Source organism: Lithobates pipiens, unplaced genomic scaffold (genome assembly GCF_037356315.1).
Source record: "Lithobates pipiens isolate NorthernLeopardFrog02 unplaced genomic scaffold, aLitPip1_a1.2 Scaffold_10, whole genome shotgun sequence".
NCBI classification, from domain to species: Eukaryota; Metazoa; Chordata; class Amphibia; order Anura; family Ranidae; genus Lithobates; species Lithobates pipiens.
In genome coordinates this window covers 107983687-108041852 of record NW_027507686.1, presented here as the reverse complement: position 1 = coordinate 108041852, position 58166 = coordinate 107983687, and the positions used below count along the sequence as shown (strand labels likewise).

Genomic DNA, 58166 nt, shown 5'->3' with positions numbered 1-58166 from the left:
CTCTCTCAGTCTTTGCACTCTCTTCTTCCCTGTCCTCCCTTTTGACTATGCCTTGTCTCCTTACTAGCCTTCGGGACCCAGAAGAACCCCAGGGTTCTGGACATGACCGGCTCATATTTTACTCTGCTTCACGTAGGTCATGATAAGCTGGCTCGCTGTGGTCCCAGTTGTTCTCCATGATTACATTTGTCCGAACAGAGCTGCACTAGCTATACTGTACTACATGTCGGAGGTGGGGTTTCCCTCTTTTCTGCATGAAACTGTAGGACTCCCCTCTGAGAACCCAGAGTTATTTGGCTGCCTATTTTTTGTTACCATGTAATTGTGACCCTGGGTCATGCTGTATGGTTGACTGTTATATTTATGTTGTTCTACTTAATAAAAGAATAATAAAAATAAAAAAAATAAGTCAATGCCAACAACTTAATACTAAAGCCTATGGCATCGAGAAATCCCAGGCGGTCTCCCATCCAGGTACTAACCAGGTCCCAACCCTGCTTAGCCTCTGAGATCAATGCACGCTCAACCCGCTTGACAAACGCCAAGATGGTCACCTTGGGAAACAAACAAAAAAAACAAGTCAACGCCAACAACATAAAAAGAAGCCTGCGGCGTTTGGAAAACCCAGGCAGTCTCCCATCCAGGTACAAACCAGGCCCAACCCTGCTTAGCCTCTGAGACCAAACGGGATTGGGCGCTTTCAGGGTGTTGTGCCCGTAGGCAATTTCTTTGTGCACTCTCAACCCAAATGCCAAGATGGTCACCTTGGGAAACAAGGGAAAAAAAACAGGTCAAAGCCAACAACATAAAAAGAATCCTACGGCATCCGGTATTCCAAGGCGATCTCCCAATCAAGACACTAACCAGGCCAGATCCTTCTATGTCACCTGGTCTTCCCAGGCAGTCTCCCATCCAGGTACTAACCAGGCCTGACGCTGCTAAGCCTCTGAAATCAGACGAGATCAGGTGCTTTCAGGGTGATGTGGCCGTAAGCATTCTCTTCAAGACACGCCCAACCCTCTTGACAAACGCCAAGATGGTCGCCTTGAGAAACAAGCGAAAAAAACAGTTCAAAGCCAACAACATAAAAAGAAGCCTATGGCACGGGGCGTGGCCTGGACAGCAATGGAGTAGGACGCTTGTGACCTGAGCTCCGCTCCTACCGCGATCTCCTGTAGTGATCCTGGGTGCCCACTAACTGTTTTACCTACGATTTTACCGGTGTAATACCCGCTACCTTCTTGTGTATACATTGGGACGATGTCTCCGACGAAGAAGCAGTCTGCAGCGGCGGTATCTCTTGAAAAGTTCCGGCGGGACCATGAGGGCCAACATGGCGGACAGTCCACTCCGGCTGCAGAACCTGCTACCTCAGACATGGCGAAGGTGCTTGAGGCAATTTCTACCTGCCAGACCACACTGACAACTAAACTTGAGGAGGTTAGGGTGGATGTCTCACTTATCCGACAGGACATGGCTAAACTGCGTGACAGAGTGAAGGAAACTGAAACCCGGATCCGTCAGGCCGAAGATGTCCTGTTCCCTCTGCAGCATGCCCAAGAGGATGTGCAAAGGCAGCTCCAGCAGCTGGCCCAGAAACAGGACGACCTTGAGAATAGGGCTCGCAGATCGAACCTCCGCTTTATCGGCCTGCCGGAGGGCTCCGAGGGGGCTGACCCGGCTACATTTTTGGAATCTCTCCTGATTAAGGCCTACGGTAGGGAAGCGTTCTCTACCTCAAATGTGAGAAATTAGTGTAAGCCGTCTTTCTGCCATATGCTTCAGAAAATTAATGTTTAAATCCATATCAATTCCACATAACCGTGAACCGTCTTACAATTTTAATATTTACTGTTTGTAATTACTGATATTAAATTATGACTATACCAGTGGAAAAGGACCGCGTAATGGAACTGTGAAATTAATCATAATCTCAGCGTTAATTTAGCTGATAAATTTACGATTTACTCAACGATTTACTCAACGATTTAAACTTAGATTTTTTTCATTCTAAGTCTATTTAATCTTAAATAATTTATACTATATTCTACTGTACTCTTAAATTATGTACAGTTGTTTTGTATTTTAGCCGTTCTCATATTTCGTTTTATGTTGCAACCATCGAATCTCATTGCTATTCCGACATTCTGCCTTAATGAGGATATTACTTTGCAACTATCCCTTGATCCCTTTTGTGTATTCACTTTATCTCGACCTATATATACTGCCTCAATATTTCCTAATTTGTTTTGCTATACTTATTATTATTATATTATAGAGATTACTAACTCTAAATCATTGTAAACCTAACCATAGTTATAATGTCTACAGCTAATTTTACGTTAAAGCAAAATTCACACAAAACCATCTTTTTAAAACCTTTGCACATTAAGAGTAATGCAACCATCTCTCGCTACCTGTATGCAATAGGATTCTCTTTCCAGTGGAAACGGAAAACAGTCAGTGTAAGCCGTCTTCGAGCGCAACAAAATTAATGGAACGATTTACACTTTGGAATTTGCAAGCTACGTCAATTTACTCTTAAATAATGTACCTTTGACTTGGCAACTATCCCTAGATCCCTTTTGTGTAGTCACTATATCTCGACCTATACATACTGCCTCAAAATTTTCCTATTTTGTGTTGCTATACTTATTATTATTATTTTATAGAGATTACTATCTCTAAATCATTGTAACAAGTTATAATGTCTACAGCTAATTTTACGTTAAAGCAAAAGTCACACAAAACCATCTTTTTAAAACCTTTTACACACTGCACATTAGCAGTAATGCAACCATCTCTCCCTACCTCTATGCAATAGGATTCTCTTTCTGACTCTATTTTGTGTATTACTTCTTCTCCACATTAACTGTCACACTTATAACCATATGTAACACATAACACTTGCAACACATTTTTTAACAGCAGCAAAATGTGAGAAAAGCAGTGGGACGGTTTACTTGATTGAGAAGTGGTTGCAGTAGCAAAGCTTAGCAATACAGTTTGATTACATTAACAACACATAATGCAACTACATTCACATCATGCATACATCCTAATGTAAGCTGTCTATCACTATTAATGTTCATGGTTACTAATACATTATGCGGATAACCAGTGGAAACGGAAAACAGTCAGTGTAAGCCGTCTTCGTGCGTAACAAAATTAATGGAACGATTACTCTTAAATACCCTTTAGCTGCTTAGCTCACACTTTGCTGTATGTAGCCGCGTTTACATGTAAGTAACCAATGGGGATTGACATTTCATGTCCATCTCACATCTCTAATGCATTTCCGATCTCTTTTAAACTGCAATACTTAATCTGTGCAATATTAAGTAATATTTAGCTGCTTAGCTCACACTTTGCTGTATGTAGCCGCGTTAACTGTATTAATGGTTACATGTAAATAACCAATGGGGAATGACATTTCATGTCTATCTCACATCTCTAATGCAATTTGTCTCTTTGCCATTGTCATACTTTGCCAGTTATTATACTTTCTCATCCGATAGAAACCTAGTCGTTGCTGATATTTCATGATTGCAGCAATCATCTCATCTAATTGATATTCCGACATTCTGCTTTGGTATTACTTTGCAACGCTCTATCGAACAATGTAAATGTAAGCTGGATATTTTGTGTATTTCCACTTAAACTCGACTTTTATATACTGTCTCAATATTATCCGTTCTAATTTTGCTAAATTAGATTGTAGAGTTTGCTATGTCTAAATCCAGGTTACCTACTGACCTTTATTACGTATACTGCTAATTTTAGGGTAATACAAAACCATCTTATTGCTTCTTGGCACGCTGCACATATTAAGAGTAATGCAATGCTACCGTGAACAGTTTAATTGCTCGTCTCATATTTAGCAGGTATCTCTCTGCTATAGGAAACTGAATTTGTACTACAACGATCACTCATCTAATATCAGTCCACTCAGTGCTACCGAGACACGTAATGAACCTGATTGATAAAAACCTACACACGTCGTTGCTGTTATTTCGTGTATTTCCACTTAATCCCGACCTGTATATACTGTCTCAATATTAATTTTAGAGTTATTTTGCTATATTTATTATTAGTATAAACAGATTACTATCTCTAAATCCTGGTAAACCAGCTCACACTAAACCATCTAATTTCTACCTTACACGCAGCACACATTAACATATTAACATTTAGCCGGTATCTCTCTGCAATAGTAAACGAAATGTGTAGATCACTCATCTAATATCGTCTTTTCAGCGCTACCGGAACAACTTTTAAATTTAGAGTAATGCAACGATTTCTCAGTTTTATGAAGCTACTGCAACTAACGCTTTGGATCTCTTTCCTGATAAATTACGCTCTGCAATATTAAGCCATGTAAATTGTCCTATTGGTCTGCTAACAATGCTATGTATAATAATACAAATCTTTCAAAAGCAATATCGTCTCACTGCAATACTTACACTCTGCATAATATATATGAATAATGCGAATAATGATAATAATGCTAATAATAAAGTCGTCTAAAACTCGGCTATAAGTAGAGAATAAAACTATCTTACATCAAAATAAACCATGTACTGCCAAACCAATAACGGCCAATTACTTAACGTCTATCAGTCAATGACTTAACAAAATAAACTTAGCACTCTTTTGCTTTATTTTGTATAGTTGTAGTTCTCCACATTAACTGTCACATTGATATCACCATTGACAACACACCACTTTTTAACAGCACCAAAATATGAAAAAAGCACTTTACATGTTTCAGAAGTAGTTGCATTAGCAAAAAATAAAGTCCTGTCTTCTTTACACGCTAGCTTTTCTGTATACATTAATCTCTCTGTGTACAGTGTAAGCCTATCTGTAAAAAAAAAATAGCCGGTCTTCTGCATACTCTAGCCTCTCTGTGTAACACAGTCTCTCTCTGGATTCCCTAGCCTCCATCTCTGCATACCCAGGACCTTCCTCTGTATAATCTAGCCTATCTGTATACACTAGCCTGTCTTTTGTACAAATTAGCTTCTCTGTAGCCGGTCTTCTGTATACACGAGCCTCACTGTCTACTCTTGGTTGTCTTTTGTATACACTAGCATCTCTTTATACATTAGCTCTCTGTATACCCAAGCATCTCTGTATACACTAGTCCACCGGTATACACTAGCATGTCTGCATACACTAGCCTCTCTTTGTAACCCAATTTCTCTCTCTGTATACCTTAGCCTCCATCTCTGCATACCCAGGACGTTCTTCTCTATAATCTAGCCTTATGTGTATACACTAGCCGGTCTTCTGTAGACATTAGCCTCCCTGTATAAACTAGCTTGTCTACTGTATACACTAGTCCGCCTGTATACACTAGCAAGCCTGCATACACTAGCCTCTCTGTGTAACCCAGCCTCCATCTCTGCATACCCAGGACGTTCTTCTCTATAATCTAGCCTCTCTGTATAAACTAGCCGGTCCTCTGTATACACTAGTCCATCTGTATACACTAGCAAGTATGCGTACTCTAGCCTCCCTCTCTGTATACCTTAGCCTCCATCTCTGCATACCCAGGACGTTCTTCTGTATAATCTAGCCTATCTGTATAATCTAGCCTATCTGTATACACTAGCCTGTCTTTTGTAGACATTTGCATCTCTGTATAAACTAACCGGTCTTCTGTATACACTAGTCCGCCTGTATACACTAGCAAGTATGCATACCCTAGCCTCCATCTCTGCATACCCAGGACGTTCTTCTGTATAATCTAGCCTATCTGTATACACTAGTGACCATCTTGGCATGTGTCAAGAGGGTTGAGAGTGCACAAAGAAATTGCCTACGGGCACAACACCCTGAAAGCGCCCAATCTCGTTTGGTCTCAGAGGCTAAGCAGGGTTGGGCTTGGTTTGTACCTGGATGGGAGACCGCCTGGGTTTTCCAGATGCCGCAGGCTTCTTTTTATGTTGTTGGCGTTTACTTGTTTTGTTTGTTTGTTTCCCAAGGTGACCATCTTGGTGTTTGTCAAGAGGGTTGAGCGTGCATTGATCTCAGAGGCTAAGCAGGGTTGGGACCTGGTTAGTACCTGGATGGGAGACCGCCTGGGATTTCTCGATGCCATAGGCTTTAGTTTTAAGTTGTTGGCATTGACTTATTTTTTTTATTTTTATTATTCTTTTATTAAGTAGAACAACATAAATATAACAGTCAACCATACAGCATGACCCAGGGTCACAATTACATGGTAACAAAAAATAGGCAGCCAAATAACTCTGGGTTCTCAGAGGGGAGTCCTACAGTTTCATGCAGAAAGGAGAGAAACCCCACCTCCGACATGTAGTACAGTATAGCTAGTGCAGCTCTGTTCGGACAAATGTAATCATGGAGAACAACTGGGACCACAGCGAGCCAGCTTATCATGACCTACGTGAACCAGAGTAAAATATGAGCCGGTCATGTCCAGAACCCTGGGGTTCTTCTGGGTCCCGAAGGCTAGTAAGGAGACAAAGCATAGTCAAAAGGGAGGACAGGGAAGAAGAGAGTGCAAAGACTGAGAGAGAGGAGGTGGGGGGATGGCGGCGGGGAAAAAAAGAAAAATAAAGACAAAAAGGGAGGGGGGGGGGGGGGGGAATTCCACTCAGGGCAGACATGGCCTACGTAGGTAAACGTTAGATGTTCAGTCGTTTTCTGGGACAGAGGCACTGCTCACCTCCCGAATGTAGTCTCGAGTACCAGTAAAATACCTCCAGGGCCTCCATGTAACACTAAATGCCTCTTCAGTGTTGTGAAGGGTGGCGGTCAATTCTTCCATCCGGAGAATATGATTGACTTTGGAATACCACAGCACCTTGGATGGGGGCTGAGGCTGCCTCCACAGTGCGGGAATGCAGGCCCGGGCGGCATTCAGGAGTTGCATCGTGAGGGTTTTTTTGTATTTTCGAACAGGCTGTTTCGGTCAAGTGTATAAGGCACGCTGCTGGGAACCCAAAAGTTCCTCAAGGCCGGGCATGCCCAGAAAAGGTGTCCCATGGTCCCCGTATCTGAATTTCACCTCCAACAAACATCCGGGATCGATCTATCCATTTTATTCAGAAGGTATGGGACTCTATACCAGCGTGAGACTATCTGGTATCCTGATTCTTGATATTGGTTTGCGATGGAAGCTTTATGTACTAAGGTCAGGATCTTCCCTATCTGTTGTGGGGTAAATGTGATGCCTAAGTCCCTCTCCCATTTGTGGATAAATGGTGGGGGTCGACTCCTCCTCCTGACTACTCAATAGGTTGTACAGGAGGGAGAGGGTGTGTCGCACAGGTTCCCTTTTGTGACAGATGGATTCATAGGGTGTCAGGTCTCTAGGAGTGTAGGGGGCCCTTTGTATGGCCAGAAGAAAGTGACGAAGTTAATAAGCACTAAACAAGTCAAGCGGAGGGTCAGAAATCTCGGCGACAGTTTGCGTGGTCGGGAGCCCTCCCGAGGGCCACACCTCTCCCAGACGCTGTTTCCCCACCACTGTCAACTGTCGCAGTTTCTTGTTGGTAAATCCCGGTGGGAAGTCTGGATTACCTATAACCGGAGTCATTGGTGATGGCAGGGGAGCAATGTGTGTGCAGCGGAACAACCTCCGCACAACAGCCAACATAGCTCCCACTACGGGGTGACCTCTGAGGTCTTTTGGTAGGGAGGACAGGAGCCACGGGGAGGTCAATAGGGGAATGGATCCATCCTCAATCTCCATCTCCACCCACTGCTTGTGTGGGCCATTACAATGCCAATCAACGACTCTCGCTAGCAGAGTCACTCTGTAGTATTGTCTGAGATCTGGGAGACCCAGACCCCCCTTGTCCTTTGGTCTGGCAAGCAATTGCAAACGGGCTCTGGGCGGTTTGCACGCCCAAATAAAGTCCCGGAGCAGCACCTGCAGTTGTCTGAAAAAAATTGGGGGTAACCGGATCTGTAATGTCTGGAACATGTATAAGATCCGCGGGAGGGCCGTCATTTTGAATGCATTACAGCGCCCGAACCAGGTCAGTGTTAAAGCATGCCAGTTTCCCAAATCAGATTTCAGTCTATCCAGGAGAGGGACAAAATTAAGCGGGTACAATTGCGCTAAATCCGCTGCGATGTCAACGCCCAGGTAACGTATAGATTTTTCAGCCCAGTAGAATGGAAAAGCGGAGCGGAGCGGAGCCTCTTGGCCTCACCATCCGGGACCGATATATTCAATACAGCTGACTTGGCGCAATTGATTTTATAGTTTGATAGGCTGCCGTATCGCTGTAGAGACGCAAGTATATTGGGAAGCAAAATGTGTGGATTGGAGACGGAAAAAATTAGATTGTCAGCGTACGCGGCAATTTTGTGGTGTGCCGAGGGTTTGGATATGCCAGTAATATTCGGGTCATTCCGAACGTGACACATAAGTGGTTCCAGTGTCAGAATAAAAATTAGAAGAGACAGAGGGCACCCCTGCCTCGTCCCATTAGTAATGGGGAAAGAGTCCGAGCACCACTCGTTCACCCGTACCGCTGCCGACGGCGTGGAGTAAAGCGACATTACCCAGCTCATCATGTTGGGGCCAAGACCTATATGTTCCAGGGTGGCCTGCATAAAGTGCCAGGCCACCCTGTCAAAGGCCTTTTCCGCGTCCATTGACAACATAAGCAAGGGCCTTCCCTGTACATACGCCGCATGGATTAAATTGAGGACTCGGGCCGTATTGTCTCTAGCTTCTGACTCATTTTTATTTTTTTTGCTTGTTTCCCAAGGTGACAATCTTGGCGTTTGTCAAGAGGGTTGAAAGTGCCTGAAGAGATTGCCTACGGGCACATCACCCTGAAAGCACCCGATCTCGTTTGATGTTGGAGGCTAAGAAGAGTCGGGCCTTGTTAGTACCTGGATGGGAGACCGCCTGGGAATCCCAGGTGTCATAGACTTCTTTTTATGTTGTTGGCGTTGACCTGTTTTTTTTTCGCTTGTTTCCCAAAGTGACCATCTTTGTGGTAGTCAAGAGGGTTGAGAGTGCCTGAAGAGATTGCCTATGGCCACATCACTCTGAAAGCACCCAATCTCATCTGATCTTGGAGGCTAAGAAAGGTCGGGCCTGGTTAGTACCTGGATGGGAGACCACCTGGGAATACCAGTTATTGTAGGCTTCTTTTTTTTTTTTTTCAAATAACTTTTTTATTATTATAAGATGAAACATTACATATCATTCACTTCAATACAGCAGTGGCGGAGCCAAAGGAGAAAAAAGGGAACATACAATAAGAGCTTATCGGCCTACAGAATATAGCCACTTGGAGTAGGTACAAACCAGGCCAGGCAGAGCTATCCACAGGCAGTATGTTCTGCAACATATGTAAGTCAGGGATAAAGTCCAACCAATAATAAACTAGTCCTCAAAACTCTACAGCCAGTGAAGAGTGGCATTCCGAGGATACAGGTATCGACTAAAAGTGTAAGATACTTGTACTACAAATTAACCCAGTCAAACACCCTCCCTTGGGGGGGGTTTGGAAGAAAGATAGAAATAAGAGAGGAGAAAAAAGGGAAAAAGAAAAAGAAGAAGGGGGGAAGAGGGGGCGAAAAGAGGGGGATACCAAAAAGGGTAGAAAGAAAGGTAGGGAGGAAAAGGAGGGAATAGAGGTGGGTAGTCATCCGAAATATTCCGCTTGCCTGTCAGGGTCGATCGCCCTTAAGAGTCCAGGGATTCCAAACCACGTCATGCGCTTCCAGCCGGTCCTGTATCCTGGCGGTCATCCTCTCCATAAGCTCCACGTCTCTAATTCGAGCGTATAATGCGTCCGGGGTAGGGGGGTGCGTCCTTTTCCAATGAAGTGCAACAAGACACCGCGCTGCGGTCAGGATATGTCGGGATAGTTTCTGTAGGGATCTGGACAGTTTGGGGAAAGGGACTCCCAATAAAAAGTGCTTGGGGTTCAAGTCCAGGGGTTGGTCCAGGACACTGGCCAGGATAGTACGGACTTCTGTCCAGAAGGGGACTATACACGGGCATTGCCAGTATATGTGCAGGAGGGTGCCCTTATGCTCCACACAGCGCCAGCACCGGTCTGTTGTAGAAGGGTAAATAGCGTGTAGGACATCTGGGGTCATGTACCAGAAGAATAAAATTTTGTATGCATTCTCCTGGTAGAGCGTACACATGGAGCTCTTGGATGCCTGTGACCAAATCACCCGCCATTGCTCCTCCGTGAACACTTCACCCAGAGCTTCCTCCCATTTAAGCATATATGCATGTTTGCCTTTAAGACCCATAGGAAAGGCCTTATTGCCCCTACCATAGTACGTCTGTTTGATCCTCAGCAGAGCTTTCTCAACCCGGCGAAGCGCCAGGTCCGCAAGCGCCATGCGCAAATTGACAATTTTCCTAAGGAGTGGCACTGTCGGTGAGGCCTGCAGTTTCTGTTCTAACTGTCTAAGTTCCTTCTCGGTGTTTAGCTTGGTGGCCGCGACATCCCGCTTCAAGGCCGAGGAAAGCGCAATGCATCTACCACGCATTACCGCCTTGTGGGCTTCCCACACAGTGGGGAGGGGGACGTCTGGGGTCAAATTCTCAACAAAATAGTGGCGCAGGGTCGAGGCTAATTCCGATTGGGAGGGAAGGTGCTGCAGAAGGAAAGTGTTCAGCTTCCAGTTATATGGCCGAGTTACCGGGGGGCCTAAGTCCAGGGTGAGTAAGATCGGGGCATGGTCCGACCAGGAGATCGGCAGGATAGACGCGCCACGCGTCGCTCTCAACGTAGCATTATTGGTAAAGAAATAATCAATACGAGAGTGCATATGGTGGGGGGCTGAGTAGTATGTGTACTGCCGATCCCCAGGACGGAGAGCTCGCCAGGCGTCAAACAGTGCATAACGGCGAGTAAGCTGCCGAAAAAGCCTCGAGTCCCGGAGGGCTCTGGGCGAGGGCACGCGGGTGGGCGCCATCTGACGATCAGCCGTGGCCGAGTGAGCCAAATTAAAGTCTCCCCCCACCACCAGATAGCCGTGGTCCTCTTTAAATAAACGTGCAAAAACCCTGGAGAGGAAGCTATGCTGATGGACATTAGGAGCGTATAGCGTACACAGGGTAATCGGTCGTGACTGCCACGTACCCTTAAGTATCAGGAAGCCCCCCCGGGGATCGCTGTAATGATCAGTATAAGTAAATGGTGCTCCTTGTCGGATCAGGACTCCTATGCCACCCCTGCTCTCTTATGGGACCCCGAGGATTGATACGCAAGCGGGAAGCTCCTGGAGGCGAAGGCAAAAGATCCCCCCCTGTCAAAATGCGTCTCCTGAACCAGGACAATATCTGCCCCCGACTGTTTAAACTCCCTTAGTGCTAGATGCCGTTTCCGGTTTGAATTTAGGCCATGGACATTCATGTATAGAATCTTAGCCATCAGTCAAGTCTGGGGGGGGGGGGTAGGAGTGCGGTCTGTGTCTAATAAATCTTACCCGGTAGCAACGTCCAAGAGGGACCGCCAGGAGCCAGGAGCAGACGTGTTCCGGTCGTAGGGCCCCGCTACTACGTTTCCAGTCCCTGCAGACAGCGGAATGATGACAGAGGAGAGAAGAGAGGGGGAGATAGAAAGAGAGAGAAGGGAGAAAAACGTTAGAACAACAAGAAAGGTATCGCAAAGAAAACATGGGCCCATAATTGGACCAAACATAGGGCAATATTCGACCCCGGGTAAAAAGGTCATCCGGGTCTGCACGGATTCCCAGGGGGCCACCCGACCCAGCGCACGAGGCGTGGGCCCGGCGGCCGCATAGGAGTCCAGGTCTCCTCATTCAGGCCCTAAGGATGAATAGAGGAGTGTAAATTGTGTAAGAACTTGAACAGGAGCAAAATCACAAAAAAAAACAACCCAAAAAAAAGGGTAGGGGGAGGGTCGTGAGAGCAAGGAGGAACCCACTCTCCCGAGTCTCCCAACCATCAGCCTAAGTGCAGAAATTTGTTGATAAGGCACCAAAGGGGAAGGGGTAATGAGTGCAACTGGAACCAGGGCAATACAACGTCCGAGCACTAAGCCGCTGAGCGGTCAAGGACGCTGCGGAACTTCATCTCCACCGTCAATAGGTCGCAGAGGGCCAACCAGGCATCGATGAAAGAAGAAAAGAGTCATTTGGAAAAAAGGAAGGGCCGGGATCTTCAGCCAGGGCCCTGTCGCTTAGACTTGTTTTGCGTTTCCCGGTTTCTGGGTCATTGGCGTGAAGGAACCTTCTGCCACAGCGTCGGAGGTGTGGGTTGAGTAGCGATAAGGTCCCAATCGGGGATCCGGGGGGGCGGATGCCCAGATCTTCACTGAAAGTCTGCAGATCTTCAGGATACCGCAGAGAGGCCGATTTGCCCTGATGTTTGGCAGTGAGGCTAAATGGGAAACCCCATCGGTAAGGGATCTGGGCGTCTTGCAGGGTACGGAGCAAGGGTTGGAGAAGTCTACGTTATTGCAGCGTAATCCAGGAGAGGTCCAGAAAAAGTTGCACTGGGTGGTTCCGGAAAGTCACCTCACGGACTAAACGGGCTTGTCTCAGGATATGCTCTTTAAGGTGGAACGAGTTGACTCTACAGATAATGTCCCTGGGGCCAGAGTTAGCATTTTTGGGGCGTAGGGCCCTATGAGCTCTGTCCATCTCAATAAATTTAGTGGGGGGTTCTCCAAGGAGAGTGTTAAATAATTCCTGCAAGATAATCTGAGCGTCCTCCGGGCCCTCAGACTCCGGGACCCCTCGCACTCTGATGTTATGCCGGCGCCCCCTGTTATCCAAGTCCTCCACATGACGCTGCATATCTCTCAGGAACAGATGGTGTTCAGCCCCTTGCGTTTGGGTCTTGTGGACCGCTATCTTGGACTCTTGTATCTCCTCCTCAGCCATCTCCACCCGGTCCGCAAGGTGCTTAAGGCCAGAGTGGAGCATTTGTATTTCCGCCCGACACGTGGATTTGACATCTTCAATCAATTGTTTAAAATCCTCTTTGGTAGGGATCGCTTGTAAGTATAACTGCCATTGAGGGTGCAGTGGTGGCGTGGTTAAGTCTCCCGGATCGTCCCGATCCATGCGATGACGTGGCGACAGTGGTCTAGGGTCCACGGGTCCAGAAGTGCAGGAGGAGGGAGCATGCTCAGGGGGAGAATCCCACACCCCCGTCCACTCAGAGGTATGGACCAAGAGAGGTGGCCGGTGTCATCCCCTGTCATCCTGGGGAGGAAGGGCTACGGGTCCCCCAGGGTATGCTGACACCCCTGGTTGTCCCCTGCGGCCGCGTGGGGGGAGGGGGGCCCCGAGGGGCCCATTCTCTGAGTCTTAGAAGGGGGCGACCCCGAGACAGGGTTCAGCAGGGGTCCGTCCATTCCCCCGGGCCCCCGGTACGCCCAGGATAGTGGCTCCTCGGGGGGGAGGGCAGGGAAGTCCTCAGCAGCAAAAGAGAGGGGGGACCCCTCGGATACAGCACAGGTGTCTGGGGGCGTCCGGAGCATCCTAGGCAGAGCCAGAGAGCACTGAGTGTCCGGAGGAAGGGGGGACCTACTTCCAGGGGGCCCCAGGCCTAGTCCACCCCCCTCCCTGATCCGTCCGGTCTCGCACGGGACCCCCCCGCTGGCGTCCAGAGCTGCAGGCGGGCGGGGGGGGGACTGTGGTGCCGAGCAGCATGGGGATAGAGAGGGTCCCAGGAGGGGCCTGGTCGTGTGCCCTGGTGGCGGCGTGGATGGCGTGGTAGGCCGCAGGCCTAGCTGGACGGCCTCAGAGGCGGGCGGGACCGGGGATCGACTCACCGCACCGGAGGCCTCCGGGGCCGGGGATGTCTGCCGCGGTGTCCCTCGAACCCCCGGTCCGTGCTGGTGGCTCGGATGGGCCCTGCGGGCCGGAGAAGGGGCCCGCGACGGCGCGGTTGTGGCCGCCGGCGCCATTTTGGGAGGTCTTTCGGTCGGGACCTCCGTCGTTAAAAAGAAGGACCGGAGGTCCGTGGCGGTGCCCAACGGGGTAGCGGGAGGTCCTCTGGAGCTGGAGGACCTTGTGGACCTGGATTTCCCCATCGGATGGGGCTGGATTATCCCCGTAGGTGCAGTAGAGCGGAGGCTGGAGGGAGAGCGAGAGGATTAGGCTGCCATCCGGGTCGACTTCCAGTCACGCCCCGTAGGCTTCTTTTTATGTTGTTGGTGTTGATTCGTTTTTTTTTTTTGCTTGTTTCCCAAGGTGACCATCTTGGCATTGGTCAAGAGGGTTGAGAGTGCCCAAAGAGATCGCTTACAGCAGCATCACCCTGAAAGAGCCCTATCTCTTCTCTTCTCTGAGGCTAAGACGGGTTGGGCCTAGTTACTACCTGGATGGGAGATGGCGTTGGAATACCAGGTGCCGTATTCTTCTTTTTATGTTGTTGACATTGACCTGTTTTTTTTCGCTTGTATCTCAAGGTGACTATCTTGGCATTTGTCAAGAGGGTTGAGAATGCCCAAAGAGATTGCCTATGGGCACATAACCCTGAAAGCGCCCAATCTCCTCTGATCTCAGAAGCTAAACAGGGTTGGGCCTTGCTAGTACCTGGATTGGAGACCACCTGGGAATACTAGGTTCTGTAGGCTTACTTTTATGTTGTTGGCCTTGACCTGGTTTTTTTTTCACTTGTTTCCCAAGGTGACCATCTTGGCGTTTGTCAAGAGGGTTGAAAGTGCCTGAAGAGATTGCCTACGGGCACATCACCCTGAAAGCACCCAGTCTCGTTTGATGTTGGAGGCTAAGAAGAGTCGGGCCTGGTTAGTACCTGGATGGGAGACCGCCTGGGAATACCAGGTGTCGTAGACTTCTTTTTATGTTGTTAGCGTTGATTCGTTTTTTTTTTTTTTTGCTTGTTTCCCAAGGTGACCATCTTGGCATTTGTCAAGAGGGTTGAGAGTGCCCAAAGAGATCGCTTACAGCAGCATCACCCTGAAAGAGCCCTATCTCTTCTCTTCTCTGAGGCTAAGAAGGGTTGGGGCTAGTTAGTACCTGGATGGGAGATGGCGTTGGAATACCAGGTGCCGTATTCTTCTTTTTATGTTGTTGACATTGACCTGTTTTTTTTCGCTTGTATCTCAAGGTGACTATCTTGGCATTTGTCAAGAGGGTTGAGAATGCCCAAAGAGATTGCCTATGGGCACATAACCCTGAAAGCACCCGATCTCCTCTGATCTCAGAAGCTAAACAGGGTTGGGCCTTGCTAGTACCTGGATTGGAGACCACCTGGGAATACTAGGTGCTGTAGGCTTCTTTTTATGTTGCTGGCCTTGACCTGTTTTTTTTTTCAATTGTTTCCCAAGGTGACCATCTTGGCGTTTGTCAAGAGGATTGAGAGTGCCCGAAGAGATCACCTACGGCCCCATCACCCTGAAAGCGCCCAATCTCGTCTGATCTCGGATGCTAAACAGTGTCAGGCCTGGTTAGTACCTGAATGGGAGACCGCCTGGGAATACCAGGTGCCATAGGGTTCTTTTTTTTTTTATTTAGTAGTATGCGACATACAATGCAAAGGCAACTTCACAGAATGTGTGATACAAATAGTTACAAACAAACGATCATATTGCATGGATATCAGAGCCAATGGTAAGAAGTCCGAGGAGAATAGCACGTGTACAGCTTTGCGGTCATATCAAGATGAGATTAAAGCTCCATCTCGTTGGGATCCTCTACCAACTGCTTTAGCGCAATTGTACCCGCTTAATTTTGTCCCTCTCCTGGATAGACTGAAATCTGATTTGGGAAACTGGCATGCTTTAACACTGACCTGGTTCGGGCGCTGTAATGCATTCAAAATGACGGCCCTCCCGCGGATCTTATACATGTTCCAGACATTACCGATCCGGTTACCCCCAATTTTTTTCAGACAACTGCAGGTGCTGCTCCGGGACTTTATTTGGGCGCGCAAACCGCCCAGAGCCCATTTGCAATTGCTTGCCAGACCAAAGGACAAGGGGGGTCTGGGTCTCCCAGATCTCAGACAATACTACAGAGTGACTCTGCTAGCGAGAGTCGTTGATTGGCATTGTAATAGCCCACACAAGCAGTGGGTGGAGATGGAGATTGAGGATGGATCCATTCCCCTATTGACCTCCCCGTGGCTCCTGTCCTCCCTACCAAAAGATCTCAGAGGTCACCCCGTAGTGGGAGCTACGTTGGCTGTTGTGCGGAGGTTGTTCCGCTGCACACACATTGCTCCCCTGCCATCACCAATGACTCCGGTTATAGGTAATCCAGACTTCCCACCGGGATTTACCAACAAGAAACTGCGACAGTTGACAGTGGTGGGGAAACAGCGTCTGGGAGAGGTGTGGCCCTCGGGAGGGCTCCCGACCACGCAAACTGTCGCCGAGCTTTCTGACCCTCCGCTTGACTTGCTTATCAACTTCGTCACTTTCTTCTGGCCATACAAAGGGCCCCCTACACTCCTAGAGACCTGACACCCTATGAATCCATCTGTCACAAAAGGGAACCTGTGCGACACACCCTCTCCCTCCTGTACAACCTATTGAGTAGTCAGGAGGAGGAGTCGACCCCCACCATTTATCCACAAATGGGAGAGGGACTTAGGCATCACATTTACCCCACAACAGATAGGGAAGATCCTGACCTTAGTACATAAAGCTTCCATCGCAAACCAATATCAAGAATCAGGATACAAGATAGTCTCACGCTGGTATAGAGTCCCATACCTTCTGAATAAAATGGATAGATCAATCCCGGATGTTTGTTGGAGGTGAAATTCAGATACGGGGACCATGGGACACCTTTTCTGGGCATGCCCGGCCTTGAGGAACTTTTGGGTTCCCAGCAGCGTGCCTTCTACACTTGACCGAACAGCCTGTTCGAAAATACAAAAAAACCCTCACGATGCAACTCCTGAATGCCGCCCGGGCCTGCATTCCCGCACTGTGGAGGCAGCCTCAGCCCCCATCCAAGGTGCTGTGGTATTCCAAAGTCAATCATATTCTCCGGATGGAAGAATTGACCGCCACCCTTCACAACACTGAAGAGGCATTTAGTGTTACATGGAGGCCCTGGAGGTATTTTAATGGTACTCGAGACTACATTCGGGAGGTGAGCAGTGCCTCTGTCCCAGAAAACGACTGAACATCTAACGTTTACCTACGTAGGCCATGTCTGCCCTGGGTGGCATTCCCCCCTCCCTTTTTGTCTTTATTTTTCTTTTTTTCCCCGCCGCCATCCCCCCACCTCCTCTCTCTCCGGCTTTGCACTCTCTTCTTCCCCCGTCCTCCCTTTTGACTATGCCTTGTCTCCTTACTAGCCTTCAGGACCCAGAAGAACCCCAGGGTTCTGGACATGACCGGCTCATATTTTACTCTGGTTCACGTAGGTCATGATAAGCTGGCTCGCTGTGGTCCCAGATGTTCTCCATGATTACATTTGTCCGAACGGAGCTGCACTAGTTATACTGTACTACATGTCGGAGGTGGGGTTTCTCTCTTTTCTGCATGAAACTGTAGGACTCCCCTCTGAGAACCCAGAGTTATTTGGCTGCCTATTTTTTGTTACCATGTAATTGTGACCCTGGGTCATGCTGTATGGTTGACTGTCATATTTATGTTGTTCTACTTAATAAAAGAATAATAATAATAATAAAAAAAAGTCAATGCCAACAACTTAATACTAAAGCCTATGGCATAGAGAAATCCCAAGCGGTCTCCCAACCAGGTACTAACCATGACCCAAGCCTGCTTAGCCTCTGAGATCAAATGCACGCTCAACCCTCTTGACAAACGCCAAGATGGTCACCTTGGGAAACAAACAAAAAAAACAAGTCAACGCCAACAACATAAAAAGAAGCCTGCGGCATCTTGAAAACCCAAGCGGTCTCCCATCCAGGTACAAACCAGGCCCAGCCCTGCTTAGCCTCTGAGACCAAACGAGATTGGGCGCTTTCAGGGTGTTGTGCCCGTAGGCAATTTCTTTGTGCACTCTCAACACTCTCAACCCTCTCAACAGGGTTGGGCCTTGCTAGTACCTTGATTGGAGACCACCTGGGAATACTAGGTGCTGTAGGCTTCCTTTTATGTTGTTGGCCTTGACCTGTTATTTTTTCACTTGTTTCCCAAGGTGACCATCTTGGCGTTTGTCAAGAGGGTTGAAAGTGCCTGAAGAGATTGCCTACGGGCACATCACCCTGAAAGCACCCGATCTCGTTTGATGTTGGAGGCTAAGAAGAGTCGGGCCTTGTTAGTACCTGGATGGGAGACCGCCTGGGAATACCAACTGTCGTAGACTTCGTTTTATGTTGTTGGCGTTGAACTGTTTTTTTTCCGCTTGTTTCCCAAAGTGACCATCTTGGTGTTTGTCAAGAGGGTTGAGAGTGCCTGAAGAGATTGCCTATGGCCACATCACTCTGAAAGCACCCAATCTCGTCTGATCTTGGAGGCTAAGAAGAGTCGGGCCTGGTTAGTACCTGGATGGGAGAGCACCAGGGAATACCAGTTATTGTAGGCTTCTTTTTATGTTGTTGGCGTTGATTCGTTTTTTTTTTTTTGCTTGTTTCCCAAGGTGACCATCTTGGCATTTGTCAAGAGGGTTGAAAGTGCCCAAAGACATCGCTTACAGCAGCATCACCCTGAAAGAGCCCTATCTCTTCTCTTCTCTGAGGCTAAGAAGGGTTGGGCCTAGTTAGTACCTGGATGGGATATGGCGTTGGAATACCAGGTGCCGTATTCTTCTTTTTATGTTGTTGACATTGACCTGTTTTTTTTCGCTTGTATCTCAAGGTGACTATCTTGGCATTTGTCAAGAGGGTTGAGAATGCCCAAAGAGATTGCCTATGGGCACATAACCCTGAAAGCACCCGATCTCCTCTGATCTCAGAAGCTAAACAGGGTTGGGCCTTGCTAGTACCCTGATTGGAGACCACCTGGGAATACTAGGTGCTGTAGGCTTCTTTTTATGTTGTTGGCCTTGACCTGTTTTTTTTTTCACTTGTTTCCCAAGGTGACCATCTTGGCGTTTTTCAAGAGGGTTGAGAGTGCCCGAAGAGATCACCTACGGCCCCATCACCCTGAAAGCACCCAATCTCGTCTGATCTCGGATGCTAAACAGTGTCGGGCCTGGTTAGTACCTGGATGGGAGACTGCCTGGGAATACCAGGTGCCATAGAAGGATCTGGTCTGGTTAGTGTCTTGATTGGGAGATCGCCTGGGAATACTGGATGCCGTAGGCTTCTTTTTATGTTGTTGGCTTTGACCTGTTTCGTTTAGCTTGTTTCCCAAGGTGACCATCTTGGCCTTTGTCAAGAGGCTTCAGAGTGCCCAAAGAGAGTGCCTACGGCCAAATCAGCCTGAAAGAGTCCAATCTCATCTGATCTCGGAGGCTACGCAGCGATGGGCCTGGTTAGTACCTGGATGGTAGACAGCTTGGGAATACCAGGTGCCGTAGGCTTCTCATTATGTTGTCGGCGTTGATCTGTTTTATTTTCCCTTGTTTCCCAAGGTGACCATCTTGTCTTATTTTTATAGTATGTTAATAGAACAGGAGACTTTACAAGATTTGCCCTTTTTACAGGCTTGGGAAAGAGATTTAGGGACTACGTTTTCCCCAGAACAAAAGGATAAGATGCTGTGGTTTAATCAAAAGGCCTCGATGGCAAGCAGATATCAAGAAGGGGGATACAAGATCCTTACTAGGTGGTATAGAACACCAAAAGTGTTACATCAAATTTACCCCCAGATATCAGAGACATGTTGGAGATGTCATGGAGCAGAAGGAACATTATTACATATATTTTGGGAATGTCCAAAAATGAGAGTGTTCTGGGAGATGGTAGCCGATACTATTGTAAGGATTACAGGAATTGACCTGGGAGATAAACCGGCAACTTTTCTGCTGCTGGACATCCCAATGGCAATAGAAAGATTCAAAAATTCTTTGCTGAGACATTTATTGATAGCAGCAAGGGCATGCATCCCGGTTCTGTGGAAAAAAAGCAACCCTCCAGCTAGAGCACAGTGGTTTCAGAGAATTGCAGAAATCCAACAAATGGAAAATTTAACAATGACAATGAGAGATCAAGACGAGAAATATCAGAAGATCTGGGCTCCATATCTAAATTATAGAGAAAGTATGATGTGAAACATTTCGAAATATGATAGAGCAGGCGGGTGGTGGTGGGGGGGGGGGGGGGGAGTGAGGGGGGGGATTATAGTGAAAATTCAAACTTTTTTTTTTTTTTTTTTCTCTTGTTTGTATATTTATTTATTTATTTTTCTGGGAGGGAAGGGTGAGGGAGGGGGGAGGATGACATGGAATTGAGGTACGGATTGAAATATTATAAGACTGTTATAGCTATTAAAGAAGTTGTAGATGTAAAACGAAATGTAATGTGAAATCTATGGAAAGAAAAGATGAAAAAATAAAGAATTTATAAAAAAAAAGAGGGTTGAGAATGCCCAAAGAGATTGCCTATGGGCACATAACCCTGAAAGCACCCGATCTCCTCTGATCTCAGAAGCTAAACAGGGTTGGGCCTTGCTAGTACCCTGATTGGAGACCACCTGGGAATACTAGGTGCTGTAGGCTTCTTTTTATGTTGTTGGCCTTGACCTGTTTTTTTTTTCACTTGTTTCCCAAGGTGACCATCTTGGCGTTTTTCAAGAGGGTTGAGAGTGCCCGAAGAGATCACCTACGGCCCCATCACCCTGAAAGCACCCAATCTCGTCTGATCTCGGATGCTAAACAGTGTCGGGCCTGGTTAGTACCTGGATGGGAGACTGCCTGGGAATACCAGGTGCCATAAGGCTTCTTTTTTTTAATTATTTTTTTTATTTAGTAGTATGCGACATACAATGCAAAGGCAACTTCACAGAATGTGTGATACAAATAGTTACAAACAAACGATCATATTGCATGGATATCAGAGCCAATGGTAAGAAGTCCGTGGAGAATAGCACGTGTACAGCTTTGCGGTCATATCAAGATGAGATTAAAGCTCCATCTCGTTGGGATCCTCTACCACTTAAAATATTATTGATACTATCCCTGCTACCCTCGAAGAGTTTAGATATCCATAGATAGGGGAAGAGTATTGTGTAGTAGTCAAATGGGGTCGGAACATACCATTTTCTTTTCCCTTTTTTGAGTTAAGAAGGAAAATCGTAGAACTGAAAGGAGGGAGAAGGGGAAAGAGAAGATTGGGGAAGGAAATGTCAGAAAAGGAAAAGAACTGGTAAGGGGGTGCCGAGGGTAGAGTGGATAGGATGGGGTCCCCTCCCAGGGAGCAAGAGACGCCCTCGGCTCACCAGCTCATCAGCTGTCCAACGTTTGGAACAGCGATCTCCAACGATCACCATGAGCTTACTATGTCTCGCGGAGGTATTCTTCCGAAAAGCGAAACTGGGTCCAGTAGAACCATCTGTTCCCATGCTCCTCCGTTTTATCCCTCATTGTGGCAGTCAGGTCTTCCATTCGTTCAATATCATTTACCCTTGCGAACCACTGGGTCACCATTGGAGCAGATTGCTCTTTCCACTGACTTGGGATGCAGGCCCTAGCTGCATTGAGGAGATGTTTAAGTAAGGACTTATGATAACGCTTTCTCGACATAGGAGTTAGATTGAGAAGAACTGCTGCGGGATCATTGGCTAAGGAAATGTCTGTGAACTTGTGGATGAGTCTCAGGACAGGCTGCCAGAATGTTTGTAATTTAGGGCATTCCCAGAAAATGTGGAGAATGGTGCCAGCCTGTTGCTCACAGTGACAGCAGCGGTCAGATTTACCGGGGAATATTTTGGCCAACACCACCGGTGTATGATACCAGCGTGTGATCAGCTTATATGAGATCTCCTGATATTTACTGCAGAGTGACGACTTATGGGCGAAAAAGAGTATTCTGTCCTTCTGTGGTTTGGAGAATGTAGTTTGTAAGCCCCTTTTCCATTTAGCTAGGAAGGGTGGATCCGTGGAGGATTGTGCGTCTGTCAGGATTTTGTAGGACCTAGAGAGGGAACCACGAATTGGGCCATCATCCAGGCAAAGTTCCTCGAAGGAGTGGAATTGTCTAGAGAAGAACGAATGTTTAGGTAGTGATCCGATGAAATGGATTAGCTGTCTAGCTCTCCAGCTATCCAATGCAACAGGTACTTGCTCTAGCAGTATGGTCCCCATGGGAATCAAGCCCGTGGGTCCCAGAAATAGGGCTGCTCTCAAAAGCCCTTTCGGGGCTTGCCTGGTAAAGGCCTGGTCAGACAGGCCCGGAGGGAATCTAGGATGTCCAATAATTGGGGTCATAGGAGAAGGGAAGTTAGTCAGGTGGGAAAGGTGAAAAAAACTATCCATCTCGGCGAGCGAGGGGCCAATTAACGGGTGAGTAGTCACACAGGGCTCCAGTGGCCTCCCCGCCCAAGGCAGACCAGCCAGTGGAACCCGCGCCATCTCCTGCTGTAGCTTGACCCACAGCTTCAGTTCCCCATGCCGGTGTCTTATCACATATGGTCCCCCATCGGATAGTGTCCGCTGTGTACTGCGCATGCGCAGTACACAGCAACACAGATTCCGAAATTGCCGAGCATGAACGGCGCCTGCGCACTGAGTCCATGTTCTATCCCCACTATCCAAGTGGACATAGAGTAAGAATATAAAAGAGCCAGAAGCGTGGCGAGCGAAGCTCGCCTGCGAGGGGCCCTCTAATATTCACAACCCTATGTCCGCTTGGATGGTGGGGCTACCACCTCCACTCACCGCGCAGGCGCCGTTCAGCTTCGGAGATTTTCCGAAGCTTCGTCTGCTCCGTACTGCGCATGCGCAGTACGGCGCAGACACTATATCATGGCCGGACAGTATATGGCAGAACACCGGCACCAATCAACCACCGGTGTCATGTGCGTCGCTGTGTAATATAGAGCAGGGTCCGGGAAGCCAATACCTCCCCGCAATTTCGGTCGCAATAGCATTGCCCTACCAATACGCATATGTTTTCCGCACCAGAGGAACTTGATAAAGATTGAGCGAACCGCATGAAAGAAAGTCTGGGGTATTTTGATAGGTAAGGCTTGTAGTAGATACAGAAGGCGTTGCATCGCATTCATCTTCAACACATTACAGCGTCCGAACCATGACAGAGCTAGTGGGTCCCATCTTTTAGGGTCCGCTGTAAGCCCATAGGCTTCTTTTTATGTTGTTGGCTTTGACCTGTTTTTTTTGCTTGTTTCTCAAGGCGACCATCTTGGCGTTTGTCAAGAGGGTTGGGCGTGTCTTGAAGAGAACGCTTACGGCCACATCAACCTGAAAGCACCCGATCTCATCTGATTTCAGAGGCTAAGCAGCGTCAGGCCTGGTTAGTACCTGGATGGGAGACTGCCTGGGAAGACCAGGTGCCATAGAAGGATCTGGTCTGGTTAGTGTCTTGATTGGGAGATCGCCTGGGAATACTGGATGCCGTAGGCTTCTTTTTATGTTGTTGGCTTTGACCTGTTTTTTTTAGCTTGTTTCCCAAGGTGACCATCTTGGCCTTTGTCAAGAGGCTTCAGAGTGCCCAAAGAGAGTGCCTATGGCCAAATCACCCTGAAAGAGCCCAATCTCATCTGATCTCGGAGGCTAAGCAGCGATGGGCCTGGTTAGTACCTGGATGGGAGACAGCTTGGGAATACCAGGTGCTGTAGGCTTCTCATTATGTTGTCAGCGTTGACCTGTTTTATTTTCCCTTGTTTCCCAAGGTGACCATCTTGGCATGTGTCAAGAGGGTTGAGAGTGCACAAAGAAATTGCCTACGAGCACAACACCCTGAAAGCGCCCAATCTCGTTTGGTCTCAGAGGCTAAGCAGGGTTGGGCCTGGTTTGTACCTGGATGGGAGACCGCCTGGGTTTTCCAGATGCCGCAGGCTTATTTTTATGTTGTTGGTGTTGACCTGTTTTTTTCGCTTGTTTCCCAAAGTGATCATCTTGGCATTTGTCAAGAGGGTTGAGAGTGCCTAAAGAGATCGCTTACAGCCGCATCACCCTGAAAGCACCCTATCTCTTCTGATCTCAGAGGCTAAGAAGGGTTGGGCCTAGTTAGTACTTGAATGGGAGACGGCCTTGGAATACCAGGTGCCGTATTCTTCTTTTTATGTTGTTGGCGTTGACCTGTTTTTTTTCGCTTGTTTTCCAGGGTGACTATCTTGGCATTTTTCAAGAGGGATGAGAGTGCCCAAAGAGATTGCCTATGGGCACATCACCCTGAAAGTGCCCAATCTCCGCTGATCTCAGAGGCTAGAAAGGGTCGCGCCTTGTTAATACTTGGATGGGAGACCGCCTGGAAATACTAGGTGCGGTAGGCTTCTTTTTATGTTGTTGGCGTTGACTTGTTTTTTTTGTTTGTTTCCCAAGGTGACCATCTTGGCGTTTGTCAAGAGGGTTGAGCGTGCCTGAAAAAATCTACAATGGCTGCATCACCCTGAAAGAGCCAAATCTCATTTGATCTCAGAGGCTAAGCAGGGTTGGGACCTGGTTAGTACCTGGATGGGAGACCGCCTGGGATTTCTCGATGCCATAGGCTTTTTTTTTAAGTTGTTGGCATTGACTTATTTTTTTTTTTTGTTTTATTCTTTTATTAAGTATAAGTAGAACAACATAAATATAACAGTCAACCATACAGCATGACCCAGGCTCACAATTACATGGTAACAAAAAATAGGCAGCCAAATAACTCTGGGTTCTCAGAGGAGAGTCCTAGAGTTTCATGCAGAATAGAGAGAAACCCCACCTCGGACATGTAGTACAGTATAACTAATGCAGCTCCGTTCGGACAAATGTAATCATGGAGAACAACTGGGACCACAGCGAGCCAGCTTATCGTGACCTATGTGAACCAGAGTAAAATATGAGCCGGTCGTGTCCAGAACCCTGGGGTTCTTCTGGGTCCCAAAGGCTGGTAAGGAGACATGGCATAGTCAAAAGGGAGGATGGGGGAAGAAGAGAGTGCAAAGACTGAGAGAGAGGAGGGGGGGGTGGCGGCGGGGAAAAATAGAAAAATAAAGAAAAAAAGGGAGGGGGGGGGATGCCACCCAGGGCAGACATGGCCTACGTAGGTAAACGTTAGATGTTCAGTCTTTTTCTGGGACAGGGGCGCTGCTCACCTCCCGAATGTAGTCTCAAGTACCAGTAAAATACCTCCAGGGCCTCCATGTAACACTAAATGCCTCTTTAGTGTTGTGAAGGGTGGCGGTCAATTCTTCCATCCGGAGAATATGATTGACTTTGGAATACCACAGCACCTTGGATGCGGGCTGAGGCTGCCTCCACAGTGTGGGAATGCAGGCCCGGACGGCATTCAGGAGTTGCATCGTGAGGGTTTTTTTGTATTTTCGAACAGGCTGTTCGGTCAAGTGTAGAAGGCACGCTGCTGGGTTGTCAGCGATGTCTACATTTCTGAGAGTTTTTATCATCCCGGTCACCTCCACCCAAAAGTTCCTCATGGCCGGGCATGCCCAGAAAATGTGTCCCATGGTCCCCGTATCTGAATTGGACCTCCAACAAACATCCGGGATCGATCTATTCATTTTATTCAGAAGGTATGGGACTCTATACCAGCGTGAGACTATCTTGTATCCTGATTCTTGATATTGGTTTGCGATGGAAGCTTTATGTAATAATGTCAGGATCTTCCCTATCTGTTGTGGGGTAAATGTGATGCCAAAGTCCCTCTCCCATTTGTGGATAAATGGTGGGGTCGACTCCTCCTCCTGACTACTTAATAGGTTGTACAGGAGGGAGAGGGTGTGTCGCACAGGTTCCTTTTTGTGACAGATGGATTCATAGGGCGTCAGGTCTCTAGGAGTGTAGGGGGCCCTTTGTATGGCCAGAAGAAAGTGACGAAGTTGATAAGCACTAAACAAGTCAAGCGGAGGGTCAGAAAGCTCGGCGACAGTTTGCGTGGTCGGGAGCCCTCCCGAGGGCCACACCTCTCCCAGACGCTGTTTTCCCATCACTGTCAACTGTCGCAGTTTCTTGTTGGTAAATCCCGGTGGGAAGTCTGGATTACCTATAACCGGAGTCATTGGTGACGGCAGGGGAGCAATGTGTGTGCAGCGGAACAACCTCCGCACAACAGCCAACGTAGCTCCCACTACGGGGTGATCTCTGAGGTCTTTTGGTAGGGAGGACAGGAGCCACGGGGAGGTCAATAGGGGATCCATCCTCAATCTCCATCTCCACCCACTGCTTGTGTGGGCCATTACAATGCCAATCAACGACTCTCGCTAGCAGACTCGCTCTGTAGTATTGTCTCAGATCTGGGAGACCCAGACCCCCCTTGTCCTTTGGTCTGGCAAGCAATTGCAAACGGGCTCTGGGCGGTTTGCGCGCCCAAATAAAGTCCCGGAGTAGCACCTGCAGTTGTCTGAAAAAAATTGGGGGTAACCGGATCGGTAATGTCTGGAACAAGTATAAGATCCGCGGGAGGGCCGTCATTTTGAATGCATTACAGCGCCCGAACCAGGTCAGTGTTAAAGCATGCCAGTTTCCCAAATCAGATTTCAGTCTATTCAGGAGAGTGACAAAATTAAGCGGGTACAATTGCGCCAAATCCGCTGCGATGTCAATGCCCAGGTAACGTATAGATTTTTCAGATCAGTAGAATGGAAAAGCGGAGCGTAGCCTCTTGGCCTCACCATCCGGGACCGATATATTCAATACAGCCGACGGTGCAATTGATTTTATAGTTTGATAGGCTGCCGTATCGTCGGAGAGCCGCGAGTATATTGGGAAGCGAAATGTGTGGATTGGAGACGAAAAAAAATTAGATCGTCAGCGTACGCCGCAATTTTGTGGTGCGCCGAGGGTTTGGATATGCCAGTAATATTCGGGTCATTCCGAACGTGACACATAAGTGGTTCCAGTGTCAGAATAAAAATTAGGGGAGACAGAGGGCACCCCTGCCTCGTCCCATTAGTGATGGGGAAAGAGTCCGAGCACCACTCGTTCACCCGTACCGCTGCCGACGGCGTGGAGTAAAGCGAAATTACCCAGCTCATCATGTTGGGGCCAAGACCTATATGTTCCAGGGTGGCCTGCATAAAGTGCCAGGCCACCCTGTCAAAGGCCTTCTCCGCGTCTTTTTATGTTGTTGACGTTGATTCATTTTTTTTTTTTCGCTTGTTTCCCAAGGTGACCATCTTGGCATTTGTCAAGAGGGTTGAGAGTGCCCAAAGAGTTCGCTTACAGCAGCATCACCCTGAAAGATCCCTATCTCTTCTCATCTCTGAGGCTAAGAAGGGTTGGGCCTAGTTAGTCCCTGGATGGGAGATGGCTGTGGAATACCAGGTGCCGTAGTCTTCTTTTTATGTTGTTGACATTGACCAGTTTTTTTTTCTCGCTTGTTTCCCAAGGTGACTATCTTGGCATTTGTCAAGAGGGTTGAGAGTGCCTGAAGAGCTCGCCTATGGCCACATAACCCTGAAAGCACCAGATCTCGTCTGATCTCAGAGATTAAACAGGGTCGGGCCTTGTTAATACCTGGATGGGAGACCATCTGGGAATACTAGGTGCTGAAGGCTTCTTTTTATGTTGTTGGCGTTGACTTGTTTTTTTTTTTTTGTTTGTTCACCAAGGTGACCATCTTGGTGTTTGTCAAGAGGGTTGAGAGTGCCTGAAGAGCTCGCCTATGGCCACATAACCCTGAAAGCACCAGATCTCGTCTGATCTCAGAGACTAAACAGGGTCGGGCCTTGTTAATACCTGGATGGGAGACCACCTGGGAATACTAGGTGCTGTAGACTTCTTCTCATGTTGTTGGCATTGACTTGATTTTGTTGTTTGTTTCCCAAGGTGACCATATTGGCGTTAGTCAAGGTTGAGAGTGCCTGAAGAAATCTCCTACGGCCACACCACCCTGAAAGAGCCCAATCTCATCTGATCTCAGAGGCTAAGCAGGGTTGGGACCAGTTTAGTACCTGGATGGAAGACCGCCTGGGATTTCCAGATGCCGTAGGCTTCTTTTTATGTTGTTGCCATTGACCTAGTTTTCTCCGCTTGTTTCCAAGGTGACCATCTTGGTGTTTGTCAAGAGAGTTGAGAGTGCCTGAAGATATTGGCTACGGCCACATGACCCTGAATCTGTTCCATCTCATCTGATCTTGGAGGCTAAGCAGGGTCGGGCCTGGTTAATGCCTGGATGGGAGACCGCCTGGGAATACCAGGTGTCGTAGGCTTCTTTTTTTTTTCCAAATATAATTTTTTCTCCAAATAGGGGAAGACGGTCCCCCGAGTACATAATGCAACAGAGAAATACAGAGCAAAAAGCAGCTGAACAATACTTGATACAGGTATATTCGCAACTGTGAGTCTGCCTTCCATCAATCACAATGATTCGAGGCACGGATAAAGTACTGTACCAAGATCCAGGGTCACACAAACCCCAGGTCCAATCCAGAGGGGGGTGTGGGGCCGTCATTCCCAATTTTCCACTCTTTCCAAAAGAGAGAGGGGGTGGAGGGGGTGAGAGATAGGGGAGGAAGGCAGAAAAGAGAAGGGTTGAAAGATCAGAAAAGGAGAAGAGGGGACGAGACACGATGGCAGCCACTGTCCAAGGGGCCAGTCAAAGAAAGCTCAGAGCACTAAGGCGATAGCAGGCGACATCCTTCCAGCGAGAATATAAAGGTATTCCAGATGTCTCAGGTTTGTTTAAAAAATTATTGTTTACCTTGTGATGTGAGGATCAAGTCCTCCATTTTTTTTAATGTCCTCTATTTTCCTAAGCCAGTGAGTAATGAAAGGGGGGGAACATTTTTTCCAATAGAGAGGGATGCAGGATTTCGCCGCATTTATCACATGCCGCAAAATAGATTTTTTTGTACTTCTTAATGGGAATCTGTGAATGGTGCAAGAGAAAGAATGCAGCCTCTTCCTGGATGGAGAAGTCTGTGAATTTTTGTGTTATGCATCGGATCTCTGTCCAGAAGTCCACCAAGCTGGGGCAGGACCAAAAAATGTGCAGCAACGTGCCCTCTTCTTCTCCACACCTCCAGCATATGTTCGAGGAAGAGGGGAAACATTTCTGCAGCTTTGATGGTGTCAAATACCAGCTGGTGAGAAGTTTAAAATTTGTCTCCTGTATCCTCGTGCACAGCGACATTTTGAGAGCCAAAGTGATAATGCGTTGTCTCTGTGCTGGGGAAAATGAGCAATTAAGGTCCTTTTCCCAGTTGGACAGACAGGTTAAGTGTGGGTAATCTGTTTGAGAGAGAATGTGGGCCAAAGTGCCTTCGCTCCTGCATAGAGTCTCAAACTCCGTCTGAGGGCGGGCGAACGTTTGAGGATTGGGGATGGAATAGAGAAAATTATGTCGTTGCGATGCTCTCCAAAAAGGCAGTTGGAAAAGCCCTGTCGGATCTGTTAGGGTTGAGAAAGAAGGCCATTTTCCATCAATGACGAATTTAGACGCATTGTCTAGGTTGGAATTTCTAAGTGGGTCCCCAGTTCAAAGGTTGGATGGCCACGTATAGGGAATAGGGGGGAAGTCAAAGACGTGAGTGTGTTTTGGGTAGCGATCAGGTGACTGACTTTCAACTAAGCCCCTATAGTGGGATGTGACATAAATTCTGTGGGTAAATACTTATAGCACCACATGGCGCTTCTTAGCGGAATTCGGGAGTGAGCTTAGAAAGTTTTTTTCGATTCCAGTCCAATACATGCCCCAGATGGGAGGCCAGGTAGTAGCTTCGCAAGTCAGGGAGAACCAACCCTCCCTGTTGTTTAGACAATGTCAGCTGTGACCGCTTAAGTCTGGGATTTTTGTGGGCCCAGTTAAATTGAGTGAGCAAGGATTGAGCTTGCTTAAAAAACAGGACTGGAATCTGGATCGGGAGAGCTTTGAAAAGATAAGTAAATTTAGGGAGTATGTTCATTTTAATGAGATTGCATCTCCTGAACCAGGAATGGAGGCCAGAATGCCACCCGTGAAGCAAACTGCGGATCTTAGTGACAAGGGGTGGGGGGAAGTTCAACATAAACGTACGCGCGATGTCCGGTGGAATGTAAGTACCTAAGTACTTAAGGGCTGTATGGGTCCATTTAAATCAAAAATTGGACTGCAAGTCTATTAACGTTTGCGGGAGGACTGCAAACCCCATGGCCTTTGATTTCAAGAAGTATCCCGTATATCTGGAATTCCCGAAGGAGATTTGGCAAGGAAACTCTGGGATTCGTCAGCGAGAACAGCATGTCATCCGCGTAGGCAGATATCTTGCACTCAATAGTACCCATTTGGAGTCCCGTTATGTCTGAGTTTTGTCGAATTGTGGAGAGAAAGGGTTCCAATGACAGTGCAAATAATAGGGGCGACAGGGGGCCACCCTGTCTGGTCCCATTCCCGATGTCAAGGGGAGATGAGAGAACCCCATTCGCTTTGACTTGAGCTGAAGGGCGTGAGTATATCTTACTTATCCATGCCAGCATCCGTTCACTCAGACCTATATGGCAAAGGACCGAGAACATTAATGTCCATTTGACCCGATCAAAAGCCTTCTCGTCATCAGTACTCATGAAAAGACAAGGGGTCCCAGATGACTTTGCTTTATGGATCAGGGTAAGCACCTTAATGGTGTTGTCCCTATCTTCCCTGGTGGGAATAAAACCTAACTGGTCAATATGTATAAGGGACTGCAAGTGATGTGCCAATCACGTGGCGAGGATTTTAGAGAATAGTTTTAGGACCGAATTTAGGAGGGAAATGGGTCTGTAGCTCCCACATAGGCCCGGGTCTTTGCCCTCCTTAGGTATCAACGAGATGTGGGCTCTAAGGGTATCCTCAGGAAAATCCCCATTCGAGCTCAGAGTATTAAATAAATTCACCAAGCGCGGGCCGAGAATAGGGAGGAAGGTCTTAAAGTATTGTGCGGTATATCCGTCAGGGCCCGGAGCCTTACCCACCTTCGGAGGTCCCACGGCCGTCTGGACTTCTTCCAGTGTGATCGGGTCCTCCAAGTACTCCCGTGATTCCGATGAGAGGGTTGGTAGACCAGAACCGGTTACATATCTGTCTATATTGTCCTGTCCAGACCCTGAATCGGGCAGGTTGTAGAGATCAGAGTAACATTTTTCAAAGACTTCGGCTATTTGGGTTGGGGTAGAGGCCCTCTGGCCATTCTCATCTATCAACTGTGGTATGTAAGAGCCAGATTTCAACTCCTTTACCGACCTGGCTAAGATTTTTCCGCATTTGTCCCCTGACTCCTACGTCAGTTTACGACAAAACTGGAGTGCCGCTTTCGCTTCATAATGGAGTAGGTCAGCAATATGGGTACGGAGTGTCCCCAATTCAATCTCTAAGGTCCGTGAGGGGGTATGTTTATGTTTCGCTTCCACAGAGGCAAGTTCACGAAACAGATTAGCAAGCTGTTCCTTCCGTGTTCGTTTGATGCGCGCCCTGTGCCTGATAAGTACCCTGCGGAGTACTGACTTGTGAGCCTCCCAAATTATCCCCGGGTCACAGTCCTGCGTTTAGTTTTCTTGGAAATAAAGGTCCAATTCCCTGGTCACATCTGCTAAAACTTCCTGTATCTGGAGGAGGCTTTCATTAAGGTGCCAGAATAGAGACCTAGGTGAGGGGTTCCTAGAGAGGGTGTAGGTAAGGGCTACAGGAGCGTGGTCGGACCAAGTAATATGGCCGATGGAGGAAGAGCTCACCAAGTGCAGTTGGTCATGTGGAATCAAGAAGAAGTCTATCCTCAAGTATGATTTGTGAGGGGAAGAGCAAAAAGAGTAGTCCCTTTCCCCAGAGTGTTGCAGACGCCAGACATCAACTAATTGGTCATTCAGTAAACACTTAGTAATCCGATTTCTAGAGGAAATGAGGAGCGAGGAGCAAGAGGCAGAAGTGTCAACCGATGGGGAAAGGGGACATTAAAGTCCCCACCTAATATCAACTGGCCCATCCCGAAAGTCACATAATCTGTGCAGGGTAGTTCTGAGGAATGTGTCTTGGTGATCATTGGGAGCGTACACAGTGGCAAATGTAAAAAGGCGCTCTCCAATGTGGCCCCTAAGAAAAAGATATCGGCCCCCAGGGTCCACCAGAGAATCCTGGAGAACCCAGGGGAGCCTGCTAGAGATCAGAATGGAGACTCCCTTGGTCTTAGAGGAGGGGTTAGTAGAATGGTAGACCTTAGGGAAGGATCTCGACCATAGAAAGGGGAGGCTAGTATTTTTAAAATGTGTTTCTTGTATAAAGGCCACATCAGTACAGGAAGTCTTCAGTTCTCACAGGAGGATCCACCGTTTTTCAGGGGAGTTCAGTCCCTTAATGTTTAGAGAGGTGACCTTGACTGAGTCTGCCATCGCTCCTCGGGGAGGGGGAGGGGGACATCAGAGAAAAGCAAAGAAAGTTGAACCAAGGTAGGTTTTGGGTAGGTAATGCATGGCGGGAACTAAGGGGGAGAAAGGAAGGGCAAATGGAAGGAAAGGTAAAGGGAAAAAGAGGCCGGGCACCTCAACCCCAGGGGGAGAGGGAAATTAAGGGTTGTCCGCACTCAACAGTACAGGAAGGGTATACTAAAACAGCACAATTATGCTATAGCGCTTACCAGATGTACACTGGGTTTAAAGCGCTGTCCTACTTGGGTTGGTGGGTAGACAGGTCGGAGAGGGAGCCCCCGAATCCTAGTCCTCCCAGTCCCGGCAATGGTGCGGAGGTTGTTCCGCTGCACATCCATTGCTCCCCTGCCGTCACCAATGACTCCGGTTATAGGTAATCCAGACTTCCCATCGGGATTTACCAACAAGAAACTGCGACAGTTGACAGTGGTGGGGAAACAGTGTCTGGGAGAGCTGTGGCCCTCGGGAGGGCTCCCGACCACACAAACTGACGCTGAGTTTTCTGACCCTCCGCTTGACTTGTTTAGTGCTTATCAACTTCGTCACTTTCTTCTGGCCATACAAAGGGCCCCCTACACTCCTAGAGACCTGACGCCCTATGAATCCATCTGTCACAAAAAGGAACCTGTGCGAGTAGTCAGGAGGAGGAGTCGACCCCACCATTTATCCACAAATGGGAGAGGGACTTTGGCATCACATTTACCCCACAACAGATAGGGAAGATCCTGACATTAGTACATAAAGCTTCCGTCGCAAACCAATATCAAGAATCAGGATACAAGATAGTCTCACGCTGGTATAGAGTCCCATACCTTCTGAATAAAATGAATAGATCGATCCCGGATGTTTGTTGGAGGTGCAATTCAGATACGGGGACCATGGGACACATTTTCTGGGCATGCCCGGCCTTGAGGAACTTTTGGGTGGAGGTGACCGGGATGATAAAAACTCTCAGAAATGTAGATATCGCAGACAACCCAGCAGCGTGCCTTCTACACTTGACCGAACAGCCTGTTCGAAAATACAAAAAAACCCTCACGATGCAACTCCTGAACGCCGCCCGGGCCTACACTGTGGAGGCAGCCTCAGCCCCCATCCAAGGTGCTGTGGTATTCCAAAGTCAATCATATTCTCCGGATGGAAGAATTGACCGCCACCCTTCACAACACTGAAGAGGCATTTGGTGTTACATGGAGGCCCTGGAGGTATTTTACTGGTACTTGAGACTACATTCGGGAGGTGAGCAGCGCCCCTGTCCCAGAAAAAGACTGAACATCTAACGTTTACCTATGTAGGCCATGTCTGCCCTGGTTGGCATTCCCCCCCCCCTCCCTTTTTGTCTTTATTTTTCTATTTTTCCCCACCGCCATCCCCCCCCCCTCCTCTCTCTCCGTCTTTGCACTCTCTTCTTCCCCCGTCCTCCCTTTTGACTATGCCTTGTCTCCTTACTAGCCTTTGGGACCCAGAAGAACCCCAGGGTTCTGGACACGACCGGCTCATATTTTACTCTGGTTCACATAGGTCATGATAAGCTGGCTCGCTGTGGTCCCAGTTGTTCTCCATGATTACATTTGTCCGAACGGAGCTGCATTAGTTATACTGTACTACATGTCCGAGGTGGGGTTTCTCTCTTTTCTGCATGAAACTGTAGGACTCCCCTCTGAGAACCCAGAGTTATTTGGCTGTCTATTTTTTGTTACCATGTAATTGTGACCCTGGGTCATGCTGTATGGTTGACTGTTATATTTATGTTGTTCTACTTATACTTAATAAAATAATAAAACAAAAAAAAAAAAATAAGTCAATGCCAACAACTTAAAAAAAAGCCTATGGCATCAAGAAATCCCAGGCGGTCTCCCATCCAGGTACTAACCAGGTCCCAACCCTGCTTAGCCTCTGAGATCAAATGAGATTTGGCTCTTTCAGGGTGATGCAGCCATAGTAGATTTTTTCAGGCACGCTCAACCCTCTTGACAAACGCCAAGATGGTCACCTTGGGAAACAAACAAAAAAAACAAGTCAACGCCAACAACATAAAAAGAAGCCTACCGCACCTAGTATTTCCAGGCGGTCTCCCATCCAGGTATTAACATGGCGCGACCCTTTCTAGCCTCTGAGATCAGCGGAGATTGGGCGCTTTCAGGGTGATGTGCCCATAGGCAATCTCTTTGGGCACTCTCATCCCTCTTGAAAAATGCCAAGATAGTCACCCTGGAAAACAAGCGGAAAAAAACAGGTCAACGCCAACAACATAAAAAGAAGAATACGGCAACTGGTATTCCAAGGCCGTCTCCCATTCAAGTACTAAATAGGCCCAACCCTTCTTAGCCTCTGAGATCAGAAGAGATAGGGTGCTTTCAGGGTGATGCGGCTGTAAGCGATCTCTTTAGGCACTCTCAACCCTCTTGACAAATGCCAAGATGGGAAACAAGCGAAAAAACACTTTGGGAAACAAGCGAAAAAAACAGGTCAACACCAACAACATAAAAATAGGCCTGCGGCATCTGGAAAAACCAGGCGGTCTCCCATCCAGGTACAAACCAGGCCCAACCCTGCTTAGCCTCTGAGACCAAACAAGATTGGGCGCTTTCAGGGTGTTGTGCTTGTAGGCAATTTCTTTGTGCACTCTCAACCCTCTTGACACATGCCAAGATGGTCACCTTGGGAAACAAGGGAAAATAAAACAGGTCAACGCCGACAACATAATGAGAAGCCTACGGCACCTGGTATTCCCAAGCTGTCTCCCATCCAGGTACTAACCAGGCCCATCGCTGCTTAGCCTCCGAGATCAGATGAGATTGGGCTCTTTCAGGGTGATTTGGCTGTAGGCACTCTCTTTGGGCACTCTGAAGCCTCTTGACAAAGGCCAAGATGGTCACCTTGGGAAACAAGCTAAAAAAAACAGGTCAAAGCCAACAACATAAAATGAAGCCTACGGCATCCAGTATTCCCAGGCGATCTCCCAATCAAGACACTAACCAGACCAGATCCTTCTATGGCACCTGGTCTTCCCAGGCAGTCTCCCATCCAGGTACTAACCAGGTCTGACGCTGCTTAGCCTCTGAATTCAGACGAGATCGGGTGCTTTCAGGTTGATGTGGCCGTAAGCGTTCTCTTCAAGACACGCCCAACCCTCTTGACAAACGCCAAGATGGTCGCCTTGAGAAACAAGCAAAAAAAACAGTTCAAAGCCAACAACATAAAAAGAAGCCTATGGGCTTACAGCGGACCCTAAAAGATGGGACCCACTAGCTCTGTCATGGTTCGGACGCTGTAATGTGTTGAACGCGAAGATGAACGTGATGCCACGACTTCTGTATCTACTACAAGCCTTACCTATCAAAATACCCCAGACTTTCTTTCATGCGGTTCGCTCAATCTTTATCAAGTTCCTCTGGCGCGGAAAACATATGCGTATTGGTAGGGCAATGCTATTGCGACCGAAATGGCAGGGAGGTATTGGCTTCCCGGACCCTGCTCTATATTACACAGCGACGCACATGACACCGGTGGTTGACTGGTGCCGGTGTTCTGCCATATACTGTCCGGCCATGATATAGTGTCTGCGCCGTACTGCGCATTGCTCGGCAATTTTCGGAATCTGTGTTGCTGTGTACTGCGCATGCGCAGTACACAGCGGACACTATCCGATGGGGGACCATATGTGATAAGACACCGGCATGGGGAACTGAAGCTATGGGTCAAGCTAGAGCTGGAGATGGCGTGGGTTCCACTGGCTGGTCTGCCTTGGGCGGGGAGGCCATTGGAGCCCTGTGTGACTACTCACCCGTTAATTGGCCCCTCGCTCGCCGAGATGGATAGTTTTTTTCACCTTTCCCACCTGACTAACTTCCCTTCTCCTATGACCCCAATTATTGGACATCCTAGATTCCCTCCGGGCCTGTCTGACCAGGCTTTTACCAGGCAAGCCCCGAAAGGGCTTCTGAGAGCAACCCTATTTCTTGGACCCACGGGCTTGATTCCCATGGGGACCATACTGCTAGAGCAAGTACCTGTTGCATTGGATAGCTGGAGAGCTAGACAGCTAATCCATTTCCTCGGATCACTACCTAACCATTCGTTCTTCTCTAGACAATTCCACCCCTTCGAGGAACTTTGCCTGGATGATGGCCCAATTCGTGGTTCCCTCTCTAGGTCCTACCAAGTCCTGACAGACGCACAATCCTCCACGGATCCACCCTTCCTAGCTAAATGGAAAAGGGACTTACAAACTACATTCTCCAAACCACAGAAGGACAGAATACTCTTTTTCGCCCATAAGTCGTCACTCTGCAGTAAATATCAGGAGATCTCATATAAGCTGATCACACGCTGGTATCATACACCGGTGGTGTTGGCCAAAATTTTCCCCGGTCAATCTGACCGCTGCTGTCGCTGTGGGCAACAGGCTGGCACCATTCTCCACATTTTCTGGGAATGCCCTAAATTACAAACATTCTGGCAGCCTGTCCTGAGACTGATCCACAAGTTCACAGACATTTCCTTAGCCAATGATCCCGCAGCAGTTCTTCTCAATCTAACTCCTATGTCGAGAAAGCGTTATCATAAGTCCTTACTTAAACATCTCCTCAATGCAGCTAGGGCCTGCATCCCAAGTCAGTGGAAAGAGCAATCTGCTCCAATGGTGACCCAGTGGTTCGCAAGGGTAAATGATATTGAACGAATGGAAGACCTGACTGCCACAATGAGGGATAAAACGGAGGAGCATGGGAACAGATGGTTCTACTGGACCCAGTTTAGCTTTTCGGAAGAATACCTCCGCGAGACATAGTAAGCTCATGGTGATCATTGGAGATCGCTGTTCCAAACGTTGGACAGCTGATGAGCTGGTGAGCCGAGGGCGTCTCTTGCTCCCTGGGAGGGGATCCCATCCTATCCACTCTACCCACGACACCCCCTTACCCCTTCTTTTCCTTTTCTGCCATTTCCTTCCCCAATCTTCTCTTTCCCCTTCTCCCTCCTTTCAGTTCTACTATTTCCCTTCTAAACTCAAAAAAGGGAAAAGAAAATGGTATGTTCCGACCCCATTTGACTACTACACAATACTCTTCCCCTATCTATGGATATCTAAACTCTTCGAGGGTAGCAGGGCTAGTATCAATAATATTTTAAGTGGTAGAGGATCCCAACGAGATGGAGCTTTAATCTCATCTTGATATGACCGCAAAGCTGTACACGTGCTATTCTCCTCGGACTTCTAACCATTGGCTCTGATATCCATGCAATATGATCGTTTGTTTGTAACTATTTGTATAACACATTCTGTGAAGTTGCCTTTGCATTGTATGTCGCATACTACTAAATAAAATAAATAAATAAAAAAAGAAGCCTATGGCACCTGGTATTCCCAGGCGGTCTCCCATCCAGGTACTAACCAGGCCCGACACTGTTTGGCCCCAACATGATGAGCTGGGTAATGTCGCTTTACTCCACGCCGTCAGCAGCGGTACGGGTGAACGAGTGGTGCACGGACTCTTTCCCCATTACTAATGGGATGAGGCAGGGGTGCCCTCTGTCTCCCCTAATTTTTATTCTGACACTGGAACCACTTATGTGTCACGTTCGGAAAGACCCGAATATTACTGGCATATCCAAACCCTCAAAGCAAAATTGCGGCGTACGCTGACAATCTAATTTTTTCCGTCTCCAATCCACACATTTTGCTTCCCAATATACTTGCGTCTCTACAGCGATACGGCAGCCTATCAAACTATAAAATCAATTGCGCCAAGTCAGCTGTATTGAATATATCGGTCCCGGATGGTGAGGCCAAGAGGCTCTGCTCCGCTTTTCCATTCTACTGGGCTGAAAAATCTATACGTTACCTGGGCGTTGACATCGCAGCGAATTTAGAGCAATTGTACCCGCTTAATTTTGTCCCTCTCCTGGATAGACTGAAATCTGATTTGGGAAACTGGCATGCTTTAACACTGACCTGGTTCGGGCGCTGTAATGCATTCAAAATGACGGCCCTCCCGCGGATCTTATACATGTTCCAGACATTACCGATCCGGTTACCCCCAATTTTTTTCAGACAACTGCAGGTGCTGCTCCGGGACTTTATTTGGGCGCGCAAACCGCCCAGAGCCCGTTTGCAATTGCTTGCCAGACCAAAGGACGAGGGGGGTCTGGGTCTCCCAGATCTCAGACAATACTACAGAGTGACTCTGCTAGCGAGAGTCATTGATTGGCATTGTAATGGCCCACACAAGCAGTGGGTGGAGATGGAGATTGAGGATGGATCCATTCCCCTATTGACCTCCCCGTGGCTCCTGTCCTCCCTACCAAAAGACCTCAGAGGTCACCCCGTAGTGGGAGCTACGTTGGCTGTTGTGCGGAGGTTGTTCCGCTGCACACACATTGCTCCCCTGCCATCACCAATGACTCCGGTTATAGGTAATCCAGACTTCCCACCGGGATTTACCAACAAGAAACTGCGATAGTTGACAGTGGTGGGTAAACAGCGTCTGGGAGAGGTGTGGCCCTCGGGATGCTAAAATAACTCTGAGATTATGATTAATTTCACAGTTCCATTACGCGGTCCTTTTCCACTGGTATAGTCATAATTTAATATCAGTAATTACAAACAGTAAATATTAAAATTGTAAGACGGTTCACGGTTATGTGGAATTGATATGGATTTAAAAGCGGTACATTAATTTTCTGAAGCATATGGCAGAAAGACGGCTTACACTGCTTTTCTCACATTTTGCTGCGGTAAAAAGAAATGTTTTGTCACTGTGTTTTAACTGTGACAGTTAAGGTGGAGAAAAAGAAGTAATACAGAAAATAGAGTCAAACAGTGGAAACGTTTATTTGTCATGACAGCTGATACTGGTTGAGCAATAAAACTGTTTTATTAAGATTTAAGACTAGTTTTATTCTCTACATATAGGCTTTTCAGAAAGTTGTATAATATAGGCGACCAATAGGACATTTAAATGGCTTAATATTGTAGGGAGGAAGTATCGCTGTTCAAAGATAAGAGATTGAAAGCTTAGCTTGAAAATGGCCGAGAAATAGTTGCGTTAGTCTAAATTTAAAGGATATGCCGGTACCAATGAGAAAGCTAGTTGATCTTTGCATTACACAATCCTATTATTATTATTATTATTATTATTAATAAGATCATAGTGCAGAGAGATACTCAGTTAATGTCAGAGATACTCGGTTAATGTCAGAAAAGCAATAAAACTGTTTATATCGCTAGCGAGCGATAGTTACATTACTCTTAGTATGTGCAGCATGTCTCGTAGCAAATGGATGGTTTTGTGAACATTTTGCATTACCGTACAATTAGCGGTAGAACTCATCGAAGTGAATAGATGTAACCGGATTTTGAGATAGTACTCTCTGTTTCTAATAAGAAATAAAGAAAAATAAGTCAGGATGGTGTGTCAGGACTGTCACATACTCAATGTGACAGTTGATGTGGAGAATTACAAATATGCAAAATAGAGCAAAAGAGTACATGGTTTATTTATATGTATGATAGTTTTATTGCATGCTTGATGTGGATGATTAAAATCGTGTAGTGATCTATATTTAGCATAAGAATGAAAAGGCAATTGTCTCATGGCAATGAGACAAACTCCATTAGAGATGTGAGCTAGATGAAATGATGAAATGTCTCTGTATAGCCCAGATTGTCTTCTGTTATCACTTAGCCTACCCTCTAAATTCACTAGCCTCTCTATATACACCAGCATGTTTACACTAGCCGATCTTCTGCATACAACAGCCTGTCTTCGATATACACTAGCCTATGTTCTGAATACACTAGCCCGTCTTCTGTCTTCTGTATGCCCTAGCCTGTCTTCTGTATACATTAGTCTCTCTGTATAAACTAGCATCTCTGTATACCCCAAACTGTCTTCTGTAAAAACTTGTCTCTCTTTATAGCCTGTCTAGACTTTCTTCTGTACACACTAGCTTCTCTGTATACACTAACCAGGCTTCTATATACAATAGCTTCACTCTATGCACTAGCCTCTCTATATACCCTAGATAGTGTTCTGCATACACTAGCCTCTCCGTAGAAGCCAGCCTTTATTCTGTATTCACTAGCCTTTCTTCTGTATGCTGTAGTCTTCTATATATACTAGCTTCTCTGTACACCCTTGCATCTCTGTAATACACTAAACCCTCTGTATACCACAGCCTGTCTTCTGTATATGCTAGACTGTAAAAACTAGCTAGAATACACCAGCCTGTCTTCTGTACCCACTAGAATCTCTGTATACACTACCCAGTCTTCTGTATACACTGTCAGCTTGGATGTATACCCAAGCCTGTCTTCTGTATACACTAGTCTCTCTATATGCACTGTCCTAACTGAATACACTCTACTCTATCTATACACTAACCTCTCTATATACACTAACATCTTTGTATATATTAGCTTCTCTTTAAGCTAGCCTCTCTGTGTACCCCAACCTCATTGTTTACTCTAACATCTCTGTATACTCAAGCCTATCTGCATACACGAGTCTGTATTCTGTATTCACTAGCCTTTCTTCTGTATGCTGTAGTCTTCTATATATACCAGCCTCTCTGTACACCCTTGCATCTCTGTAAACACTGTGTAAACTAGCCAGTCTTATGTATACACTCGCCGACTGTATACACTAGACTCTCTGAATACACTAAACTCTCTGTATACCACAGCCTGTCTTCTGTATACACTAGACTGTAAAAACTAGCTAGAATACAACAGCCTGTCTTCTGTACCCACTAGACTCTCTGTATACACTACCCAGTCTTCTGTATAGAATGTCAGCTTTGATGTATACCCAAGCCTGTCTTCTGTATACACTAGCTTCTCTATATGCACTGTCCTTTCTGTATACACTCGACTCTCTCTATACACTAACCTCTCTATATACACTAACATCTTTGTATATACTAGCCTCTCTTTAAACTAGCCTCTCTGTGTACCCCAGCCTCACTGTTTACTCTAGCATCTCTGTATACTCAAGCCTATCTACATACATGAGTCTGTATTCTGTATTCACTAGCCTTTCTTCTGTATGCTGTAGTTTTCTATATATACCAGCTTCTCTGTACACCCTAGCACTGTAACAGTGCTAGGTTCCTGTATTACAGAAACAGAACACCAGCAATAAGGTGTATACTGTGCAGGAGGCACACAACACCCACTCTAACTTCTGCACTGCAGATGCATGTATTGCAGAAATTGAACACCAGTAATAAAGGGTAGCTTCCGGTGTGTACTGTGCAGGAGGCACATATCACCCACTGTAACAGTGCCAGGTTCCCAAGCAGTAAAGACACTGTCCCTGCCTATCGTTCTCTTTCCCTGACCACCGCAACACACTATACAAGGCCACCGCGCTGGCGTCCTTATATAGTGTGAGGTGTGTACTAAACCCCCCTGAGCTATAATTGGCCACAGGAATCCTGCCTGTGGTGAATTGTGGCTCTCCTCACAGAGGATGTCACATCTGTTCTTATTATATAGAACCTATTATGCTCCTCGTAAACTTTTTCAGTTTGGCCGAACGGCCGGACGCAAGTTGCCCCCGGTGCGGGAACATGGGGGGAGACATGATGCACATGTTTTGGAGATGCCCGAAGTTGATCCGCTACTGGACAGAGGTGACAGGAACCATTGATCGGGTGTTTGGAACCTCCACCAGGATGGAGGCGAAGTATTGTCTCCTGGGATTAGTTGAAGGAGTTGGAAACCCGGGAAGTAGCCAGATGGCAGTTCTGAGATGCCTATTTCAGGCAAGGAAACTGATTGCCCAACCCTGCTTAGCCTCCAATGTTGGCAATGACTTGTTTTTTTTCGCTTGTTTCCCAAGATGCCCATGTTGGCGTTTGTCAAGATGGTTGAGAGTGCCTGAAGAGATCGCCTATGGCCCCATCACCTTGAAAGTGCCTGATCTTAACTGATCTCGGAGGCTAAGCATTGTCGGGCCTGATTAGTAACTGGATGGGAGACCAACTGGGAATACCAGGTGCCGTAGGATTCTTTTTATGTTGTTGGCGTTGACATGGTTTTTTTTTTCCACTTGTTTCCCAAGGTGATCATCTTGGCATTTGTCAAGAGGGCTGAGAGAGCCCAAAGAAATCTCCTACGGCCACATCCCCCTGAAAGCGCCCAATCTCATCTGATCTCAGAGGCTCAGCAGGGTCCGGCCTGGATAGTACCTAATTAAAGGTGCCGTAGGAATCTTTTTATATTGTTGGCTTTGACCTGTTTTTCTTTCGCTTGTTTCCCAAGGTGACCATTTTAGCATCAGTCAAGAGTTTTGAGTATGTCCCAAAGCGTTCGCCTGAGGTCACATCACCCTGAAAGCCCCCGATCTCAGAGGCTAAGCAGGTTCTGGGTCAGATGGGAGACTGCCAGGGTCTATGTTGTTGGCGTTGTCCTGTTTTTTTTTCACTTGTTTCCCAAGATAATCATCTTGGTATTTGTCAAGAGGGTTGAGAGTGTCTAAATAGAACACCTATGGACACATCACCCTGAAAGCGCACAATCTCATCTGATCTCGGAGGCCTAGCAGTGTACAGCCTGGTTAATACCTGTATGGGAGACCATCTGTGAATACCAGATACCGTAGGCTTCTTTTTATGTTGTTGGCGTTTACCTGTTTATTTTCGCTTGTTTCCCAAGGTGACCATCTTGGCGTTTAACAAGAGGGTTGAGAGTGCCCAAAGAGATCACCTACGGCCCCATCACCCTGAAAGCGCCCAATCTCATCTGATCTCAGAGGCTAAACAGTGTCGGGCCTGGTTAGTACCTGGATGGGAGACCGCCTGGAAATACCAGGTGCCATAGGCTTCTTTTTATGTTGTTGGCTTTGAACTGTTTTTTTCGCTTGTTTCTCCAGGCGACCATCTTGGCGTTTGTCAAGAGGGTTGGGCGTGTCTTGAAGAGAACGCTTACGGCCACATCACCCTGAAAGCACCCGATCTCGTCTGATTTCAGAGGCTTAGCAGCGTCAGGCCTGGTTAGTACCTGGATGGGAGACTGCCTGGGAAGACCAGGTGACATAGAAGGATCTGGCCTGGTTAGTGTCTTGATTGGGAGATCGCCTGGGAATACCGGATGCCGTAGGATTCTTTTTATGTTGTTGATTTTGACCTGTTTTTTTTCCCTTGTTTCCCAAGGTGACCATCTTGGCATTTGTCAAGAGGGTTGAGAGTGCACAAAGAAATTGCCTATGGGCACAATGCCCTGAAAGCGCCCAATCTCGTTTGGTCTCAGAGGCTAAGCAGGGTTGGGCCTGGTTTGTACCTGGATGGGAGACCGCCAGGGAAAAGGAGGATAAGGGAAGGAGGGGTAAGGAAGAGATTAGGGAAGGGGAGCGGAGGAGATTCGGAGTACCCCGCACGAACGCCTGTCAGCCCACCTAACTCCCCCTAGTGCCCGAGAAGGGCTCTGCCTTCTGTCGAGTACACAAACACATTCCAGAGGAACCAGGTCTTTCGGTAAATTTCCTGCCTATCCTGGGCAGTCATTATCAGATCTTCCATTTTGTTAATTTCTTCCACCCTCCGTAGCCACATGGCCACGGAAGGGGGAGTTTGTTGCTTCCAGAGCAGAGGGATACAAGATTTGGCCGCGTTGGTGAGATGGCGCAAGATTGACCGTGCATATCTCCTAGGGGGCAGGTCCGATATATGTAAGAGGAAGAAGGCCGGGTCATTCGGGATTTGCCACTCCGTAAATTTTTGGGCAATATTTCAGACTGCAGTCCAAAAGTCCAAGAGCTTGGGGCAGGACCAAAAAACACGTATGAGCGTACCTCCATCTTCCCCGCAACGCCAGCAATGTGCAGACGTGTCCGGGAAGATAAGGTGGAGGCGGCTAGGAGTCAGGTACCATCTTGTGAGGATTTTATAATTCAACTCCTGTGTTTTGGTGCATATTGAAGATTTCAGGGTGAACCGTAGAACCTGTGTAATCTGCGCAGGCGTGAAGGTGCAGCCCAGGTCCCCCTCCCATTTCGCAAGACTAGAGATCCGGTGCGTCGGCGGCGGTGTATTCAGTAAAACATACATTTTAGAGAGAAGTCGGGAGATAGGTTCCGTGTCAGAGAAGTGCTCCTCAAACACAGTCAGCGGTCTAGAATGAGCCGAGGGGCTCGGGATGGACTGAAGAAAGTGATGTAGACGCGCGGCATCCCAAAAATTCAAACCGTAGGGACCCCTGCGGTCCATAAGGGCACCAATAGAAACCCAGCCGTCCCGCGCTACAAACTGAGATGCCCTAGTAAGGTCGGAGTCACGTAATCGTCGAAACTGCGTAGTCGGTAGACCCGGCGGGAATCTAGGGTTACCGAGAATCGGTGTCTGCGGGGACGACACGGTCGTCAGGGAGTGTTGGAATGCCGCCTTATCACTCTGGTATCGGGTGTTGCCTATAAGCGGGTGGGCTTTCACTTCCTTCGGCAACGCGGCCCTGCACCATAGGGCAGACTTCAACGGGACTGGGCACTGGTGTTGTTCTATCTGGGCCCACAATTTGGTGGGAAGGTTGCGAACCCAATCAATCACCCTACTTAGGTGGGAGGCACTATAATACTGCTTGACGTCTGGTAACGCCACACCTCCGTATCGTTTTGGAAGGGACAGTTGGGAACGTTGTATCCGAGGCTGCTTCTGTGCCCAGACAAAGCGGGTAAACAATGCCTGTACCTGTTTAAAATAAACAGGGGGGATTTTGATCGGCAGAGTCTGAAATAAATACAGAAATTTTGGCAAGATGCACATTTTTAGTAGATTACATCTACCGAACCAGGAATGTGTCCCTTTGTGCCATGAGTCCAAGAGCAGCCGCGTCTTAGTCAATAAAGGGGGGAAATTGCATGTATATAGGTCTGCAAGGTCTGGAGGAATAGCAGTGCCTAGGTAGGTCAGGGCGGTCATTGTCCACTTGAATTGAAAGCTGGACTGCAGAGCAGTGAGCAACCGTGGCGGGAGCAATATCCCCATGGCTTCCGATTTGGTAAAGTTGATCTTCAGGTTAGACAACTTCCCGTATACCTCAAACTCTTTGAGCAGGTTGGGTAAGGAAATGCCTGGGTTAGTTAATGTGAAAAGCATATCGTCGGCGTATGCCGATAATTTGTGTTGCACACCCCCCACGGCTACTCCCTGTATATCCGGGTTCAGCCTTACCGTGGCCAAAAAAGGCTCTAGAGTCAATGCGAACAGGAGAGGAGACAGTGGACAACCCTGACGTGTCCCATTAGTTATTGGTAAAGGAGTTGACAACGCCCCATTAACCTTAACTTGGGCAGTCGGCTTGGAGTACACCCCAGATATACGTGCAATCATTCTGTCTCCCAGCCCCACATGCCGAAGTACCGCAAACATAAATGGCCAATTTACACGGTCAAAAGCCTTTTCAGCATCCGTGTTTAACAGTACGCATGGTAATCCCGCTTTTCTCACCACATGAATCAGATTCAGCACCTTCGTGGTACCATCTCTGGCCTCACGGGAAGGAATAAATCCAACCTGATCCAAATGAATCAGTCGCTGGAGATGGCCTGCTAGCCTAGTAGCCAAGATCTTGGTGTAAATTTTGAGATCCAAATTTAGGAGAGAGATCGGCCGGAAACTACCGCAGCATGCCGGGTCCTTCCCCTCTTTATGAATCACCGAGATGTGAGCGGCTAAGGAATCTCTAGTGAACTCCCCGCCTTCCCCTATTGCGTTGAATAGAGCAAGCATGGGCTGCCCTAGCAGATCTAACAGGCGTTTGTAGTATTGCAGCGTATATCCGTCCGGTCCCGGGGCCTTCCCTGGCTTCATTGTCCCTATAGCTTTATGAATTTCCGTCAAAGTGATGGGGGATTCCAGTTCCTCCCTCCCTGTTGGGGATAAAGAGGGCATTTGAGATTTTTCCAAGTAGTCAGTCAGGGCGGTTGGGGACGTGGGCCCCGTCTGTAGGTTGTACAGGTCCGAATAAAAGTTTCTAAACTCACGGGTTATGTGCATGGGTAAGTGGACCTTCCGTCCTCCTGGCGCCACTACATGTGGAACATACGTCAGAAGCCTACGTTCCCTGACCAGTCTTGCCAGAAGCTTCCCGCATTTGTCACCTGACTCGTAAGTCATCCTGCGGCAAGATTGAATGGCAACTTTAGCTCTATAATGTAGCAGGTCCGTAATCTGCTTTCTAATCATCAGTAGGTCATTTTCAGAGGGTTGTGAGGGAGCATGTTTGTGTCTGGCCTCCACGACGCGCAGCCGTTCCAGAAGCTGGTTCAGCCGCTCGGCACGTTCCCGTTTTATCCGTGCACCATGTCGTATCAGGACCCCCCGCACTACCGTTTTGTGGGCCTCCCATAGAACACCTGGGGGACAGTCTGGGAGGTCATTTTCCTGTAAATAACATCGCAACGTGTTGGTGACATCATCTAGGACTTCCGGGGTCTGTAGGAGACTTTCGTTTAGTCGCCAAAATCTATTCGTCAGGGAGGAAGCGTCAGTCAGCCTGTATGTAAGGGAGATCGGCGCATGATCTGACCAAGTCCTGTTGCCTATGGAAGAGCATTCAACCGCGTGCAATTGGGAGTGGGGAATTAGAAAGTAGTCGATTTGTGTATAAAGTTTGTGCATGGGGGAGTAAAACGTGTAATCTCTTTCTCCCGAATGTTGTAACCTCCAGACATCTATAAGTTGTGAGTCATGCAATGTCCTCGCAATGCGTTTAAGCTGAGCAATCGGCATGGATGTCCGGCCGGACGACGTGTCTACAGAGGGGATCAGCGGGGCATTAAAATCCCCTCCGAGCAGTAATTGCCCAACCTTAAATTCCTGCAGTTTTTCCATGGTCCTCTCTAGAAAAGTGGCTTGGAGTTCGTTAGGAGCGTACACGGCCGCCAAAGTCACCTGCACTTGACCAATAAGCCCCTTAAGGAACACATATCTGCCTGAAGGATCTAACAGGGATCCCTGGCAACACTTTGGATTTAGCTAGCGGGTTAGTGAAGTGTCGATTGCGTAGGTATGGCAGTGCAGTCGGCTTAAAATGGGTCTCTTGTATAAAGGCAATATCAGCATGTAATCTTTTCAAATCAGCTAGAAGCATGTGGCGCTTTTCAGGCGTATTAAGGCCCTTCGCGTTAAGTGACAAGACGTTCACACGTGGCACCGCCATAGAACAATCGGGAGAACCTCCGAACCGGAGAGAAGGGGGGGATGGGGAAGAGAGAGAGGGGGAGGGTACACCGGGGAGGGTAGACGGGGTCGGTAAGAGGGGAGGAAGGGAGGGTGCAGAAAGGGTCAGAGCGGGGAGAAGGGGGGGGACGGGACGAGAAAGGGAGGGAGGGGGAGAGAACCTAGAAAGCGGGGTGCAGCGAGAAAAAGCAGAGAGAAAGAGAAGAGAGAAAAGACAAGAAAATCCGGAGACAGAAATTATTGAGGAGAAAGAGGGAATAGAAGAGGGAAGAAATAGAGCGGAGAAGGGGGAAAAGAAAAACACAGAAAACTGTAGCACGGGAGTGGGCCTATTGCCCTCGTCTCCCTATAAATCAAGTGAAAGCATATAATGTCCCAGGGGGAACTAACCGTGACCCCCAGGGCAATATGCCGGCCTATTGGTGGGGACGAGACTGACAGGAAACCAGATAACCAGCTCCACAGGCCCGACCCCCGCCTCTTATAGGTCATAGATGCACCATGTGCAACCCCTCAAAACCATTCCACATAAATATAGAAAATAAATAACCAAACCACAAGTTAACAGTTTAAGTAAATCAGACAAATCATGTAGAGAGCCAAATTAATGAGCAACAACCCTGATAAGATGGGTAACAGGTCATAACGTATCCGGGCAGGGCAACCAGAGGCCCCCCAGGGCACGTACAACCATCACCCCCCCCCCGAGTCCCCCCGCCCCCCCACCCCCCCCAAACAAGTGCCGCCCACCGGGACACTCGTGTAGGAACGTCTCCCCCCACACAATGTGAAAACAATGTAGGTCCCTCATTAAAAAATTCAAGTGATGTGCTTTTACCATAGCCCATGTCATTTACACAGTATATAGAGACCCAGTCATGTAGGACAGAGAGCAAGGGAATGAAAAGATGAAAAAACATCCCATTTCCCTCCCCATAGAGAGCACTGCAGCTAGGTCCTACAATCCTTCAGTAAGTGTAAGGGCCAGCCAACGACTGAGCCCCCGAACTAAAAATTCCGGTTGTGCAGAAATACTGTCCATTAGGAACGGGTACACTGGCGGTCCGGCTGAAAAAACATTCCGGTAGTGTCCTCCCGCCGGGCTGAAACTCCCCTGCTACATGTAACGGAGGAACCTGCAGACATCACAGTAAAAAGCCATTCCGCACGGCAAGGAGCACTGTCACAAAGGTAGAGTTCAGTAGGTAATATGTTCCATCACTAATCTAGAGTCTACAGTAGGCAGTGCCCCCCAAAGAGGGACCTGCAACCTGAGATAGCGAGCTGCGGTGTGATTTGCAATCTGATATCCAGAGATGAGCCGCTGTAAGGGGTGCAGTCCCCCTGTGAGGTATGTAATGGAGGGGCTCCACAAACGGCACTCGGGTGAGGGGTGACAGACAGGGCAGTAGTAGGGAGGCAGCCGGGGTGGGGGGGGCACCAACCGCCTAAGCCGCAGCCGCAGTCCAGGGTGTCCACACTTCAGAAATAATCAGCGGCGGCGGCGACTATCACACTGGAATCGGTGAGCGGGGGGGGGGGGAGGGCAGCGGGCAAAGGATCATAAAAGAAAAGTTACCTCAGAGCTCGCGGGAGTCCTCCCCGGAGTGCGCCCTGGGTCTGCGGCGTTGTCGCTGCTGTCTGGGCGGCCAGTCACCTCTTCTGCTACGATTCGGGTTCGGTCCCTGCGAGTGGGGCAGAGACGCCAGCCAGTTCGGGACTGCGATAGGCTCCGCATCCAGGAACCCAAACAAAGCAGGTAAGGAGTCTATAGCCCGGAGAGTAAAGACCCGTACGTCCTTACGGAATGTAACTGACAACGGGTAGCCCCAACGATATGTAGCTCCACAGCGCCGTGCAAGATCCAGCAGGGGCTTCAGTAAGGCACGTCGCTGAAGGGTGGCACGGGAAATGCCTGGGAGTATCCTCACCTCAGCGCCATCGAACTCCAAAGTAGGGGCCTCCCAGGACTTCCGCAAGACCTCCTCCTTGAGGCCACAGTGGTGCATTCGGCATACAACATCCCGCGGCCTGGTTAGATCTGCGGACCTGGGCCCCAGAGCACGGTGCACTCTATCAAACTCCAAGCGGGATGGTAAGTCTACTCCAGGAATGCTGCGGAAAATTGCAGCGACAGTGTCCGCTAGATCCTCAGATCCCGTCGCCTCAGGTAGCCCCCACAGCCGCAGGTTGTTCCTGCGGCTGCGGTCTTCCATTTCTTCCAGTCGTAATTGCTGAGTGAGGAGCATGTCCACGTGTGCTGTCTGTGAAGCCTCCATTGCCTCCACCCGCCTCTCCAGGGCCGAGAGGGAATGCTCCCCACCAGTAACTCTAGTTGCCAAGTCCTTCACTTCACCCCTGACGAGCGTTATCCTTCCATGTTCAGGCCACGCCCTCAGGCTTTAGTTTTAAGTTGTTGGCATTGACTTATTTTTTTTTATTTTTATTATTCTTTTATTAAGTAGAACATAAATATAACAGTCAACCATACAGCATGACCCAGGGTCACAATTACATGGTAACAAAAAATAGGCAGCCAAATAACTCTGGGTTCTCAGAGGGGAGTCCTACAGTTTCATGCAGAAAAGAGAGAAACCCCACCTCCGACATGTAGTACAGTAGTACTGAGTAACGGAGTAGTGCAGCTCCGTTCAGACAAATGTAATCATGGAGAACAACTGGGACCACAGCGAGCCAGCTTATCATGACCTACGTGAAGCAGAGTAAAATATGAGCCGGTCATGTCCAGAACCCTGGGGTTCTTCTGGGTCCCGAAGGCTAGTAAGGAGACAAGGCATAGTCAAAAGGGAGGACGGGGGAAGAAGAGAGTGCAAAGACGGAGAGAGAGGAGGTGGGGGGATGGCGGCGGGGAAAAAAAGAAAAATAAAGACAAAAAGGGAGGGGGGACCCCCGTGAGTCCGGTCGCGGGACCCGCGGACTCGATCGCTGCGGGCATCCCCGCGATCGTCTCACGGAGCGGCCGAATGGAGGAAATGCTGTATAAACAACATTTTTCCATTCTGCCTAGCAACTAGTGACGCTGATCTCTGCTCCATGTGATTGGAGCAGAGATCAGTGTACACTAAATGAAAGCCCAACCCCCTCACAGTTAGTAACACACCCCTAGGAACACTTAACCCCTACACTGCCACCCACTGGTTAACCCTTTCACTGCCAGTGTCATTTACACAGGAATCACTGCATTTATATAGCAGTGATTACTGTATAAATGACAATGGTCCCAAAAATGTGTCAAAAATGTCCGATGGGTCCCCGACAATGTCGCAGTCACAATAAAAATCGCAGATCGCCGCCATTACTAGTAAAAAAAAAATAATAAAAAATTATTAATAAAAATGCTATAAAACTATCCCTATTTTGTAAACGCTATAACTTTTGCGCAAACCAATCAATAATCGCTTATTGCGATTTTTTTTACCAAAAATATGTAGAAGAATACGTATCGGCCTAAATTGAGGGAAAAAAATGTTTTTTTATATATTTTTGGGGGATATTTATTATAACAAAAAGTAAAAAATAATGCGTTTTTTTCAAAATTGTCGCTCTATTTTTGTTTATAGCGCAAAAAATAAAAACCGCAGGGGTGATCAAATACCACCAAAAGAAAGCTCTATTTGTGGGAAAAAAAGGACGTCAATTTTGTTTGGGAGCCACGTCGCACGACCGCGCAATTGTCAGTTAAAGCGACGCAGTGCCAAATCACAAAAAGTGGTCTGGTCTTTTACCAGCAAATTGGTCCGGTCTGAAAGTGGTTAATGTTTGCTAATGCCTTGTATTTCTTTCCTCAATCTCTAATTACCATGATTGCAATATGCTGTGAATGTCCCCTTTGTCCTCATGCATGCTGTAATCTTTTAATGCTCCTTTTTTGTCTTTCCTGCATATTTGCCTTCATTAAACCTCACCAACATGCTATGGTAGGCCCATATCCACCTAGTCTAGTCACTTAAAATGTCTTTTGTCAGCTCCATTCTATTGCTTTATCCTAAAACCAAACATTTAAAGCTTATTCCAAATGGTCTGTGTCCCCTTAACTGAATCCCCCCCCCCTTAATAGTATCCTCCTAGTAAATTATCTTCATTTTATTAGCACAAATAGATGTTGTATTTGGTTGTCTTTGATCACCTCTGCTTTTTGATTTTTGGTGATTAACCACCAACAAACACAAAATGCATTTTTCAAAATATGCATTATTTTTCACTTTTCGCTCTAAGAAATATAGGCACAAAATATATCACCCTGATTTTTTTTGGACATCATTTGATGCCGATACATATTCTTAGTAAACAAATGTGTTAAAATGAATCGCAATAAGCGTTTATTGATTGTTTTGTGCAAAAGTTCTATTGTTTCGTAAATATGGTCTATTTTGCTGGCATTTGTAAAATCTTGCCATTTTTTAAAATAGTAATGGCGGTGCTAACCGTTATTTTTTTTTTTTCTGGTGACTGCCACATTATGGCGGACACATTGGCCAATTTCCATACATTTTTGGGACCATTGTCATTAATACAGTGATCAATGCTGTAAAAAATTGTATTGATTACTGTAAAAATGTCACATGCAGTGAAGGTGTTATTAAGCACAAGCGAGCCGAGGAATGGTTTAAAGTGTGTTCTGGGTGAGTGTTTATTAACTGTCTGGGGGATGGGCTAGCAGTGACATGACCCTGATCACTGCTCCCAATGACAGGGAGCAGACGATCGGTGTCCTGTGACTAGGCAGAAGCTGGAAAGAAAGTTTGTGTTGTAATGTACAATGTTTAATGTGCAAAAGTACTTATTTTTGTTTTTTCTGCTTTGCCTGCCCAGTTTCCTTCATCGCCACAGGAATGGCAGACTGTGGCATCCCATTTTGCCACCCGTTGGGACTTTCCGAACTGCGGTGGTGCGATAGGGAAGCACGTCCACATTGTGCCACCACCCCATTCGGGGTCATACTATTATAACTACAAGGGGTTTCACAGTATTGTGTTAATGGCGGTGGTGTCGGCACAGTATGAATTTCTGTATGTGGACGTGGGGAAGAATGGCCGGATGTCGGATGGAGGAGTCTTCGCCCAGACGGAGTTCTACCGCCGTCTACAGACAGGTGGACTGGGATTGCCACCTGATTCCGAGAATGTAGAAGAACTCCCCTTCGTGTTCATAGCTGATGAGGCTTTTGCTCTGGACGACCACGTCATGAGGCCATTCCCCCAAAGAACCCTCACCCCGGAGAGGAGGGTTTTCAACTACCGGCTGGCCAGAGCGAGAAGAGTTGTGGAAAATGCGTTTGGAATAATGGCCAGCCGGTTCCGTGTTTTTATGACTCCTATTAACCTAGCCGAATACAAACTGAACCGTGTAGTACTTACGTGCTGCATTTTGCACAATTTTTTAAATAAAAACTTGATAAATTATTTATCAACAATAATGCCTGAGGCTGGACTTGGTCCGGAATCTCTGACAGGCCTGGATACTGGCCGTACTGGCTTGGCCCCCCAAAGTGCCCATGAAGTTCGGCAAAGATATGTCACTTATTTTAACGGTAGGGGGGCCATTGCAATGCCACAGAATATTTAATTTTTAAAACCATAAAAATAATAAAAGAACATCAAATCTGAATTTTGTTTTCTTGCTTGCTTTTGGTTTGTGCTGTCTCCTATGTTATCCTAGTGCACTTGTAGTGCCAAGTGTATTTTCATTAATTAAATAAGGCCCATTGTCACTGGATACACAAAATCACTTTTCCCAAACTGGTATTGAGCATTGAAAGAATACGCCACACATTGTTGATTGTTCAAAATTTTAATTTGGCCACATTCACATGTGCCATTGAATATTTATTTATATATTTTTTTTTAGGTTAATTTAACTTTCTTTGCCAAACATTTTTTCTTTTCCTTTTTTTTATAATTTTTAAAAAAAATTTTTTTTTTTTGTTTTTCTTTTTCTTAAAAAAATATGAAAAATGTAACAACAATCAGCCACAATATTGATAATTTTGGAAGTAACAATCTTTTAACTAAAACAAGGAAATGAAGAACATGATCGATATTATGGAGAAACGGATTATATTCTCCCCAAAATATCGATCATGTTCTTCATTTCCTGCTGCATATTGTCAATCTGATTCTTCATGAGATCCAGGCTAGTTCGCATGGCATCTATTTCCCCATTCCAGCCCATTATCTGGCCAATCAGCCTTTGTGCGCTGTCACTGGAAAACGGGGCCCTTTCCACAACCAGAACATCACCTACAATAGATGGTAAAAATTGGGTCAAAAAATATGCAGTCATACATGGATTTCAACAAGCTGGGGTATCAGACACTCACCTGGTGGGGTACCCATCTCCCCTACTTCCTCCACCTCTCCTTCCTCAACCTCTCCTTCCTCGACATCCTCGGGGGGGGGGGGGGCACTGGTGCTTGGAAATGTGTCCCTTTCCACAACCAGAACATCACCTAAAATAGATGTAAAAACATGTGTTTTGAAATATGCAGGTATACATCGATTACCTGAAGCTGTGGTGTCAGACACTCACCTGGTGGGGTGCCCATCTCCTCTCCTTCCTCCACCTCTCCTTCCTCCACATGCACATCCACGGGGGGGATGGGGCTAACCTCACATTCATGCTGGCAAGGGTGGCGGTCCCTGGGATCCTGCTTTGTGAGTCTTTTCTCCCCTATGAGAAATTAACAAACAAAAAGGTATACTTTAGCACACAGATATTTAAGGCCAGAACTAGGAAGATGAAACCTTGATTAGAAGTCTTGTACAATTGTCGGTTTATGAAGAGATGCAAAATGTGAAGACATGATAAATCAATTCACTTTGCCAAAAAATAAAATAATTTGCTTGTTTGCCCAAGTTTCACACCTGCCCAACCCCCCCCCCCCCCAAGTATACCAAGGAACCCCGTGTGGTTTACCCTACTAAATGTTCTCTGGTGTCCCACACTTTTGCTCATGAGTGCAGATGTGTTTTTAGACAGCTGCCAAGTGTCCTCTCCTTCAATTACACTGAATGTTCTTTTCTAGTCATTGTATTTTGAAACACATCTAAACCACAATGTCCTAATCTTTTTTGGGGTCCTAAAAATTACACAGCCAAAAAATGCGGATTAAACCCTGTATCATAAACGAGGTTTGCCACGAACAACTTACGAGGGTTTGTTAATAACGATACGATTATTACTGTATCCAACATGAAAGCAGCAATTTTTTACATTGTACAAAGGTAAAGCATATGGATCAGTATGCAATAATCATAAAATAGGAACACACGACAAGTACTTACTTTTTTTAAGAACTTTCTTGATCCTTCTGTATTGATCCGGCTCCCTCAATTTAAGGTCGGACCACCGTTTCCTCAATTGGTCTTTTGACCGTCGTACCCCAAAACGATTGTGCAGGGTCTTAACTACTTTGCCCATGATTCTGGCCTTGCGCAAGTTTGGATGGGTGTATGGTCCATGCTTGCCATCATAATCCTTACTTCGCAAGATTGCCACCATCTCCACCATCTCTTCAAATGCCATATTTGAGGCCTTAAATCTCCTCTTTCCGGATTGGGACGTTTGTGGCTCCGGGGATTCGTGACTACTGGAGTCGTTAATACCAAGCACCTGTTGTGTTTCCGCCATGTTTCTCCTACTGCGCACCGTAGAGAAAAGGGGGCGGGAAATATTCTTGGAAAAGAACGTCATGGGCGGGCAACGCAGGCGTGGTTCTACGCGTACGCACTGGATCTTACGCCAAAATGCACATGTCGTACGTACGTTATGTGCGCAGAAAAGGGCGGGAAAACAAGAACTTGACTAAAAGAACGTCATGGGCGGGCAACACAGGCGTAGTTCTACGCGTACGCACTGTATACAACGACAAAATGCACATGTTGTATGTTCTTTCGTACGTTATGTGCGCAGAAAGGGGCGGGAAAACAAGAACTTGACTAAAAGAACGTCATGGGCGGGCAACGCAGGCGTAGTTCTACGCGTACGCACTGTATACAACGACAAAATGCACATGTCGTATGTTCTTTCGTACGTTATGTGCGCAGAAAGGGGCGGGAAAACAAGAACTTGACTAAAAGAACGTCATGGGCGGGCAACGCAGGCGTAGTTCTACGCGTACGCACTGTATACAACGACAAAATGCACATGTCGTATGTTCTTTCGTACGTTATGTGCGCAGAAAGGGGCTAGAAAACAAGAACTTGACTAAAAGAACGTCATGGGCGGGCAACGCAGGCGTAGTTCTACGCGTACGCACTGTATACAACGACAAAATGCACATGTCGTATGTTCTTTCATACGTTATGTGCGCAGAAAGGGGCGGGAAAACAAGAACTTGACTAAAAGAACGTCATGGGCGGGCAACGCAGGCGTAGTTCTACGCGTACGCACTGTATATAACGATAAAAATCACATGTCGTATGTTCTTTTGCGAAAATAGGAACGGAAGTTGGGAGCAAGCAAAACGAAGGTAAGTTTAAAAAAATTCCCCAAATAAGTGGCAGATCCTGGGGTCTATATTGGGCTAAGATTAGGAGAGTCTGAGCTAACATTATTGTTTTTGGTTTGTGTATTGTCTTTCAGAAAAATTAATCAGAAATTTAAGGATTCTGAATTTTTAAGTCTATTTATAGACAAATACAAAGAGCTGACAAATCTGTGGCATTCCAAGCACATTGATTATTATAATAAACCAGTAAGGAGGGCAACACTGGAGAAATTTGTGACATTTGTGCAGCCTTGGATCCCAGAGGCAGACGTGGACTTTGTGGAAAAGAAAATTCAATTATTGCGAAATATGTCCCGAAAGGAGAATAAGAAAATCGAGAAATCCAAAACATCAGGAGCAGCACCAGGTGCTGTGTATGTACCCAGGCTGTGGTACTTTCACAAGCTACGGTTTATTGGCGACCAGAGCCAGGAAGTCGCTTTCAACTCTTCCCTCCACCCTTCCCTGCAGCATTCCCTCCACCTCAGCAGAGGCTGATGAGCAAGCGGAGCCTTCCATCCTGGAAGAAGCGGATGCACCCAGCTGGAGCCAGGTATTTTGTTACAAAAAAGAGTGATATTCATAATATTAATGATGTTAACTAGATGTTAGAATTTAAACGCTATTATTGATGTTAAAAAAACCTAAAAATTTGGACATATCAATTTACAGTAGTAGCCACAAATGTTTGTCACCAGCAGAAACAAGAAATAGTGGTGTCATAATGATACTCTTTTATATGTATTAACAGAATTTTGAAGTCAGGAGCTGAAAAATGTTTATGATTGATGAACAAAAAACTAAAACAATGTCCCTTTTTTATACACAGGATGAGCTCAGCCAGGAGGAAGGTGTGGAAAGTGGCAGGCAGGAGGAGGCTGGGCCCACTGTCAGCCAGGAGGAGGCTGGGCCCACTGTCAGCCAGGAGGAGGCTGGGCCCACTGTCAGCCAGGAGGTGGCCGGGCCCAGTAGAAGACTGACAAAATCACAGGTGCCTCCCCTCCGTCTTCCAGCAAAAAGGCCTAAGAAAATGACAGTAACACAGGAGGAATCCCTGCGCCTAATTCGAGAGGCTACTAATGTGTTAAAGAGCCCCCTGAAGCTGAAGAGGCCTATGGCTGCTACATCGCCAGCCGTCTACAGCAATTGGAGATGGGCCAACGCCTCCAGTGTGAGAGACTAATTTTCTTGGTGTTGCAGAAGGGGCTGAGTGGCGAATTAACTGCCACCAGCGATATTGTGGAGCAAGTTCCTCCTGTTCCTCCTCCTCCTCTTCCTCCTGCCACAAGTACACCACCGGAGACACAGCCTCCCAGGAAGGCTACAGGGAAGTCTGCAGGGAAGGGTGCAGTGAAGGGTGGAGCGAAGAGAAGAAGGTGCTGACCTGGCTTCACTCTGGTCTGACCAAAGACGCAGCCTGTTGTACCACAGCCTGGGGACATATATACCATCTGCTGCTGCTCTTGATGTCTGGGATTCTGGGACCATATTGTATTTCGGAATATTTGAATTTTCTTTTCCACAGAGTTTAATGTTTGCCCTGGGGCCAAAAGGCTACACAAATGTCACAAGTTTCTCCAGTGTTGCCTTCATTTTTTTTTTTTGTTGAACCAGAATAAATGGATATTTTTGTTTGAAAATATAATTGCCTATGTGTTTTTTGGTCAAATACATTTCTAAAAGACAATGTGAAATTAACAAGGGACACTAACCTCCTTGAGGTTACAAACAAAATAAAAATGTTATTGTGGTAACTTGTCACCAGAATAAAAATAAAAAGGTTATTGTGGTAATGAAAAACACACAAGAAAAATAAAACGTTTTTGGTGTTAACTTGACAGAATAATTAAATATGGAGATCACAAGAAAAAAAATGGTAAAGAATTATACGAAAAATATGGAGGAAAAAATTACTAAAAAAAAAATAAAAATAAAAAAAAAGTTTTTGGTGTTAACTTGACTGAATAATTAAATATGGAGATCACAAGAAAAAAAATGGTAAAGAATTATACGAAAAATATGGAGGAAAAAATTACTAAAAAAAAAAAAATTTATATTAATGAGATGGGGCTTTAAAATAAAAACAAGATCATTCATGAGATGAGGAGAAATAAGACAGAAATGTGTTTTGTGAGAACTCTGTGAGTGAATATGAGCAGCAAAGCAA

General features: G+C 47.1%; 18 pseudogenes; 17 read left to right on the top strand and 1 right to left on the bottom strand.

Moving 5' to 3' along the window:
* The first annotated feature begins 9021 nt into the window (after window positions 1-9021).
* On the top strand, window positions 9022-9140 carry LOC143954695 (5S ribosomal RNA; annotated as a pseudogene).
* A 5314-nt stretch (window positions 9141-14454) lies between these two features.
* Window positions 14455-14573, top strand: LOC143948233 (5S ribosomal RNA; annotated as a pseudogene).
* Window positions 14574-14674: 101 nt separating this feature from the next.
* On the top strand, window positions 14675-14793 carry LOC143943305 (5S ribosomal RNA; annotated as a pseudogene).
* A 323-nt stretch (window positions 14794-15116) lies between these two features.
* Window positions 15117-15235, top strand: LOC143942643 (5S ribosomal RNA; annotated as a pseudogene).
* Window positions 15236-15336: 101 nt separating this feature from the next.
* On the top strand, window positions 15337-15455 carry LOC143943739 (5S ribosomal RNA; annotated as a pseudogene).
* Window positions 15456-18346: 2891 nt separating this feature from the next.
* LOC143942900 (5S ribosomal RNA) lies at window positions 18347-18465 on the top strand (annotated as a pseudogene).
* A 321-nt stretch (window positions 18466-18786) lies between these two features.
* On the top strand, window positions 18787-18905 carry LOC143943441 (5S ribosomal RNA; annotated as a pseudogene).
* Window positions 18906-19006: 101 nt separating this feature from the next.
* On the top strand, window positions 19007-19125 carry LOC143943348 (5S ribosomal RNA; annotated as a pseudogene).
* A 1297-nt stretch (window positions 19126-20422) lies between these two features.
* Window positions 20423-20541, top strand: LOC143943419 (5S ribosomal RNA; annotated as a pseudogene).
* A 101-nt stretch (window positions 20542-20642) lies between these two features.
* On the top strand, window positions 20643-20761 carry LOC143942727 (5S ribosomal RNA; annotated as a pseudogene).
* Window positions 20762-23223: 2462 nt separating this feature from the next.
* Window positions 23224-23342, top strand: LOC143952710 (5S ribosomal RNA; annotated as a pseudogene).
* A 160-nt stretch (window positions 23343-23502) lies between these two features.
* Window positions 23503-23621, top strand: LOC143955769 (5S ribosomal RNA; annotated as a pseudogene).
* Window positions 23622-27372: 3751 nt separating this feature from the next.
* LOC143946144 (5S ribosomal RNA) lies at window positions 27373-27491 on the top strand (annotated as a pseudogene).
* Window positions 27492-27594: 103 nt separating this feature from the next.
* On the top strand, window positions 27595-27713 carry LOC143944666 (5S ribosomal RNA; annotated as a pseudogene).
* A 95-nt stretch (window positions 27714-27808) lies between these two features.
* LOC143949492 (5S ribosomal RNA) lies at window positions 27809-27928 on the top strand (annotated as a pseudogene).
* A 7090-nt stretch (window positions 27929-35018) lies between these two features.
* Window positions 35019-35137, bottom strand: LOC143942540 (5S ribosomal RNA; annotated as a pseudogene).
* A 7067-nt stretch (window positions 35138-42204) lies between these two features.
* Window positions 42205-42323, top strand: LOC143952345 (5S ribosomal RNA; annotated as a pseudogene).
* Window positions 42324-43019: 696 nt separating this feature from the next.
* LOC143944171 (5S ribosomal RNA) lies at window positions 43020-43138 on the top strand (annotated as a pseudogene).
* Window positions 43139-58166: the final 15028 nt, after the last annotated feature.